Source organism: Orcinus orca, chromosome 3, assembly GCF_937001465.1.
Source record: "Orcinus orca chromosome 3, mOrcOrc1.1, whole genome shotgun sequence".
Lineage (NCBI taxonomy): Eukaryota > Metazoa > Chordata > Mammalia > Artiodactyla > Delphinidae > Orcinus > Orcinus orca.
Genome location: NC_064561.1, coordinates 28,693,333 through 28,764,705, shown reverse-complemented (window position 1 = coordinate 28,764,705; position 71,373 = coordinate 28,693,333). Strand labels below are relative to the sequence as shown.

Below are 71,373 nucleotides of genomic sequence, written 5' to 3'. Positions count from 1 at the left end.
ATAAGGACATTTGAAGGCACATTCTTTTTCCAAAGCTGCAGAATAAGTGGGGGAAAAGATTGGTAGATTTTGTGCAAAAATATTAGCAGTTATAGTCCTTATGTGGAGAGATTACAGGTGATTTTTTGTTTTCCTTTTGGGGCACTTTTCTGAGTCTTCCACAATGGTTTTGTTTTTGTAACTAGGAAAATTTTACATTAAAAATAATATATTGACTATGATAAGACATAAGCCTGGAAATATTAGCAAGCTCAGGATCAAAATGGGGGTGGGTGTCCGTGGACCGAAAGAGGGTTGAGCCTGGACTTGGGGGAGGAATGGCCCACAGGGACTTTACAGTACTACTGACCCTTGGCCTGGGGTTCCCTGGCTTTGACTCTGGGCAAGCACCCCAGGGGTAAGTGAGTGACAGGTTGACATTTTACTGAGGGGAGAATTCGAATCCTACTGTCCTGGGGATGGAGTAAGGGAGCTCAGCTCCCCCTTCATCACATTCATCACCACTTGACTTTGCAGCACATATGAGGCAATTCTCCTAAGATAAAAACCATATTTCATTGCGAAAAGTGGCCATCAAGTAATGGGGGGAAAAAGTCAGTAGTCAATGTGTGACGTGAGAGTTTACCCAGGAGTGTCATGACTGGAGGGAAATGAGATTTGAAAGACATACTGTGCAGATATTTATTTTTATATTGTGAATTAGGCAATTTATGAAGATCTTGAGATGTTTTTCTCTAAGATGCTTTTTCCAGGGACTGATGTAATTGTTTGTGAGGTGAGAGTGGGGTATTGAGGGGGCAGGGAATTTCAGGGGAGAAAAATCTAAGACAGCAAAACTTTTAGCATGCATTTATTGAGCTCCTTATGTATACCAGGCATTTATTTTAAGGAACTCATAATTATGCAGTAAATATTTAAGCAACAATAATATGCTATACTATGTTCATAAACAATATAACATGATTATGAAGGGTTGCAGAATATGCCACCCCAAAATATGCCTTTTTGGCATAAGGATTATTTTGAGCTGATTATTTTTGAGAAACTGCAGACACAAGAGAAGCTCTTAAACAGAGTAGAAGTTACCCTTGTGTAAGGGACATTTACATTTATAAAGGACATATCTATTTGTAGGCATCTCCGACCCTGTACCAGGAAGAGGAGGATAACTCTAAATCAGAAGAAACTCTGGTCAATGGAGAAGACACTGACTTAAGTCTGTATAGCAAACCTTACCCCTGTTTGCTGTGTCTTTCCTGGGAACTTCTCATAACCAGCCTCTCTTCCTCTCCCCATCTTTCTTTTGTCTTTAGTGGAAGCTGGTATTTAAGGTGGAGGCTTGGACCATCTCAGGGAACTCAAACTCAGTTTCTCTGGGTATTTCCCATGTATACAAAAGGAACACATGTTGTTAAAAGCAAGACAACAGGCTTAAAATGGAGTTGCTTATGCTAAGCCCTGAGTCCATAAAGCTGAGGCTTGACTTAGTGAAATTACAGTTTCGGCTCTCCCAGAAAAGGAATCTTAAACCAGTCGATCAGGAATCACCTGATCGGCATTAGTGAGGTCATCTGCCCGATAGACCCCTGCCAACCCCTAAAGGAAAGTAACCTTACAGTAACCAACCCACTTCTTTGCCTAGTATAAAGTTCTTGTTCCTGCTCCCTTCTGCCTATAAAAGTCTTTCATTTTGTACAGCTACTCAGAGCGCCTTTCTCTCTGCTGGCTTGGATGCTGCCTGATTCACGAATTGTTGCATAAAGCCAGTAAGATCTTTAAAATTTACTCCGTTGAATTTTGTTTTTTAACAATTTTAATAAACTTCTGTTTGTTTTTCTCTTGTAATAAAATCTGTCTTTTATTACAGGGAGTTGTAGCCAAGAACTTAGAAGGGTAGAGAGAAAACTATTTTTCCTCTCCCACAGTGTTTAAAAACCACAGGTTTGGATTCAGATTTACATCTTAATCTGGTTCTGCAAATAATCAGCTGTGTGACTTTAGCCATTTGCTCAGCTAACAGAAAAAAGCCACATGGCCAGGATTTGAACCCATGCCTATATGATCCCAGAGTCCTGGGTTCCTTAAATCAAAAGGTTTCAATTGGAAAGACTTGTTGCTTTCTGGCACGTCCTCAGGCTCCTCTGTTGCATCTGGATATCTGTCTGGCTCCAGCTGCAGTTCTGGCTAGGCAACATTCTTCCCGCAGCCTCCTGTGCCCCAGAATCCAGGCTATGGGACACTGTTTGCTTAGGTTCTCCTACTTGTCTCCATTTTTAATTTTGTCAGAGCCGTGAATTAAGCAGGAACCAGATACGATTTATTAATTCCATTCCTACCCCATGATCATGCCCAGAGGCTTGTAGGCACACACTGTAAATCACAAAGAATAATAATAATAATAAAAAAGAGCTCTCTGTTGAAAGCTGCCTTAGGGGACATCTGTCAGCTTGTCAGGGACCCCCAGAGAGCCAGCTTCCTCTTTCCTTATTCCAGAATAAACCACAGGAAGAGGAGTGTGTAAGCGACAGGAATTTCGAGGCCAAATGGAGAGACATTCCCAGCCCCATCTGCCTTCTTGGCTAGCCATGAAACCTTGCCCCTTGTTTTCTACAAAAACAGGGAATTATAAACTAATGTGCCAAGCCCTTTGTAAAGATGTTCAGATGCAATCTTCACAACAGCCCAATTAAGTAAATACTTAAATTATCCTCGTTTTACATATAAGGACATGAATACTCAGAAAGGATAAGTAACTCTAGGATGTGCAGCTTATAAACTGAGGAGCTAAGATTTAAATTCAAAGACACACGATTCCAAAGCCTATGCTTTTTTAACCACACTAGACTACCAGAAACTTCTAGATCCTTCTTGAAAGTCCTTTTCAAGCCTCCCAGCAAAAAACCCCAAACTGTGGTCCTGATGCAAGAGAGAATTAGGTCAGTGAGAATGTTGTTTTAAAACACACAGTGACCTCCAACTGGCTCCCTTCCATGAGAGACTGGTGAAAGTTTCTTATTCACTCAACAAACCCTCCCTGGTCCCCACTCTGAGCCAGGCACTGGACTAATTACTGACAATACAGGGACAAATAAGGCCCAGGCCTCAACAAGCTAGCAGGAAAGACAGACAAGGAAACAAATACAGTAAGCATTTTAGGGGGTTCTCAAGAAGTAGGGGATACATTGAGAGTACATGGGAGAGATGAGTTCCTGGGTAAATATCCCCATGGGATCTCAGAGACACTGCAGGGGAGTAGTAGGCATATGGCCCTGCCACTTCCCAGCTGAATGATCTCTAGCCCAAGACTAAACCGCTCTGAGCCCATTTTTGTCCTCAGGTGTACAATGGGGACGATGCTATTTTGCAAGGCTCTAACAATAAGGAGATAATGCAGGCCACGCTTAATGCTCCTGACCTTCCAGCACCATGTATCACTCATCACCAAGTCCATGTTAATTCTATCCCCTAAACACTCTCTGATTTCATTTCCATCTCTCTGCACACCATTTTAAACAAGGTATTGCCAACTTTCACACGGACTATCAACTAGACTCTTAACTGGACTTCCTGAGCCTATTCTTTCCCTCTTTCAATCTGTTCTCCATCACGAAGCCAGGGCCATCTTTCCAAACCACAAATATGATCTTATCAACCACCACCATTCCCAGTCTTTACCTGTCTAAGAGCCCTTAGTAGCTTCCCATGGGTTTCAGGAGCGACTGCATTCCTCCACACAACCTCCATGGTCTGGCCTCTGCCCCTTCTCCCATCTCTTCTTGCCCTAGGCATCCCCTTGCTCCCTGCTCTCTAGCCTTGCTGGACATTCTTTCAAGCCCTCTCATGCACTAAGCTGTCTTCTGATGCAGGGCCCATGAACAGGCTGTTTCCTCAGCCTGGAATGTCCTTCTCTCCTTCTGATCTCAGCCTGAATGTCCCTACCTCAGGGACACTCTTCCTGAAAGCTGCCCCCAACACATGGCATGCCCCTAATTAAATCGAGCTGTTTGTGGATTCCAGTCTGTTTCTTCCTCCAGACCACGAGCTATCCATGTCCACCAGCAGACCAGCAAGAGACCTGTCAGTTTGGGCTCACCCTTATATGCCTAAAACTTGGTGACTGACACACAAGAGATACTCAAGAAAGAATTGTCACATGAATGCATGCACGGTACTCCGATAAGTTTACAAAAATGTGTTTCTTTTCCCTTGCCTAGGGCTTCTTATACATGCAGTTCAAAAAAAGTTGCTCTTGTTTTGTGGCTCGTTTAATGAAATAAACGATGTGTCAAGAGTCCTCAACAGTTGCAGACACCTAGAATTTCTCCCTGTACAAGAGATGGTCGGCAGAGGGCCCCACAGGAGCAATTATTGAAGTCAGGTCAGTGAAAATAGCAGCTGCTGGGAGACAGCAGACCCTGTCCCCAAGTCTGTCTCTCCTTGAACCACTCAGACAGAACACCACCAGCAGGCTGCACACTGCTGTGGGCTCTGGCCCACCGTGTCCAAAATCCTTTTGATCTAGCCTCAAGAAACATAGGAAGACATAGGGCAAGAGATCAGAGGCCAATGTAAATTATTCGAACACAAATTCACTACTTGCTGCTTGATTTGTCAGTTTCACGGTAAAGAATTTGTAATCAAGAGCTCGCCCTGTTGGGTAGAATCATGCATGAGTGTTAGGGGAGATTTGCTTTCTATGGGGGCCACTTTTCACTTTGCCAGTCAGTAGTTTTATTTCCATTTTAATTTTCAGAGCATCTGCCCCCCAGCAACAGCCTGCGATTTGGAATTCATGGCTCTGTTGTGTGTTTATGCACTGTGCTTGCTTGTAATTGACAAATTTAAATTCTGATCATATTTCATTTATTACACAGACCCGGGGAAAAACCTTCGGTGAAAACCTCATTACAGCGAAAGTGCCACAAGGTAATTGCTACGAAAGAACTCCTGCCTCAGCAGGGCTGAATATTTCATCCACCCATAAAATGATTATGCTGACAAGATTCTGAAAAATAATAAAATCTGTTTAATAAAAAAGAAGCAAAATATCAGTGTTTTTACACACAAAGTATTAAAACATCCTTCATTTTGGACAGATCCTAAGTCATTTGATTTTTATTCAAATGATGGTCCGCAGCCAAGAGGGTTCTTTTATCAGAGTTTCATAATCCTTCCCCCACCACACGAGGCTGCTCTGAAGCTCTCAGGCGTGCTGTTGCCTTCTAGGACAGCCATGAGTGTGCTTTTCATTGCTCTCTTGGATGTTTGGTCTGTGCGCCAGGATGAATCAGACAGCAGAAAAAAACTAAGAATATTCAGTGTTTGGATTCCGTGGTTCATCCACTTTCTCCTTGGCCACCATGGGAACTGTCCCTCCATCAGAGGGCTTTGGAAGCCACGAAGGTATGACTTCCACTGCCAGAACTTTGCTGAGGGCCCAACAGAGTGACGGACGCTGACGCACACCCCGGTTTCTCTGACTCTACAGGATGCTACTGTAGCAGGCCAACCCCTTCATTCAGTCACTGGACCAAGATTTATTGAGCACTAACTATGTTCCAGGAATCGTGCTAGGCACAGAGGACAATCATAGGCAATGAGTAGACAAGGGTGAGCACAGGGATAGTTTCTTGCCCTTATAAAAGATATGTAGTCATAGTGAAAGAGACTAACCCAAACGAAACTGAAAAGTAAAGAGAAACATAAATTTAAAAAGTACAATTTAAATCAAGTATTATATGGAAACAAATAAGGGCCTGAGAGAGAGGATGGGGTGATATTAGAGGATGGCCTCTCTGAACCCTAAAGCATAAAAAGAAACCAGTTTGGGAGGGTCAGGAGGAAACAACTGCAAAACAGTTGTCAGCATGTTCTAGGACTGAAAGATGTGTGAGACAAACAGAAACCGGAGCTCATAAGGCCTTATAGACCAGGGTCAGGAGCTCTGTGCTTCTTCCAAAGTGGACTGTAGGAAACCGCTGGAGGATTTGGAGCAGGAGATGCCATGATCTAATTTACCTTTTATAAAGCACATCCACCTGTAGTGTGCAGAGCGAGCAGATCATGGGGGCAAAAGCAGCAGCGGGAAGCCAGTAGGGATGCTATAGCAAGCAGCACAGGCCGGGGTAGAGGGGTGGGGGCAGGGGATGGTTTCCAAGACCAGAGGAATGGCAGCAGGGCTAGCAGTAGGGAGTTTTTTAGCACAGAAAGTTACGTATTAAAATGTAAATATTAAAGAAAATCATGTAAAATCTCAGACCTTAGCACTGGAATTTACATTATGTTGGCAAGTGAAACTGGAAGCAGACAAACAAAAAGGCTAGGAAATAGAAGAAATAAAGACCTGAATTAGGAAGCACCTGAAGCTGGAATATCCATCTCCTTCCTCCCCCCTCCCAGAATCAAGCAGACCTTGTGAGTCTCTGTTTGCTTCCCGGGGAGGGGGGGAGCTTCTGCCCCAAACACTTAATTAGAAATGAAGTGGACCTGATATATGCCTGAAAATTACATACATACATGTATACATATAAGATCTTACGGAAAAACCCGAACGAACATTTTGGCCAACCCAATGTGTGTGTGTGTATATATATATATATATATATATATATATATAATTTTATATACATTTTTATATATTTTATATACATATATACACATAAAATTTTCAAAAATGACTGAATTCTGGCATCAGTAGACAAAATAAATTTCAACTATGGTCACACATTTAATTTATGTAGAAAATACTCAATGAAGCCATAAGTCAATATTCCTCAAAATATGGTCCATAGTTCCCCTAGATTAGAATGGAAGAGGAGGGATTTAACATGCAGATTTAGGGAGCCCCAGCTTAGATTCACTAAATCAGAGTCATTGGGGAGAGCCTTGGAATCTGCATTTTCACTAGCTCCCTAAGTAGTTTTTCTCACTGTAAAGTCTGAGAAGCTCTGCCTCAAAGTGATTGATATTTTAACATGGTGAGAAATGCCCTGGAGAGTTTAAACTATAGAGAAGATGGGTTGGGACTAAAGTTACAGCTAGGCTAAATAAATAAATGCAAAAAAGTGAAATCACCCATAAATCTCACTACCCAGGGATAATCATTAACATTTTGGTGTTTATTCTTCCAAACTTGTTTTCATGCACATATACATTTTTTTCATTTAAAAAAAGTGAGTGCACACTTAGAGTCTATTGTAATTGACCTCATGAACATAATACTTTTTTTTTTTCATAAAGGCACTCATTTTTCATTACATGGCTGGCTGATGAGAGTGAGGTGTGGGCATTGGGGGCAATGCCCAGAGGGAGAAACACCTGATCAGGATCTATGTCTTTAATAAACATGGGAAGTATTGTTGGGAGATGGAGGGCTGACATGATAGAATTAGAAACACATTTTACTTAGGGACAGAGAAGGTTTTCCCTGATTGATGGATCTCTGAAAATAAATCCAACTTGTGTCATGAATATGCCTTGCTGGATGAAGGCATTTTCTGAAAAGCCAAGTGCAAAGAGTTTTCAGGCAAACAGGCATAGCAAGCAACTGTCAAAAACAGCACCATGTTGAATACTGTCGGCTTTTGTCCATCTGCTTTCTCAAAGACGCATCTTCTTTCTTGGGTTACAAGAATGTTGAAGGAAGGAGGGAGACAAATTCTGGCACAGTAAGTGTCTGCATTTTATTATTTGAGACATCAAGTTGGAAAACCTCAATATTTTCTTGGCTTCCATACCTACTGAATCTACAAGCCTTCAGACTGCTTTTCTTTTCATGGTTGTAGTGTTTGGGACATAGAATTGCCAGATTTAGCAAATAAAAGTACAGAATTCCCAGTTAAATTTGATTCTTAGATAAACAAATTTTTAATATAATTATGTGCTGTACAATATTTATAGCAACAGGACATTTATGGTAAGGACATATTTATAGTAACAAAATTATCTGTCACTTACTTGCAATTCAGATTTAACTGGATGTCCCATATTTTATTGGCAACTCTATTTGGGTAGCTTCCTATTCAGAGGGAAATGTTGGCACAGAACTTTATCTTTTGCCCAGCTTTATTGAGATGTAACTGACATATAACATAAGTTTAAAGTGTACAGTGTGATGATTTGATACATGGATATATTGTGAAATGTTTACCACAATAAGGTTAGTTCACCCACCCTTCAGTTCACACAATTACCATGTTGTTGCTGTGATGGGGAGAACAGTAAAGCTCTACTCTCTTAGCAACTTTCAAGTATACAATACAGTGTTGTTAACTGGAGTGCCATGCTGTACATTACATCCTTGGAACTTATTCATCTTATAACTTAAAATTTGTACCGCCTGACCAAATTTTCCCATTTTCCCCACCACTCAGCCTCTGGTACCACCATTCTACATTCTGTTTCTGTGAGTTCAGTGTTTTTAGGTTCCACATATAAGTGATAACATACGGTATTCATCTTTCTCTGTCTGAAAGGTGAATTATGCTGATTTCACTTAGCATAATATCCTCAAGGTCCATTCCTGCTGTCACAAATGGCAGGATTTTTACATAAAGTAATTTCTTAATTAGAAATCAAAATATTTTAGTTAATGCAGTGATCCATGTGGATTTCCGTTAATAACCTCTTTCTAAAGTTCAGAAGTGTTTCAGAGAAAAAGAAAATGACTCGGTCCAAAATGTAATCTCAGCTGCTATGGAAGACAGAAGGCAGCTAATCCAACTTCCACTTCAGACCAGAGGCAGAAGCCATGCACTGTCTTCCTTCCTTTATGTGATTGGCTATGGCGAAAGCATTGGCTGTTCTTTTCTTTTTTTTTTTTTAATTTTTGAATTTTATTTTATTTATTTTTTATACCGCAGGTTCTTATTAGTTATCTATTTTATAATATTAGTGTATATATGTCAATCCCAATCTCCCAATCCATTGGCTGTGCTAATGAGCGAGGACACAGGTCATGCTCCTCAGGGAATGACCCAAGCACATGCTCATTACCTCCCAAATCTGTGTACACAGGAGTTGCACAAAGCAATATTCAGAAGGGAGTTGATGCACCAGCAGGAAGCCAGCCCTAGGCACAGAGACCAGCACTTGTAATTTACCATGAGCTGTGGGAGGATGGAAATGGGAACTCTGAGAACAAGGGGAAGATGTGAGATAATTTACTCAATTTGTTTTCCTGGAAATGAAGACTTTATGTCAAGAATTTGTAATAAAACTAACTGAGGCACTCACACTCAGCTCCATAAAATGCTTAATCACCTTGTTGTTCTCTAACAGCGTTTTTCTTTATGGGAGAATTTACCAGCTTTTTAATCTCCTTTATTTGATTAACATTAGAATCAACAATAGCAACCAGTGTTGGGTTTCAGTAAAGTGTTGTATTTGCAAACTTATTAAGGAAGATAGATTTTTTTTAAACATCTTTATTGGAGTATAATTGCTTTACAATGGTGTGTTAGTTTCTGCTTTATGACAAAGTGAATCAGCTATACATATACATATGTTCCCATATCTCTTCCCCCTTGTGTCTCCCTCCCACCCTCCCTATCCCACCCCTCTAGGTGGTCACAAAGCACCGAGCTGATCTCCCTGTGCTATGCGGCTGCTTCCCACTAGCTGTCTATTTTACATTTGGTAGGAAGATAGATTTTTTTAGGGCCTCATCTATAACAGTCTCAAGCCTTAATTAGCAAATCATGCTTTTAAAGTTTTATGTTCTTAGGGGAAAAAAGACAGAATCTATAGTAACTTGAGGAGGGAAAGCACTACAATAAGTAGTCATCATTGTTCTAAGACATTTTTATGGAGGAAAATACATTATTACAATCTATCTTTTTCTGACTTCAGATCTCTTTTTCCTTCTTATAACATTAATTTAGAAGAAACACAAAGTTAATTCTTTTTTTGTTAAAGGCTCATTAATGAATTTTTCCCAAGTACAGTAGTTTGAACGTACTCATAAGAAGTGATCAGAACTATGGATGGGTAGAAGGTCTTTAGATTTAATCAAAAATCCTGTGAACAGAATCTTAGTCCACAGGTATTTGAGCTGAAGCAGGTCCTGCAAACACTTGCTGGACCCTGCGGATGAATGGATTCAGTGTTTTGGGGACAATGGGGCCCCAGAGACACCACATCCTACTCAGCCCCAGCCCCCATCGTCACTTGATTTTCAGAATTCTCCGCCTCAATGCTATCTTAGCCCACCTACCTTTTTCACCCTACTTCTCTTAAACACCTTCTTTTCTCCTGCTGTTATCTATGGGGAGTTTCCAAACACACATCCAGAATCATGCAGATCTGAGGTGAAGTTTTCACTAGTCTGCATCAGTGAAGGAGAGGCAAAGAGACACATCCAGTAAGATTTTTGTTAAGGTAGTCCTATTCCAAAATTATTATGATCTTCCTTCTTTTTCTGTCTTCCTTCCTTTTCTTTCTTCCTTCCTTTTTGATGTTAAATTATCTCTGCTCGTATAAAACAGTAGTGGCAGTTATTTTTGTTTTGTTAATGATATCCTTAATTCAGAGAATAAATGTTGCTCACCCTATGTTGGTCACATATTTATATGCTCCTTTGTATATTAGTGTGTGTGTGTTCCAATTCAATAGTCTGTGAAGCTCAAATCATTTCAAAGCCATGGTGTACTTGTTTCCATCATGTTTCAATAGATGGTGTCCTGGACTGGCAGACAACTTGGTACAATGAAAAGCACAGAAGGTTCTGGAGTCTCACAGACAGGGTCTGTGCTTGGAACTGAATCTGGTTCTTGTGGCCCCTGAGCAGGCACTAAGCTCTCTGAGCTCAAGCTTCACTTTCCATACAACGAGGGTGATAACAGCTACCTCAAAGAGTTGTCAGAAGATGAACACTTCTAACTTAATGTATAATATAGTGAATGCTGAAAGAATGTTGATTCCCTGGACTTCTGTGCCTCTTTTTGTCCCCCCCTACTCAGCACTTGGAGAAATAGATTAAAAAACGCTCAGTACACAAATCAGAAAAAAAGAAAATGCAAGACTCTGACGCTAGCAAGTGTCTACAGTTAAAATAGTGAGTGAAGGAAGCATTGGCAGAGAGACTAGTTGGAAATTGCAGAGTTGGGTAGGGTTAATTCTGGAAGACTCTTTCCAGGATTGAGGTGAGTTTTGAAGCCCGTTGAGTATGAAGAAGTCTTTTTTTTTAATTGAAGTATAGTTGATTTACAATATTATATTAGTTTCAGGTATACAACGTAGTGATTCGGATTTGTTATAGATTGTACTCCAATTAATAACTTAAGTTATTACAAAGTAATGGCTATATTTCTCTGTGCTGTATTCTTGTTGCTTATTTACTTTATGCATAGTAGTTTGTATCTCTTAATCCCCTACCCCTATCTTACACCACCCCTCCTGCCCTTCCCCCCTGGTAACAACTAATTTGTTCTCTGTTTCTGTGAGTCTCTTTCTGTTTTGTTTTATACATTTGTTTGCTTTCTTTTTTTAGATTCCACAAGCATAAAGAAATCTTACACAGGGATGGTGTTTTGGACAGCAGCTAATCCTACGTTCACCAACGTGTGGGACATATCTCACTAAGGATATGAGTGATGTTTTATATGGTACAGAGGCATTAAACAATGTGTAGTCACACTGTTAGAGTTATTCCCCATCCAACTCTTTCAATTCTTCTGACTACATCAAGAAGAAAGTCTCAGTTTGTACTAGACTATCTTTAACATTTCTCTAATACTTAATAACCCATTTTAACAAAGAATTTCAGGCTTCAGGATCGCAGCCATTGAGAAGCAAGAAATATCTAAATGATTAAAAATGTTTTATTTACATTGTCTTTATTTTTCCCATTCCCTTCTGCTTAAATTTTATTTCATTCACATTGATGATATAAAAAATTTTAAGTAGATTTAAATGTTAAAGGGAAGTAAATTTAAAGCATTAAGGTAATAATGTAGGTGGTACACAGCAAGGGCAACCAATCATAACAGTGGCCCAATAATGAGCAAACTTTAGAAAACACTGATCAGGCCCGTCTCTCTCATAAGGAAACGGATGAGTAAAATGAGATTCAGAGAAAAGAAGTTACTCTTTTCCAAGATCACATAGCTAGCTATCCTTAGGACTGAAGTTCAGTCCTTCTGTGCCGCTGTTCATTTCTCTAACTCTGCATCAGACAAACTCTAGTGTTAAACTGAAGATAATTGGATATAAAATAAAAGCAGACTATGTGTTGAAGGTTGTTGGGAAGGGACTGGTTGAAGAGGCTGATGAGTGTTATAAGGGAGACTTAGTGAAGGCAGACTTGTATAGAACCTGATGCTGGAGTGCATCAAGTCTAAGGCAATTCCCGAGGGTGTCGTGACAGCGACTCCTCTTGGAATCCAGCAGAGATGGCTTGAATCCCAACTTCTCTACTTGGCAAGAGACCAGTGTACACCTCTCAGCTCATCTGTACAGATTTATAGGAATGATAATAGCTAACATTTATGGGGCACATCATCTGGCAAGCCCAATGTGATGCATTATCTCACTTAACCTTCAAAAGAAGACAGAAAGCAGCTATTATTCACCTCATAAGATAGCTAAGGACATCTACAGCTAAACCAGCAATGGAGTAGAATTCAAGCCCAAGCAGTTTCAGTCCAGAGTCTGACCTTAACCACAATCCTCTTCTGTGAAAATTAAACACAAACAAGGGCTGCAAAGCACCTAGCCAGGTGCCTGGCACATAGGCGGCAAAATGCCTTGCAACCCTCCCTCTCTGCCCATGCAGTAGTGCTAGTCACATCCTGCTTGGCATCCAGAACCTTCTCTGCAGGGGCCTAGCCAGGGACTACAACTCCCAGGATGCACCAGGCGGAGAAACTGGCCAATCAGGAAGCCTGGTCTCATTTCCACTGCCGGGTCTCCCCACTTAGCAGCTAGAACTTTGGTGACGGCTGGCGCGGTGGGTACCGACGGGGTCGGTGTTGTGGGCTGCCCAGGGTTACCAGATTTTAAATAATCCAGTTTTGGTGTGTGGGCTGGAGGTGAAGACCGTTGACATGTCCAGGCTGCCTCAGGTTCCATCTTCAGCCGCCAAGCGGGGCGGGTCGCCAGGTCTCCTAGCCCGTGGCTAAGAGCCCGGTTTCCTCAAAGGCATCGTCATCTGTTGGGTCGAGGAGCGGTTGTCTGGGCGGCTCCAGGGAGGGCCGGCGGTCAAGGCTGCTGAGCACGTTTCGCGTTGTCCTGAACAGGTTTGGGAGCCCGAGGACTGCGGAAACTTCGAGGTCGCCTCTGGCTCCATCTTCAGGCCCCAGCCTGTGGCCCCCTAAGGCGTGGGGCTCCTCACGCGTGTCACGCCGAGGAGGAGGACTTGGCCTTTAGAAGGAAAACTTAAGGGATAATAATCGCTCCTCAGGGGGAGGGCCTGGCCTCCTGGCCTCTGGCCCCGGGTTAGTGCCTAAGCTGCCTTCCTGCCTTCAGTGTGGTATCGTGGCCTCTGACCCCCTATTCCCTTGGCCCCCCGAGCCTGGACTTCCACTTCCCACCTCCTGGGGAAGCACTGTTTGACCAGCCTCTCCTTTCTCTGAGTGATATCCTGACCGAACTCCCTGGGGAAGGCTTGACCAGCTCTGGCCTCGCTCTGGTCCACTAGGGTCCCCTTGCCACTCTGGCCTCTGACCCCACCCCACCTACGGGCACCTGAGGGCCCTGGATAACCTGACCCCAGAGTGGAGAGGGTCAACTTTCTTGGGCATTTCTCCATCCATTTAGTTTCTACTTACCTCTTGGTTTTTACTTGTATTTTATTTTTACCTTCATATCTTTAAGGTTCTTTAATCCCCACCCTACCTCCTTTATTTTTTTTATCGTCTTTCCTTTCTCCTCAAACCTGGGTCTTTACCCAAATAAGATAGCTGCCATTCCATTTTCAGTGCCTAGGGGCTTGTAGGTGGATGCGAAGTGTAGTTTTTTCATTGTCTGGAGATGAAAAAAATGTATTTCCTTTACAGCGGCTCTGAAGTGAGTGAAATAGGATAAATACCCCTGACTCAGGAAAAGGCAGAGGCAAGAAATTGATTTCAAGGTTAGTTTGTTTTCAATTTTTGGACAAGCAGCCTCACGTGTAACTGCCCACCTTCTGGAGCTGTGTGCACTAATTGTGGTTTCTTCAAGTTATTTCGAGATATTTGAATGGCTAAGGTTAGTTTCTAGTGAATCACCTAGAAACATCTCTCTATATTTATATCTGACACAATTGGCTAAATATATGTACTTTATATATAACATAGTAACACGTTGATTTACACATTTCAGCTAAATTAAAATGTGTGTTGCCCTAAATCCCAAAGCTAAAATAGAAGTGGCCATGTTGCCATCTTTGTAGTCAAGGAATTATAATCAAATCTTATTTTAAGCTTTACTATGTACTTAAAGAAACCATGTACGGACCCTGTCATTCAAGCATAAGCTAGAAAAAGATGCTGACTTACATAAACAAAATTAGAGAAGATCTTATATGAGATTGCTAAATGGTAAGGTAGTTTATAAGTGCTGAGGCTTTCTGAAACGGGGACATCTGCATTTCCATTGTAAGGGCCCCATCTTGTGGATATGGTTTGATTAAAGAAGACACCTCATCCTAAGAATTCCAGTTACAGGTGTTTTCAGTTGGAAAAGTATTAAGTTGATTCTTTCGTATGTTAGAATTCTAGCCATTATAGTCTCTCTAAAGAGACTATAATTTCACAAATATTTTAGTTCTGAAATAACAGATTTTTCCTTTCAGAAATGCTGAAAATTTAAGTATTTTTAAAGTATACACAAATACTCCTGATTTATACATTGTTTTCGTTTCTCTTTTAAAATCAGATGTCTGACAATAATGTTACCAACCATAAGCTAAATGTGGAAGCCATAATTAAAAATATTAACACAATTTCTTTGGAGTTGAAGAAAATGAAAGGTAAGTATGGATTAAATTAAACATGAATTAAAATGTTTGCATGTCATTGTTATAAAATAAATAGTAGAGTCAATTTGTGCTTCTGCTGGGGCAAAACTGAATTTTGCCAACTAATTAGGATTTTTCTATTTCTTAAGAAATGCTTACACTGTAATATGAACTAGATCTCTGAAGATGTCTTATGTTTGAGCATTGACCTGGACGTTAGCAGACTTGAATTTTCATCCCTGAATCCCTTAATCATTACTAAGCCCCTAAAGTTCCCTCCAAGTCAAAACTTGTAAGTTTGCTTGATTGTGTGAATTAATGGTTCTAGTAGGATTAGATCTTATAGGTTATGATGTTTAGTCACTCACCTTAGAGACATATTCTGTAATTTTATCCCAGGCATGTAAAATTTCCGTGAGTGAATATTTCACCTATTCTTGACCAAACATTTCCAATGTTGGGAAACTCTCTATATCACCAGTCAATCTATTCCATCTTAGACAATTCCTCTTCATGGACTAGCTGAAATCTTTTTCCCTATTTCTTTCATCCATTGGTCCTATTTCTAACCATGAAAACCACTGAATATGTAGTGGTTATTCTTATGAAAACCTTTGGTATTTGAAGACAGTCTCTGTGTCAGTTATGAGACCTTCCTACAAGTAACAAAATACCAATTTAACATGGCTTATACAATATGGAAGAAAATAAGAAGATTCCAAGGTTGGGCAGCCCTAAAGCTAACTCAGAGTTTTAAAGACTTCATCAGGTACTAGGTTCTTTCCATATTTCTGCTCTGTTATGTTCACTCTGTTTGTCACTTCTCATGGTCATTACCTGCAGACATGACCGTATACAGACACTGTCTCTGCCTGTGTCTCTTTTTTTTTTTTTTTTTTTTTTTGCGGTTCGCGGGCCTCTCACTGTTGTGGCCTCTCCCGTTGCGGAGCACAGGCTCCGGACGCGCAGGCTCATCGGCCATGGCTCACAAGCCCAGCCGCTCCACGGCATGTGGGGTCTTCCCAGACCGGGGCACGAACCCATGTCCCCTGCATCAGCAGGTGGACTCTCAACCTCTGCGCCACCAGGGAAGCCCTGCCTGTGTCTCTTATATAAGCCTTTCTCCAGATCCCTCCAGCGCATTTCCCCTTTCCTTTCATTGGCCAGATTTGTGCCACATGTGTATCCTACAGCAGCCACCACCAAGGGGAACAGACCAATTTGGGCCAGTCAGGACTTACTGCTGGTGCTGGGGAAAGAATCACCTCGAGTGCAATCAAGTTGTGCCCCCAGGAAGAAGAGGGGAGTGGCTGTTACTTAGGCACCGAATAGTGAGTGCCTGTTAATGCTTTTCCTATGTGTTCTCCCAAGCATTTCCCAGACTTTGATCTGGGAACACTGCTGTTTCAGAAGATGTTAGCAGATGGTGTGCAATAAAAACGGAGTCCATCAACTGATGATCAGATAAGTTTGGGAAGGGCTTTATGCTATATATTCTCTCACAAATTCACAGTACATATTAAGAGAGGCTGTGAGGAGTCTGATATAAAGGAATCGGGTTAGCTCTGCTTAATTCATCATCTCTCAAAACCAATCTAAACACTACGGCAAGGATTAGGTTTCTAAAATGTAAATCTGCTGAAAATGCTCGTTGGCTCACCATTGTCCTCAGGATAAAGTCCAGACCTCCTAGAATGGACTGTAAGACCTTGAGATCAGGCCCTGCCTACCTCTCCAGTCTGTTACCTCATTCTTTATTCCCTGCACGTTCTGTGTTCCAGTCACATTGAACTATCTGCATATCTACACGTTTGCTCTTTTTTGTGCCTGTGCCTTAACACCTCCTCCTGCAATGCCTACTGTTGCACCCCTACCTCCACCGCACCAGGTTAACTACTTATTAGTCAAGGTTGCTTACAGTGGAAAACTTTTTTTTAAGCCAGTATATCATCTCTTCTACCTTTTCATATTACCTATCACACTGTATTGTAATTGAATGTCTACTTACTTTTTTTATCCCTGGTCATCTGTAAGCTCCTTAAGGGTATTCCTAGCACTTAACACACTGCCTTTATATAATAGGCTCTTGAGAAACATTGATTAAATGAATAATTGGTTCCGGATGCTTGCACTCATGTAAAACAATTACAGAAGCTTTAGATTCTTCTCAAACTTTATTATCTAACCGTTCTGGTTTGGGAATTATTCTTTCATGAAGTAAAATAAAATAAATATGATCAATGTGTTTCTGAAAAGTTGTGGGGTAGGGCAGGCCGTGAAGATACAAGACTTGTAGAGCTAGACTAGGAGGGTAGACTTCTGGTAAACAGGGAAGATTAAACGAACACTGTTATCCCCACTTTCTCCCAAAAGTAATAATATCAATAGCTAACACTTATAGCATTTACCATAATCCAGATACTCTTCCAAGAGCTCTACATAAATGGACTTAATCGTCATAACAACCTTATGAGGTAGGAAATAATACCATTGGCATTTACAGATACAGAAACAGATGTAGAGAGTTTAACTAACTTTCCCAGAGTTACACAACTAGTCACTGGTAGACCTGAGATTTAAATTTAAAGTCCTACAAGTTGAGGGAAAGAGTAGTACTAAAAACAAGGGTCTTAAGACAAAGTTTACATATTGAGTTACAAGACCCACAGTGGGGAAACCCACTTGGCTACAAGACATTGGCAGCCAGATTTATACCCTCAAGCAGATTTTTCTTTTAGGAATCAGACCAGCCTAAGAGAAAAGACCTAAAGATACTGATAGCAGAGGTTCCTCCAACAAAACACCCAACCAGATCACCCCACAATATAGACCACCATGGGCAAAGAACTTCCAATTGTCTTTTTAGTACCATAGTCTTAAATATGAGCAGACAAGTATGGAAAACAGATATTTGAGGAAAGCATCTAATGGAAGGAAAAGCAGAGACAAAACCAATAAATAGATTCAATCAACGGAGAAGAAACAGATTAAACTCCAAGAAACTATCATTAATATCCACAGAGAAGTAGGAGAAGATGCTATGTTCATGAAAAAGGAACAGGATACTATAAAAAATATTTAGAGAACAAAGTTAAAAGTGTGGCATAGAAATAAACTCTGGAGAAGGGTTTAAAGATAAAATGAAGAAAATGCGAGTGTAGAGCAAAAACACAGACAAGGAAGTCCAACATCCAATAAATAGGAGTTCTAGAAAGAAAGAACATAGACAATGGATGGGGAGGAAGTCATTAAAGAAATAATCCGAGAAAAATGTCCAGAGCTGAAGGATATGATTTTTTACAGTGAAAGAGCCCATCACAGTAGATTGAAAATAGACCCATACTAAAAAAACAATAGTACAAAATTTCAGAACACTGGAAGAAAAAAAGATTCTTAAATCTTCTAAAGAGAAACAATGATTAAGAATTAGAATTGTATGAAATTTCTCCATAGAAACACTGGAAGCTAAAAGAAAATGCAGCAATGCCTTTGGAAATCTGAAGAAACATGATGTCCAACCTAGATTTCTGTAGCCAGTCAATTAAGCACTGGTGTAGAGAGAGAAATTTTCAGACATAAATTTCCCCACCTCAGGAAGTTACCTAGGTTGCATTCCACCAAACAAAGGAGTAGACCAGAAAAAGAGAGACCTGAGATTCTGGAAAAAAGATATTCCACATAAGGGAGGGGTGAAAGGAGACCCTAGGATAATGGTGAAGGGAGTTCCCAAGATGTGAGCTGTACAGCAGTCCTAGAGAGCTGTCAGTCCAGACTAGAGCTGATCAGACAGCTCTAGGAGAGGAGAGGCTCTCAACAATAGAATAGTCAAGGCACTTGACTATACTGAGAGGAGATTTACCCAACTGCAGAAATTTGATAATTAAGCAATTAAAAAAAAAAAGCAATGAAAAAAGGAAACAATTATTAACTGTGGTTAAGTGGTAGCTTGCAGGAAGGGAAACATGTAAGACTCAGCTGTAAAGATTATATAATCAAGAAAATTTAAACATTAAATATTGAGCTAAGAAAAATTGTCCCTCAAGTACAGTGGGGGAATGAGTATAAGTGAAAAGAGCTATATCTTAATCTTCTGTGATCAGAAGCAAATAGATAATACCTAAAATTGAAAAAGAAATATGCATGCCATTTAGAGATATGGAGGTTAAATACCACCCCTCCCAAAACAAACAAACAAAAAAACACAGAAGAGAACCACAAAAGCAACAAAAACAAAATGGGCTCCAAAAAAGTTAAAAGTGGTTGCCTCTGGGAGAATAGGAGCTGCTATTTTTTGCAACATGCCTTATTTGATTCTTTATACTATGTGCATGTATAACAGATAAAAATAGTAATTTTAAAAATACATAAATTTGCATAAATCAAATTGCAATTTAGTTAAGATAACTGACAATTTGAGCTAAAGAGCCCTTCTAGTAAGTTTCTATATCATGCTTATTTTGTAGTATATAAATTTGACTCTAAGTCAAAATTGGGCACATCTAAATTGCGGTTTGAGCAATAATCACTAAAAAGAAAGCTAAATTAAGAATTAGGAAAAAGCTCCTTAAAGTAGTAATAGTTGCCTGTGACATAAGTGCTACAATATAATGTCTTCTATTATTTTGTTTTACACAGAGCTCTCCCAGTTACTGCTTTGTGACCTTACCCTATGTTTTAGTCATCCTGTGAAGACGGATGATTTAAAGGAAACAGAAAGAAACAACCCCGTCTTTGAAGAGTCTAAAATGTCAGATGTATCTCTTGCTTCTAACAGTTTTTTAATCTGATATTTTATTTATTTGTTGTGAATTTATAACTTTTTATTGTTGAATTAACACATACCTAGGAGAATTGAGTTTACTAATATATTTAATATAATAAAAAACAAAATAAAAATATGTTGAGTTGTAAAGAATCATTTCATGCTCTTGAAGACTGTTATTTTCTTGTTTTAATGTTTCAAGGAATGGCTAATTTATTTCATTAATGGCAAGAGTATGACATAGGAAATTGGCCATGAGGCACTGCTTATCCTTTACCCTATGCCTGAATTTGGCTTAGGTTGAAAGAGAGTTACTAAATTCTAAATGTATGGTATGACTTTATATTAATCAGATCTCTCCTGGTAGCAAGTGCCAAAAGCAACTCAAGCTAGCTGAAGCATTTATTGGGTCATGTGACTTGGAAGTCCATGGTTGGGATAGATTTCAGGACCTCCACTAATTCATCAGATGTCTCTATCCTGGTTCTGTTTCTGTACTTGGCCTCATCCTCTCCTATTAAAAGCTGATTTCCTCCATATGCCAGGTAGAAGGGGGTAGAGGTATGGTAGACAACTCCAGGTGTACAGCAGTATCTTTTGGGGATCCCAGAGGAAAGAGATCTTCTCTGTCTCAGTGTTTAACATTCCAGAGAAAGATCCTGATTGGCCCAGCTTTGATTAAGATGGGTCCTGAGCAACTGTGTTTGGTGAGGCTCATATCATATGCCAGGGTCTGTAGCAAAGGAGACACCCCACCAAAAGAACAGAGTTACCATGGCCTGAAGAAGGGGAGAAAGAATGCTAGTCATGAAAACATCAGATACCACTCATTTCAGTCACTGAAGTGGAATAGGCTTTAGTTTTAGGATACCTTTATTCTAAAACTTCCTAATTTCTGTCCCTTTCCACCAACGAAAACTTAAAATAATAAGCGTTTACCTTGTAAACATAATTCACTACTATATAGTTGCTTTGAATTCTACCATGTCCTTCATTTTAGATAATTTTGAACATAAAGTATAGAATACCATGAAGCAAGACACAAGGTCAGCAGAACTTGTAGCGTTTTCTATCCTCGTTACCCAGCACCTAGCTCAGTGCACAGAATAGGCATGACATAAACGCTTGTTGAATATCCTATTGAATAAACAGGTAAATGAATGCAAGATTTTCAGCTCTAGAATTCCTGAGTTCTGGACCCTAATTTGAGAATTTCCAGTTTCTAAGGATGAAGTTTTGTGAAGCATCCTTTTTATCATCATTGATTAAAAGTCTCCACATGCTCATTATCTTAGCAAATCGTGCCAGTGGTCTTTCTGTTAGCTCATGAAAGTGAAGATGCAAGATATTCTTTGTGACTCAGAAAACTCCTAGGTTAAACAGAGAAGCCAAATATTTTTGTTAATAAAAGTTTTGGGGACTTCCCTGGTGGCGCAGTGGTTAAGAATCCACCTGCCAATGCAGAGGACACGGGTTCAAGCCCTGGTCTGGGAAGATCCCACATGCCGCGGAGCAACTAAGCCAGTGCGCCATAACTACTGAGCCTGTGCTCTAGAGCCTGCGGGCCACAACTACTGAGCCCGTGTGCCACAACTACTGAAGCCTGTGTGACACAACTACTGAAGCCCGCATGCCTAGAGCCCATGCTTCACAACAAGCGAAGCCACTGCAATGAGAAGCCCGTACACCGCAACAAAGAGAAGCCCCCACTCACCGCAACTAGAGGAAGCCCGCGCGCAGCAACTAAGACCCAATGCAGCCAAAAATAAGTAAATAAATAAATTATTTTTTTAAAAAGTTTTGGAATAACAACGAAGGCCTCAAAGGGGAAAACTTAACTAAATGCGAGGTTTTCATTTTGTGAAATGCCTACTATTTTTTGTTAAATGAGATATGTAGGTTGAAGGAAAGAAGTGAATTGCTTTGAAGGATTTATAAAGCCTTTTGGGCAAGGGTGAAGAGAGGGCTTTATGACAGTTGTCAGGGGGATAAAAATAGAAAAAAAGTATCTAATTGGAAAGTCTGATCAAATTTTTCCATGTATATATACATTGCTTTTTCATCTTCCCAGGAAGACTTTGGTAAAAATCTACATCACTTGATGATGCTTTTGGAGTTGGGTAGGGGTGGGGGAGGTAGGGTGTGGGTGTCGGTTGTGATGAAATTAAATCCGGGTGTATATGACACCAAAGCCTCATCTCTAAATTTAAAATGTTTTCTTTTGGTATTTGTCGCTTAAATTTGCTTTAAAACAGAAAAATAATAGTGTGAATGAAATAAAGTCAACAAAGTTGTTTTAGGAACCGAAAAGTGAAGCAGAAGGCAAATTAATTTTAATTCCAGGAAGTTATCCCAACTGCATTTATCTTTTTCATTAAAAAAGTATACAAAAATCCCCCCAGCAAAAACACCAAATAAGTATGAAACACTTTTGAAGCCTCTTAAATTATTGCTCTTGAGAAATTAAATTTTAGTAATTTTCAAATTATACATATAAAACTGATGATTGCTTTGAATGGTAAAGGATTGGCTATTTAAAAAATCAGTTTTACGTGTTACTAAAAACTATTACCGAAACTTACCCCAAATTGTTTCTGTAGGTATGTAAACCACTGCACGTGGAAATGGGTGTTCAAATACACATCTTTTTAAAATGAATTATTACAGTGCACTACTAGACTTCAAGTGTGAACATTATTACTCATGCACTTTGCAAATATTGAAGAAGAATAAATTATGGGATCTTTGACAGTCTTCATTTCAAACACTTTCTTAAGGGAAAGGACAAAACCTTTGTGTTCGTGTTGAGGGGTTCAAATTATCCCTGAGTGTTTGACGGTTCACCAAGGTTGATTGATCTTCCCAGGCTGGGACAGAGGCAGGAGGAAGGTTCATTTGCTTGGCTAACTTGCTAGGGATAACCTGCAGAATACGTTAATGTGCACTGGTATCTGGAACCTCGGTTCTTCCCATCAATGAGCAGAAGTGGCATTTTCCTGAAGTAGTCGATAATATCTGACACAGACAGAAAGTCCTGAAAGATTCAAAATAGGGAGATAAATCAACATTGGAATAGGTAGTGTGAATTTCACTCTCAGTTTTTTTTATCTGCGTAATATCCTACCTCTTGAAGTATGAGGATTATGGGAAAAAAACATGTAAAATTTGGCAAATATTTTAATGATTTCTGCTATAGAACATTGAAAAAAATAATTCCTCACCAGTATCTAGCAAACCTTGGATAAAAGACAAATATGTATTTAGGTATATATATTTTTAACCTCATATAGGAAATTATATATATTATAGAGATAGAGAGAGGGAGACAGGGAGAGTCTAATTACGATAGCCTTACCTTAGGATCATTCTATCTGTGGTTTGGTTTTGGTTTTTGTATCCCTACTTTACTCTAAATCACGAACAACGTTAGGAGGTATAAGGAATCAGGAAGTCAGACAGCATTGCCGGTGTCTGAAGATGCATAATAGTTCCTTCGTGATCTCTGCCGTGTCCCCACTGCCACCTCCACACTCACTTGCTCTGTAGCAAGTCTTTGCATTCATTACCTGGATCACCCTATCCCTGATGGTCAGACTGGGAAACCCCCATCCATCCATCTAGATATGGGTCAGAGGTCACTTGGTACCCCAGACAGAGTTATGCACTTCCTCCAAGACTACTCTGCTAGGTGCCTCCCTCCAGGGCAACTGCAATGAGTGGTTTGTATTTGTATGTTTCCACACTAGACCAATAGACGTCCTGGAGGGCAGACATCTGTGCTTCTATAGGACCTATGCAGCTCTACCCATGCTGAACCAGTGATTCAAACATGTGACCAAAATCATGTGGGGTTTTTTTTCTACTGGTTTACATTACCATAACTTAAAAATATTTGGAGTGAAGTGGAAGTTATGGGTATGTTGTTTCTCATTCTGGAAATGTTTGATTCAGCTGATCCTCCTCCTGGAAATTTGAACTTAAAGAACATGTTTGGGACATTAAGTTTAGCTATAGTTTCCTTTGCAAAAAGCAGCCGGGAAAGGTTTCCTTCACACCAGTTGTGATAACTACCCCAAAAGCGACTAGCATAAACCTTGGAAAAATAGAGGAAAATGTCTTTGGCAATCTGGCCACCTTCATTGGCCTTACTTCCATTTTTCGTAAGCAGTGACCCAAGTCATTTTTCCAGATGTCCATTTAAGACACAGCCCTATAAATACACTGTAACTTACATTAAAATTATTAAGTCACAGGGGTGACTTAATTCACCTCTGTGTCACAGAAGGGACTTGCCTTTGGCACCATCTAACTGGATTTTTAAAAATTTAAATGCTAACATATATTTTTTAAGTTACACATGTGATTTTAGACTATTTGGAATAAAAGATATAAGTAGCAGAGGTAGATACTGTTACCATTTTATTTCCTTCCAGTAAATGAAGGGCTTCACCAATGTGACTTAACTCTAAAGTTGCCAGGCAGTATGGACCCCAAAAGAATGCTACAGCAAGGTTCCATGTATGTAGGTATGCAGAGAGGCATAAATAGAGAACTGGGGGAAATTTTACAACTAGAAGTCCTTACCTCTTTCCCTCGGAGTCCAGTTCCCAACAAGTAAACTTGGCTTTCCTCCTGATAACGGATCTGAATGTTGTAAACTTTCTCTTTGTACAACACCATGAGGACGTATGGATTGGTTATTGTTTTTCTAGAGCTGTCTCTAACCAGGAAAGTGCCATCCTAAAAGGATAAATTCTTGTTATTATGGGAGCAGCAAAAGTCAATACTCCTGTTGCCCGTGAGAGCAGTAGACAAGCCTCTAGGGATCTGGGAACCTACCAGTTGACAATTCAGTGAACATTTAGTTCCCCAAACTGCAGTCCCATGTGGCATGGATTTCTTGGTTGTCAAGAAAGAGGCAGCAGAGATTATGTTAGAGAAATTTCCAAATTTCAAAGAGACCTCTTTGAAGTCTCTTGATGAAAAAGGAATCTCTTTTTCAGTAATAAAACAAATGACAGATGGTTGAGTGGATAAAGGGCCAGCAAAATAAGGACTTTATTGGTTAACTAAAGATGTATCTTCCTACTGCTGAGAGCTATTTCCCTAACTCTTTCTTTCCACAGTCAAAGTCAGAAAACACCCAAATTCCTAAGAAATTTACCCATTTTAAAACCTCATGGTATCCAGGAACAGTGTTTCATCATCAAACACCTGAACAAAATCCAGTGTGGACCATCTGTGTTCTTATCTCCCTTTTTCTTCTGATATTTACCAAAATAGTATTGTGATTTGTCCTGTACTTTAAAATTTCATTCCATAAATTATCTACATAATATTAACACTATAAAGACCTAATATTAAAATACAATGAATTAGGAAGGACTCATTTAAATTACTCCCTCCTCTGTATATTGAATCAGGATGGTTCTAAATAGCCATCCATCTGCAATAATGGCTTTCCTTTGTTCTTTTTATTGCAGATTGATTGAGTAAATTCTAGTGGGAACATCTCTGTTGAACAAATATACGTGTGGACCAGCGATTCATAGCCCTGGCTTCACTTTAGAATTTCAAGTTTTGGAGACTTCCAGAGCCCACACAGCACCCCTGACTAATTAAATCAGAATCTCTCCAAGTGAGACCAGAATCAGAATTTTTTAAGGCTCCCCAGGTGATTTCAATGTGCAGCCAAGCTTGAGAACTACTGTTGCAGTCTCGAGATGTGAAAGGTGTGAAAGAGGAAGGATCTTTGCTTTCCTGTCTCTGATATATAGATTTAAGGTTAATGTTCAGCACTGGAAGACAGGAAATCTGGTTTAAGATCTTTCATATTAAATGACAGCTAGAAATTTCTAGGGGAAAGGACAAAAAATTGCTGTTGTCTCTCTCAATACGGGTCCCTTCACATTGATGTGGATGGCAACTGTGTATCAAGAGGAAGATGGAACCGATAAGACATTGGAAATTTGGGGGAAAGAGAGTCTCCTTTTGATGCTGTGTGATTCCTGTGAAAAGATGGACCATTTTAGTTAATAAAATCTCCTAAGATTCTGCCAGCCAAATGACTACCTTAATTTAGATTTTTTTCCCAGGGTCCTAAGAGTCTGGTAGGACGCGGGTAGGTGGAAAGCTGGCACTAATTGGCCCCCTTGGTATAACAGCATGAATGGCACCCAGCAGAATTCCTAGCCCATAATTGGTTCTCGGTAAAAGTCAGTTCCATTTCTTTTCTTCCATTAATATTTATAACTACTTAAAAAATAAACTTTAGCACAGTACCTGGTTTATCTTTCTAAGAGCCGCTTCTGCCTCTATTCGGGTAATATAAGAAACATACCAGTCTTCATTTAATGAATTCTGAAAATGTAAATTTTTAAAAATGGTATAAATTTTGCAGTTACTTATGTAAGTGAAAAGAAAGGCCTCCAAGTAATCATTACCGTAAATCACCACCTCAGTTCCATGAAGTTTGAAGCATTTATTTTAATTTGAATATAGAATCATTCAGATGAGGATAAACAGAAGATATTTTGTGTGAACTGCTTTTTTTCATGACACTAGTTGCAAAGGTAGCAGTGAATAAGCATTTCATATATAATGAAGCCTCTAATCAGGAACGATATAAATGTAATAATTTCTTCAGTGTAGTATAATAATATATTTAATGAAAAAAACTAGGTTAACGAGCAGTTAAGTGACTTATGCAATGTCCTAAACCAAGAAACAGATGAAAAACAGGATTATTTTTCTCACTGTTTAATGCAAAACACGCATTTGCCATTGGAAGAGGAACACCAAGGGAAAAAGAACATATTATTTTTCATCTGAGTCCTCCTCTTGATTTTTTTCGCTAAAAAAATTAAGACTAATAGGAGATAAAAGAACAAGAGAGTATTCAATGGGAGTTTCTGATGATTCATTTCCTGGGGTGGAAAGAAAATAGGAACATATGCTTTATCTTACCTCTCCTTCCGAAGGCGATGGCAGCTGAGGTTTGGTCGGGGCTGGCGAGGGAAAGCTCCTGCCTTCACCTCTGGGAGGTGGCCTGTTGCTAGGGCCTTCAAAAGTAGAGCATTCTGAAAGTTCATTTACTTTAAGCAATTTTTCACTTGTCATAACACATTTCCCCCCCTCCAAAATGCCCTTGCAGTTATTCCCAGCAGTTAACGTTTCAAGAAACCACAGCTTCAAATATAATTTTCAGGACTTCCTTGGCAGTCCAGTGGTTAAGACTCCGTGCTCCCAATGCAGGGGGCACGGGTTCAATCCCTGGTTGGGATCCTGCATAATGCAAAAAAAAAAAAAAAAAAAAAAAAGGTCACTTGTTCGAAACCACAGGGCTGTTCTGTAGCCAGGCCAGTGAAATTTTGAGACACTACCACACATTTGAGTGATTGCTTCACTGTGCACGTTACATCTATACCACCCATGGGATGACAATGTGGTGATAAAATAATTATGTTCTCATTGTTTTCACAAAAAGAAATTTGTTACCCAAGAGGAGGTGAAGTTACCTTCAGAATATTTTTAGCTTTTAGAGCCAGAGTTTACTATCTGCTGTTCTTTACCCAATTTTCTACAGAGGTAGAAAGGTTCAACTTCCATAGAAAGCCCCGCCAACTATCTGATCAATCAGGAAGTCTGTATTGGGTTCTATAAATTACCCAGCACTTGTGCTTCGCCTTTTCTAACACCTTTTTTTCTTGTTGACAGTTCCCTGAAACTTTCCAAGAGAATGTGTTTCAGGAAAGGTTTGATTTTGTTGATTTATAATTGCCAAGGCTGTCTCCTGTGTGACAGAACAGCTGTTAAAGCCTGGGAAATTCTGTGAGTTGAATGTTCTCTTAATAATTCATGCATCATTCATTTGTTCATTCAACAGACATTTATTCAGCACTACTCTGTCCAGGCCCTGAGTAAGGCACCTGTGTATGCTACCGTTCATTCTCACAGCAACCCCGCAAGGTGGGTATTATCTTCTTTTTTGAATATCAGGAAACAAAGGCTCAGCGAGTCTAAATAAAGCATGTGCTCTTAGTGGCAGCGCCAGGACTTGAACTTTACTGTGCATAAATGAGAATTCCAGGGGGACCCAGTATCACCCAGGCTCAGGAATATGCATTTAACGAGCACTCCAGGTGGTTCTGCACCAGGGCTGTTACTCCATCTACAATACACCACAAGGGGCAAACTGCCTGCCCCTGGGCCCCTGAGAGAGGAGAGTTACTTGGGAAGAACCAGAGTCTTCCCAGCCATGTCACCTGGATTACTTGAGATGAGGTTCCCTGTTTCTAAAGAAGCAGATCAGGCTAGCCTGAGCTGCTGATCTTCCTTCTAAAGGCTCCAGACCTTCCCCATGCCCACCTTTGCAGTCCAACACGGCAGGCACTTTTATAAGGTTTGTTGAATGAATGAAATCTAGCTATATGGGAAAGTAGTGTAATCAAGGCTTACAGTGCATGGCTGTTTTAGAGTTGAGGAATTCTTCTCTCTCTGCTTCTGCAACTGCAGGCTAGCACTACAAAGCCATTATTCATGACAGACAATATACTACTTTTCATTGCAGTCACCCACCACCCTTAACATCTAGATCCTCAAGGGTTTTGGACAATATACAACACATCCTTTATCTTCCTGACCTTGGGACAGCCAGTGGAGGATTAGACTGAGGACCAGGTGTCCTGGTACTCTTAGGAGAAAAGGGTTCAATTTTGATTAAGGTAGTAAAGTAAGCCCTCTGCATCCACAGGTTCCACATCTGTGAATTCAACCAACTGCAGATTGTTTCAGCCAGTGGGTTGGTTGAATCTGTGGATGTGGAGCCTGTGGATGTGAAGGTCTGATGGTGCTACGCCATTTTACAAAAGGACTTGAACATCCTTGGATTTTGGTATCTGTGGGGTCCTGAAACCAATCCCCCTCCCATATTAGAGGGATGACTCTATTCCAAAAAAATTAACCAACTGTTTATATTAATAATGCCCATCACCAACTCATAGAAGTCTGTGGAATTCACTTTGTGAGATACTGCTATAAGTGAAGTGTCGCTCAGATGCCTGCAGGGGCCAGGCAAGGAACACAACGTAGGTTCACAAAATAATGAGTTGTGGACACTGGAAAATTGAGGGGTGTGTGTGGAGGAACTGTGGAAGCCATATAGTGAATATGGACACTATATCCTCAAATGCTTAGGAAACATTGAAAACGTAGTGGATTTCATTGGTGTCAGCAGTAGGGTCTCACACATACATGGGATGATGTACCCAACTGAATGTAATAGATGTGCTCCTGAAAAAAGTTCTACCCTTGAGTTATCATTTAAACTTACTAAAGTAGTTTTCTATTTATAACACATATAGTACTGGTGTTCCTGTATGTGTACCATGAGTGCCAAAAAAAAAAAAAAAAAAGAGTGTTTTGTTTTTTCCTCACAGGACTTTTAAAAGTCTTAAGTCAACCTTTAAAAATTGGGTAATTTCACATTAAAAGCCATATTTCGAGTTTTTCTTGAAAAAAAATCAGAAAATCTGGTAACACTAGGTGAGTTTCCTAGCATGAGAAAAAAATCTGTTTACTAGAGTTGGGACTTTCCATAGTCATTTGTCAGTCATTCAACAAATATTTTTAAAGTGCCTACCATGTGCTAGTTACTTGCAAGTCTTTAAGGATAAAAAATAAACACAGTCTAGTCCTACCTTTTAGGTCTTTGCTTCTACTCAGAGTGGTCCATGGACCAGCAATACCAGCATCGCACAGGAACTCGCTAGAAATGCAGAACCTTGGGTCCCATCCAAGACCCACTGAACTAGAATCTGCATTTTAACACAACTCCCAGGTGATCTGTATGCATTTTAAAGTCTGAGGACACTCTCAGCAAATACTTATCATGGACACCCAGAGGAGGTATTACTGAAAATGCAGGTCCTCACCCAGACTTACTGTATCAGAATCTTGGGGCCTGGGGTCTCTTAAACTGTATTTTAAAGTTGTTCCTCAGCGAGCAACTCCAGGTTAGATTCATTATAGAAACCAAAACTACAGAGAAAGCCAGCACTGTCCTAAGCACCATATAAAAACAGCAGGGAGGAAAAGCTCTGTGTGGGAAGATGAATGCCAAGGCTGCCTTCCTGAGGAAGTGTGTGTGTGTGTGTGTATGTGTGTGTGTGTGCACGTGTGTCTGTGGTGTTCTGTGTAGTATCCTATCACTCCAACAGCCTCTGGCACACTGCAGAAACTGAGTTAAGGGCTGAATGAGGAAGTCAGATACTTTTAGGAAACAACAAAACTGTTGCCAAAAGGCTTTGGGACAGGTTGGCCGTCCAGTCATGATGGCATATTGGCGGGAGTAGACCACTAGAGCCCGGAGTACAAACCTTGAGAGAAGTATGGCGGCAGGGAGGCACTCTGCGAAAAACCACTGTTGCTGTGGAGACAGAAAAAGAACGGATTTTAAGTTGGGTTAGGTTTAAGGGGCCAGAGGGGGAGCCTGGACTGGGGAAATGCTGCTTCTTTTGCTATTACTTCCCACTCCCTCCCTGAAACCACGGAAGCAGGGCAAAGAGAAGGAACTTGCTGGACGTACTTCACTGCTGTCCCAAGATGGACCATCTCAAAGTCTAACAAGCTTCTCAAGCCAAAAAGCAAAAGCAACCAAAGAACTGTGTAAAGGGCTTTAAAAGCTACTTTAAAAAGTCAGCTGCAGTTTGAGGACTTTGAGTTTGCAGCATGACAGAAGTCCTCTGGGGAGAGGACTTCTCTTTCAGTTAGGAAAATATATTAAATGGGCATGTTGTTTGGGAATGGTGCATCCCCAGGGCCTAGGGGTTTATAAGGAGAGGGTAGGGAGGTGAGAAACACAGAGAGGGCTTGGTGGTGCTGCAGCTGACAGAAGCAGCATCTCTGGGGGCTGGGGTGGTGCTGACGAGGGCCTGAGGGAGGCCCCGAAATGCTGTCTGCTCCACGCTGAGTGGCAATTTCCCTAGCCTTTAGCCCAAACCTTCTGTAAAAGTCTGCTCTGCTCAGAAATCTCGTGTGAGTGTTATTTTGTAAGAATGAAGGGTAGGGCTGGGGCCCCAGGTGGGATGAGGTGGCATGAGAAAATGGCAGACATGGCAGAAGAAGGAAAACAGCTGGAAGAATGAAAGGAAGCAGCAGAAAATCAGAGCAAGAGGCACCCAGGGAAAACGAAAAAAATTGAGAATCCTTCCAGATATCTGGCAGGGGTGGAGGGGTCTTGCTGGTGGGTGAGTTTTCTCCCATCATTAAGGTGGGGACTGAGCCTCTCCCTTTGGGTAGTGAAGGAGAAGATGAGCCCAAAGTGCTGGTGGATGAACCCTCGGGGGCACTACAAGGCAGCCCGACGGCTTATTTATGAGACACGACCTGAGTCTTCCTCCTGTCTGTGCCTCTGCCTCTGACAGCCTGCCTAATCATGGACCCTGAGAAACACTCTTGCTACTGAGAAAACAGACCTGCTGGGGACAGAGCCTGTGCAGTGAATTCTCCCCACCTGCTAGGTACAAGGTGCGTTTTCTCAGTCTTCCCATCCAAGGTGCAGGGTGAACTCCAACTAATTAAATTAATTGGGTTTCTTGAGCGTTTGTTTCTTTGTTTTAGCTCACAGAGTGAAAACATTCCCTATTTCCCACCAGAGAGTCCATTCTGTCTGGGGCCATGACAGGGCGGTCAATTCTGTATCCCTCTGACCCCCAAGCACAGAGACTCAGAGGACAGCAGTGAGTTAACATATGCAATTCTTTATGCTCAGCTTGGTTTTGTTTCTTAAGACCCAAGGTGTCTGACCCTATGACCAGCGGCTCATTTCTTTCTTTCTCAACCCACCCGACCTTCGCTCAGTATCAGTGGCCCCAGACGTAATGCTAGGTTAGAACCGAATGACGTCAGCACAAACCTTTCTGAGAAGGCTCCGGGCAGGTGAGCTGATGGGACGGAGTGCTTGGGCGATGGCTTAGTAGATCTTGAAGGGAAGGTGTTGGAGCTCATGGGGAGCAGTGCTGGCTGGGGCAGAGATCTCTGAGGTACTTCGGGGGAAAAGAAAAAAGAAAGCAGATTGTCAGGATCCAAGTGTCACAGGAACATCCCAGCACTGCTCCCCAGTTAGAAATAGCTAGTCTAAAGGGAGATACAAAAATCCAAAAGATCAAATGTCATTAGGAAGTGGTAGGTCGGAAGCCCACCCCCCAAGGTTTTTCTAGATGATTTACCACCTTAGAATGCAGTTTCAAATGCTGCCATTCTATATCATTCTCCATAACACACATTTATTTTATGTTTTTTTTTCATTTTTGAAATGTTAACTTGGCAGAAAATTGTCAGTTGGAAACCATATGAATTTCAGAAAAGATTCACAAGTTTTGTTTTATGAAAGCCAAATTTTATGCTATGTCATTCATCTGCAGTTAGTGATCCTTTAGCCACATGTGTTAGAGAGCATAAATACTAGAATGTTTTCTATCAAACTGTACATGCAATTTTCAGTTTTGCTGTACTAGTAATCTGCCCTGTTATGCATGAACTTAACAGTTCTCTTTGGTAACCCAGCCGAATAACTCCATTTTATTATAACTATGCAGTATACCAACTGACATACCTCTACTTAATACTAATTTTATAATTATAATGGATACTATAGAGTTTCTGTACTAAATAATTCCATCTGAATGCCTGAGCAGAAAAATGAAGGAACGGGTTATAAGTTGTAAGAAAGCCTTTCTGAACATACCATCATCTTCATCCTGGTAAGGGGAAGAAAAAAAAAGACATTAATCTATCATCAAAACACAATTTCTCAAAGAGTAACTATATTTCGGTATTTCTCAATCATAGAAATGTCTCTGTTTTCTTTCTTTAGCAGTTGTGTGTCTCCATAATAAAGATACTGTGGAGAACAGTAAAACTTGCTAAATAATTTATGATTTCTTAATACAAACGATCATTTAAAGACACTCCAATCTGAGACACTCTATATAGTTAACATAAAATAGCTTCTGAGGTGTCTAAAAGGACCCAAAGATACACTAATAATGATGATATCTACTATGTGCCCCAAAGACTCATATACAATATTTCATCCAGTTCTTCAAGCAACCCTTCAAGAATTTAACATTCTCACTTTACAAATGGAAACATGCTACCCAAGAGGGATTCCTAACTCGCCAAGAGTCACAGAAATTGATTCAAACCTAATCTGCCTGACCCACAGCTTAACCTTCTTCTGCAATGGCCGCTCCTCTTAAAAGCAATGCAACCTTACTGATTCGTAAATAGCTTCCCACATGTGTACGCTTGGTTCAGCACATTTATCTTTAGGACAACCTTCTGATATAGATAAGGGAGGGGCTCTTTGCTCTACTCCTCAGATAGGAAACGATGTTCAGAGAGGCAAGAATGATTTTGCCATTGACTAGTAGACCAAAATTGCCAACTTGGACTTGTTTTGTTAGGCTAGCACAGTGGTGGTGAAAGAGCACCTTCGTCAAGGGTTGTTGTGAGGATCAAATTAGTTACTACTTGTGCCTGGTATATGTGGAGTGCTCAATAAAGTTTGCTGTCCCTAGTCCTACCACTGAGATGAGGCAAGAAGGATCAGAGCCAGAATCCCTCATCCCAGTTGGCCAACTGGGAAGGAGTCCCAGCAAAGGGCTGCGTAGATAAATACACAGGGACTCAGGGAATCCCCAGAATGAAATTGGTCTTTGACACTTCTGCAACCGTGTCTCCTCTGGTCCAAAACATAAGACTTCTGGATTCTCATGACAACAGGTGTCAGTCCTTCCAGAGACAGGGAACCTCAGGAATGTGACGTTACCCTCATTTTCAACCTTATCTCCTCTTTGTCCCTATGGCTCTGCAGCCAGACTGCTGTCCTCACCGTCCCCACAGGCTCCACGGGCATCGCCACTCACCTGCCTTTGCTGAGGACATTCCTGAGGCTGGAATGCAATGAGCTTTCTCTTGGGGTGTCTATCCTGTGTCCTTCCCATCATTCAATGGCCACATCTCTAAAAGTCACCCTTGTCTCCTCAAGCCCCATATATCACTTTCTTCCCTTCGCCTCTGTAGCTCGTTCTGTGATCATATGCTCCTTAGCATGTGGTCCGTGGGTTTGCCTGTCTCCATCATATCTTAGCACAGCATCCAGCACAGAGCTATGAAACACCAGGCACCTGTGGGCTGAGCCCTTGAACATGGCAGGGGTGTGATGGCCTTCAGACAGCTTACAGTATCGAGGAACTCAGACAGACCTGGATTTCGATCCTGGCTATTGACTAGCTGTGCAACTTACAGTGAGTATCTTACTCCTCTAAGCTTCCATTTCCTCTCAGTGAAAGAGAAACAGTGACTCCTCACAGGGACATTAAATGCAAAGCATATGTAAAGCTGGGATGACCAACTGTCCTGGTCCTTGTTTGCCTGAAAGTGATGGGGTTCCTGGGACGTGAGACTTTCATTGCTAAAACTGGGCAAGTCCCAGGCAAAGAGCTTGTCAAAAGTAGTTAGGTTGGTAACATGTACATAGTAGGCACTCAATAAATGCTGTTTCCCCTCTTTCTTAGGCCATGGAGGTATTAAAGGGGAAAACAGAGGCCTAGGAAACTTCGCTGTGAGGCCCAGACTCTCCCTTTATTCTCCCTTCTACCTACTGCCCCTTCATCTTGCTAATTACCACCTGGTAATGGGGCTGAGACTAACGCATCCTCCCTAGGAACCTTCAGAGGGATAGGAGTTAAGCAATGCAGCACGGTGGGCAGGAGGGGAAGATGGAGGCCCCACCAGGCAGCGGTATTCAGGAGCCTACTGTGTGCAGGCCTGGCTCCCAGTGCTGGATTTCAATGAAGGCAGAGCAGAGGTAGCCTCGACCTCCTCAGAGCCTATAGCGCTTTCCCTGTGCCAAGCATTCACCACGTGACATTGAGTACTTACATTCTCTCTTCTGTCTGATCCCCATCCATGCCTGAAATGAATCAGGGCAAAGGAAAAGAACTGAGTATAAAGACTTTCAAAGAATATAGATGGTTTCACTTAATCTAATAACGAGAAATCAAACCCATGAGCCGTGGTAAAATGGGAAGCAAAATCCCCAGCAGGGAAGCAAGGGAGAGGGAGGTTCGGTGACTCAATGTTCTGTCATCATTGTGAGCTGAGCTAGACAACCTTTATTCTGTGTAGCTACTGCTGTCAGTCATTACATTAAAGAAAAAAATGTTTAATCAACAAACTAACTCTTAGTAGCTATTAAATTTCACTGAGTAGATGTTTCTCCAAGCAAATAAAAACATTTTAGGAGACATTCTCCTTTGCCGATATTTTAAAACAGCCATCGTGGGGCTCACCCTTCGTGTGAAGTGAAGATAATTGGGAAATGCTGCTGCTTCGGGATTTTTCCCTGATGCACCAGCTGGTCAAACAGATTTGATGACAGCGGCCTGAGAGCTGTGGTGGGCACAGCTGCCTGGGCCCGCTTCATGTTCTCCTTAGAGAGAGGGACACGAGGAGGACGATTTGTTGGACGCCTCCTGTCGGATGCCTCACGTCATCGCATCCTGTGTTTCTTTGAAACTTTGATATTTTGTTCATTATGATATTTTTGACATTCATTTTGATTTTTTAGAAGAGTCCATTAAAATATTAACTCAGTTACGGAGGTTTTATTGATGCACCCTGAGCCTGGCCCTGATTTAGTCCTCACATTGGCCAAGCAAGGGCCATAGTTATGAATCCTGATTGCACAGGTGAGGTCAACGGAAGCTTTGCTTTTGTCTTTAGTAAGGAGCAGAGTTGGGCCCGACCCCAGATATGTTTGTGCCATTGGCTAAATAGGCCCCAAAAGACTGTAAAGTTAGAAATATTAGAACTGACTTTGGTATTCTGTCACCATAAAACGTGGTTGAGCAGTGAGGAAGACACTAACAGTGACCTAACACTTCCCACAGTGATTTCCTCTCCACTGCCTATATGGAAATACAGAATGGTAGGTATAGTTCCTACACCTTGTGATGGAAGGAAAATGCAACCCAAAATCTGACTGGTTGAGGAGAAGTTCTCCACAAATGGCAGTCATTCTTGTGCTCCTAAGGAAGCATCTCTCTACGTCTCTCTGTGCTAGATTGCCACGTCCTTCCAAGTGACCCAGGCACTCTACATCCAACCTGAGAAGCCTGAACACTCCTCAAGCCCCAGCAGCAAAATGAGTCCACTCCCACCCGGGAGCACCATGGTCTTGGGTCCCTACGCAGAGCTATTTCTATGAGGCAGGAGTTCACATCACCCCCTCTGCACGACAAGCTCAAGCAACAGAAGACAATTACTTTGGCACAGGTGGCTTCTTCCCTGGCAGGGGGCTGCTTCTGTCATGCCTTTCCATGGCTGGTGGCAACGGGGGCTTTTGTATCTTGGGTAAATGCTCCCCGAGAGGCCTGCAGAGTTGAGAGAAAGGATGTGTGGGAAACAAACCAGAGTCTTACAACACGTGCCACGTACCCTCACGCAGGTGTCCAGAACCACTCACCTTCCCGCTGGGGCGGAGAGCTACAAGGCAGGAAGGAAGATATGTGAGTGTCCTCAGCACTTTCCACAGGATAAAGACAAGGTACAAAACAGAACAAAAACGAAAACAAACGAAACAAAACAAGGAGAAAGCTTACCTTGTCAGAAATCGCTGGTTTCTTTCCTGTAAGTGACAAACAGCAGGTAAGCCTTGAGTTTAAAAGCTAAGCATTAAAACATTGTCTGATGAACCTGAATCCAAGCCCCTTGGAGGGCTGCTTGGGTTTTAGCATTGAGGAATCATAGACTTTAGACCTGGAGGTGTCCCTTACAGAGCACCTAATTTTAGAGGCTCAGACAAATTAAATGACTTTGCCCAAGGGTCACACAGTGTTGTGTACATACGAACAGTATTGTGGGTTCTGTGCTGCTTTCCATTTTTTTTTAATATAACTGATGATGAAAAGGATTAATGCCCTCTTGAGATTTTATGTCTCTTTCATTTGTCCAGAACTTCTTTATACAGCCGAAGTTTATTTTCATATCTGAAATAAACCCATTTGCCATGGAGGGGTTAATTTGCCTTCAGTCCTCTGGTACATTTGCCATTATGTAAGGTATTACACTTAGTTTCTGGAAAATTTTTTAACTTGGGGTACAGGGTTTCAGGAGATTCTCCTGGTGGGCTGCAAATCATTTTGTTTTGGTTTTTGTTTTTCTTTCTTTCTTCCTTCCTTTCCCTTCCTTTTCTTTTCTTTTCTTTTCCTCTCTCTCTCTCTCTTTGTCTCCCCCTCTCTCCCTCTCCCTCTCTCTTCCCCTCTCTCTCTTTCTCTCTCTCTCCCCCTCTCCCCTTCCTTCCTTTTTTCCTTTTACTTTTCTCTTGGAACAGATGACATGCAGGCTCCCTGAAGAAATACTAGACATACCTGAGAACTCTGCGTTGCAAAGTTATTCAAAGCAATGTATTTTTTTTATTCTGTCTGAAGTTCCCTTGAGTAGATATGCCCTATGCCTTCAATGTAATAAAAGCATTAATTAATTGGATTCAACCAGGTTTAGAAGCAAATCCTGTATGATGTTGAGCAAGTTAAAGTCTTTGAGTTTCAATTTCCTCACCTGTAAAATGGGAATTATAGGTTTGCTATAAGAATTATAGTTTAAAACTGCATAGATTTGCTCTAAGGATCAGGTGACAATTTATATGCAGGGCCAGGCAATGACCCATGGGTGCTGACAATTGTTAGACAGCTTCTCTTTCTTCCACTCCCTCCAACCCCAGCTCAGTTAACACCCTAGGGTGAATAGTGATACATCCTTCTGGAGTTGCATTTTCGCAACATGATTTATTCCTTAAAGACTGAATACATCCCTGGTCCATGATAGGCCCTAAGACTCTTGTTCCACTGTTGAAGAGCTCACTGACTAGTGGGAGAGAGTTGGGTGGTATAAAAAATGTTCCTTATTTATAAAATTTTGGTTTGAGGTGGAAACCCTACTTCAGAGGGGTACCCAGAAAACTTAAATTTATATCATTAGATATCATGATATAAATTGTATCATTATAATGAATAGGTTTTCTTTTAAAAACATCTGCTGATTTATGCATATTCCCTGGGCATGTTAGGAGTCTCCCGATAAGAGTCTCAGCATTGTAAGAGGTTAATTCTCCCAAAACATCACGGATAAGGGAGTAATTCAAGGGTAGAGCTGGTACTGTCAGGAAAAGGTGTCTTTAATCCAACTCAGCATTATGTGGTGGAAAAGGGCACCCACTGTGAAGTCAGAAACACTTGGGTTCAAATCCTGCAATTCCCTAATTATGCAAATTTGAGAAATTTACTCAACCTCTCTGAATCTCAGCTTTATCATCTGCAAAGTGAGGATGAGAATACTCCCTCTTTGTTGGGCTTGGGTGAGGACTAGAGATAATGTAGAGGTAACTCTCCATATCCATGGGTTCCACACCCATGAATCAACCAACCTCAGATCAACAATATTTGGAAAAATAATTCCAGAAAGTTCTAAAAAAGCAACACTTGAATGTGCCATGCACTGGCAACTATGTACATGTATTTATGTTGCATTTACAGCTATTTACTTAGCATTTATATTGTATTAGGTATTATAAGTACTCTAGAGATGATCTAAAGTCCACGGGAGGATGTACATAAGTTATATGCAAATACTACACCATTTTATATGCAAATACTACACCATAAGTTATACGCAAATACTACACCATTTTATATTGAGTATCCCTGGATTTTGATATCCACAGGGATCCTGCATCCAGGGATCCCCCCTATGGATACTGAGAGACAACTGTAACTTATTTGTGGTAAGTAAAGCACTTGACCCATCGTAGGTGCTCAATAAATTGTAGCTAAGGTTTAGAATTGGATTAAAATAGCTTTATGTAGAGGGAACTGCAATCCAAGAATACTCTGGGCCAATTCTGGAGGAAAGAACTGTAGTATACCTACAGTTTGGTCAACCACCCATACAACAAAAGACAACTCTGACATTGGAATAGCACCTTAGAGTTTTATAAAGTATTTTCTCATTACAGAGCACCCACCTTACAAATAAGGAGACAGCTCTGAGAAAGCAACATCCCTGTGGTCAGTGAGCTGCTAAGTTAGCAGCCAAGGCAGCCAACAACAGCTGTCCCAGGCCTCTTGCCTCTTAGCCCAGGTGCCTCCCCATCCTCCTTCAGGAGGACATGGGATGGATGTGTGTACACAGATGGCACCCATGGAGAAGCAGGCCAAGCACAGGGCTAAGGACAGGAGCTCCGCATCAGCCTTCTCTGACTCTGGGTTTCCCCCCCCCATCACTTGGTAGCTGAGTAAACTTGGTAAGTTACCTCTTCATGCCTCAGTTTCCTCATCTGTACAATGAGGATGATTCTAATAGCCCCCACTTCATAGGATTGTGGAGATAGTTAAACGAGATGGTCCCTGTGAAAAGCATGCAGTAAGCGCTCTATAAATGTTGGCCACTGTTACTATGCATCAAATATAAAAGATACCAACCTATTGCGAAGGGCTCTCTGTCAAACGGAGCTAAGGAACGATCTAGGGGTGGTTTCGTGCTTCTGTCTATGGAAGGGGCAGGGACTGAAAGGGAAACACTGAAGTCAGTTCAAAGAAGAGAGCAGTCGGCTGGGGCAGGGGTGTGGGTGGACTGGTGGGCAAGAGAGGGCAGCCCCTATACTTACGCTTTGCTGTTTTGTGGTTTCTACTTCTGCTAGGCTCTTCGTGGTTGGGCTGGGGTGGCGGTAGTGGCTGCTTTAAAAGAAATCCATGTATTAGGAAGCATTTCCAACCCATCAGCAAGCCCTGAGGGCTTTATCGCCCTAAATAGGTGTGAAGCTGTTCACTTTTCTCCATCCCCATGTTCCACTCACACGCATACCTGTCCATTTCTCACCTGAACTGAGCTCCCTGTTCCACACACTGTGAGAGTGTTTTCTGCATGTCACTCCCCTGTCAAGCTTTTTAGTTGCTCCTATCACATTAGGAACAAAACTAAAACTCACCATGGTCTGCAAAGCTCTGCCTGAGCTGCCCCCTCTCCACCCGTCCAACACCTTTGTACGCTCCTCTCTCCAGTGCCCACCGGACTCTCACCATAAGTATCTTCCTGCGGTTCCTGCAAAATCTCAAGCTTATGCACTCTTTGGCATCTCTGTACTTGTGTTTTCCTCTGCCTGGGATGTTGTTTTCCCAGCTCTCGCCACAACTGGCTCATCCTGTCCAGGTCAATGTCACCTCTCCACCTACCACCATGTTCCCTGGTCTTCTGTCTCCCTAACCACACATTACTACTCAAATTACCTTGTTTATACATCTCTATACTTGTTTATCATCCATCTACCCCTAACCCAAATAAAAATTTTATGAAAGCAAGGATCTTATTTGTCTTGTTCACACTCTATTCCCAGCAGCCAGAACACTGCTGGGCACTGCGGCTCAATAAATGTCTGTAGATTGAATGAATGAATTCTGCATCCCAAGAGTGAGGTGAAGCGCTACAGATTTCAAGGGCAAAATGCATGTGTAGATAAATTCAGCTCCATGAGCCCCCTCTGTAATAAAACTGCAAAAGCAGGAGGAAGCCATCTGTTCTTAGATGAGGTGTCCCAACTGTGGTGTGATCTGGATTGTGAACTTTGGGGAAAATATGTCCTCTCCCTCCTCCTAGCCCTGACACTCGGCATTCACCACAGCTGTCAAAACGCTCTGGTCCTTTGTGAAGAGAGCACATTTCCAACTATTGACTTCTGATCCTGAACTTCTCCGGGCCTCTCTGGATACAAGCCTACCTCGGAGATATCGCGGGTTCGGTTCCAGACCACCGCCATAAAGCAAAAATCAAAAGAAGCCTAGTGATGAGGAAAAATCATAAATTTCTCTATGACAGGACAATCAAACTAAGTCAGAACTGAAACACATATAATATGCCTCCGTTGGTGATGGGCCTTTCCTAATGTGCAATGTGCATTTGTATTATACATTAACCAGACCTCCTCAAGGCAGGAGGATATAAACAAACTTTGAGAAAAATGGTACCTTTCTTCCGAAACCACCATTGTGACTTTGAAGGTTAGTATTTCTTTCTCATCCTGTCAGGGAGTCACACTGACCTAAAGGCTCACTCTGTAGGTACACCCCTGACCAAAACATCCCTGATGAACTTTGTGTTTAATACTAACCTGTCAATATGATACATGATTCTTTGTCTCAAAAATGTATGAAACGGAATCTCTAGCTCCTGACCGGTGGAGCAGTTCTCAGAGCTTCTGAGAGTCTGTCTCCCAGGTTATAATCCTCAGTTTGGCTCAAATAAAATTCTCTTTTTTTCTTCTTAGTTCGATTGTTAATTGAATTTTCGTTAACACTAGTCACACAAATTTTTTTATTGCCCACTGAATATAAAAGTTACATCTACACTATCCTGAAGTCTATTAAGTGTGCGATAGCATTATGTCTAATAAAACAATGTGCATATCTTACTTTTAAAATATTGCTAAAAAATGCTAACCATCATCTGACACGGCAGAGTTGCTGCAAATCTTCAATTTGTAAAAAAAAAAAATGCAATATCTGTGAAACGCAATAAAGCAAAATGCAATAAAACGAGGTGTGCCTATTAGTTAAGTAGAACCATGGGATCTGAGACTGTAAGCTTGAAGAAAGAGGAAAGGGAGTTTGCTGCCTCTCTCTCCCTGGGTTCATGGCATTGCACGTTTGGGTCTCAAACCTTTTGTCCGTGGAATTTCAGATGTTGGCCAGCAGGTGGCGCAAGTCTTCTTGCAGGAGGGAAGGCTGGGGACCCAAATACTAGTAGGTGCCATTAGTTTATTTTTCACTTATTTCAAAAGTCAGAAAAAATAGCACAATGAATACTAGAAGGCGACTTTCTATTATACAAATAGCTTATATTGTTTATGGTAAAGAGAAAATACCGATGATAAAAGCATTATGATGTGTATAAAAATCACTAGTATTTCATCCTCCAAAAAGCCCACTGTGAGTACTTGGGAATGCATTTTCCCGGCCTACATATAACTTTTTGTTACTGGCTAGAATTGGATAAAGATGTCTATAGTTTTTTCTCTCTGCAGAGGAAATCATCGAGTGGACACAAAGTGGCATAACAAAGTACGGAGCCTACCGAGTGAGCCCGGCTGCCGGAGGGCAAAGGAAGGATGGCGGCCATTGGCCTCTGCGGGGGCACGGGCGGCTGCTGCACTTTGCCGGAATGCGGCCGGTCTGTGGAAATGCAAAGACATTAAAATGAAAGGAGAAATGCTACATCTAGGCAAGTGTGGGCCACACCCAGGGCTCTCCAGGAACCCAACCAGCGCCGGCTGGGGGCATCTCCATATCGCTGGATCCCACGGACTCCCCCCAGCACCAAGGCCAGCCCCAGCCAGCATGGCAGGGATGTGTCCACACCTGGGTCGTACAGGGTGGGGAGTCCTTGGCCCTTTGCCTTCTCCGTACCTGTCCAGTTTGTCTTACTCTTATACTTCGGAGCAACACTCACCTTACCTCTGGGGAACAGGTATTCATCAGAGGTTTTGTTGATGAAAGCATGAAAAAAGGCCTCTTAGTCATTAACTCAGCCAGTACCATGAGGGAGTGTTTTCAGACAAAATTGTAAAGAAGTAAACGTGTACAGACACACAAATGCACACATGCATATGTACACACATGCACATGCAGACACACATACACTCAGGCACACCCAGCTGCCTGGGCAAGGTGAAGTCCACCGTCATGGCTCTTGAAGATCCTGTTCTAGGTCCCCTTCCTTCCCCTCACAAATGCTCTGGGTTGTCCTCCCCCCTCCCACTTCCTCCTTTCTTAAAGGGAGGAGCCAGTCACCGACTCCTGTAACCAAACCACAGACTCTTAACGAAACCTCACATTCTTCTGGTCATCACAGAAGTATCCCCGGGCCAGATAGATAGGCTGGCAGTGTTCCATCCCTTTGCCAGGGAAAGAGCAGGCCAGAACTGTGAGGAAGTGACAGCATTCTTACATGTTGTGCCCTGGGTGCCTATTTTGCCTCACCCTAGCCCCAGTCCTGGGGAGGCAACACTCTTCCACAGAGAATGGGGCTCAGAACCCAGCAAGCCTGGTCTAATCTCATACCAATGCACCCACTCTGGCCATCTGTCAGCTCCTCTGACCTGTCATGCTCCTTTCAGCCTCAGGGCTTTTGCACGGCCATTTCTACTGCTTAGAATGCTCTTTCCTTCCCACATCTATGCTCACTTAGCCAACTCCTGTTCACCCTTTAAGTTTCAGATTAAATATCATATCCTCAGGGAAGCAAGTCCAGATCAGGCATATGTCCCAGCCTCATCTCCTGCGCTTGTCTTCCTGAGTATATATCATGGTTTAATTAAGTCATTTTGCGACTCATTTGTTTGATGTTGCCTGGACTATGAATTCTTTAGGGTGAGGCCTGTCTACCGTCTCGTTCATTCTGTATGCTCATAACTGGCATGTATGAGGCACTCAACGACTTAGTTACTTGTTTCTTCTCAGGGTCTACATATGAAACGGGCTTGATAATTGTTGCCTGTATCACGCAGGGTGCTTCAAAACACAAAATGAAATGCCGACAAAGCGTGAAAGGGCTTTAAAATTGCCACGTGTTATACAGCCTAAAGGATTAGTGGTATTAATTTTTGTGATACGGATCATCAACTTTCTAGCTCACTCCTTGATATGCGAGTGTGTATGTGCCTACTTGCTGTTACCACCACTGCTAGAGTGTAAGCCCTGTGAGGCAAGGGCTGTGTCTTCTTTCCGGATGATTTTAAATTTCAGCATTTAGAATGATGCCTGGCTCATAATAGAAGACCAATAATTTTTGTTGAATGGATGAATGAATAAATGAATGAGGGAGAAAAGGGCTGACAGGAGCAGATAGACAATGAAAATCTTGAATACTGTTTAAAGATTTTAAAGTTATGGCCAAACCACATTCAATATTGTTGTATTTATTCTGACAGTCTGTGTGTAGTGGTGCCCCCTAATCATGAATTGGTCAAAGGTGGGGAGGAACAGGAAAGTCCTCTTGAGTACCAAAGTAACACTCAAAATAAGCTATTACTTCCATATACCCTTCACTGGCAGATCAGTATCATCCACCATCAGCAATGATTTGTCTGCAATCATAAATATTTGTCCGCAAATCATAAATATTATTGATCCTCACAGCGAACCTATGTGGTCTGTATTGTTATTGTCCTATTTCAAAGATGAGGAAACTGAGGCCCAGAGAGGTGGAGTCACTCGCCCAAAGCCACACAGCAGGTTAGCAGGCATCAGCATGCCAAGCTTTCTGCTCCATGGGCGTTGGCCTCCCATACATCAGTGGGGGCTGGGGGCTGGGCTGCCAGGGCCGTTACCTATGTATATGGAGCCGGGGTTGGAGAAAGGCTTGGCAGGCAGGATGGAGTTCTGCAGAGCCTCCTCGTTGTTGGAGGGTGGCGGCTCATAATCGGCGTCATCTTCCACGAGGGCCTCTTCCTCTTCATTGGGGGACTCATAGTCACCGTCATCCTCCCCATACTGATCATCATCGGGACTTTCATAGTCATCTTCATCCTGCCAACACGGTGATGGGGACAACGCGGTGTATAGAGGTCCCTTGGCAGTAGGCGTGCCCGCATCTACTCTCTCTCTGCCAAGCCTCACAGGGGTCCTCACTTGGGGGCAGTCAGCACTAGCATGGCCCTCCCACTACACATGAGGAATACTGAGCTCAGGGAGTACAAAATCCCAGGACCAGCAAGATGCAGACGTGGGACCCCCGTCAAGGTCTTCAGGCCGCTAGGCAAGTGCATTGTTCTCTACATTTTTTTTTTTTTTGCATAACAGAGAAAAGCAGAACAAACTGCTTTTGGAGAATACAGGAACAGAGGGATGGGAGAGCCCGCTGTTTTGAGTAAACACGTTTTTTACTCTAGACATTGCCAAGAGGAAGACTAAACATCAGGAGTGTTTGTGATGCCCCTAGTTAATTGTCAGTTCTGTTCTCAGGGTGCCTGTGCTTGAAACTTTCTTCCCTAATGGGGAAACCAGATAACCAAAGCCTGTTAACTAGAAGGCAGGTTAAGTTGTGCCTGAGAGGGGATAGTCAGGGCTGGGCTAGTCCCTTTGCTGAGAGCTGAGCGTATAAAAACGACAGCTTATTATTCGTGACATCTGGCACTGAGTATGAAGCTGCTGTCTTGGAAGAGACTCTTCCTAAATTTTAAATGACTTGTCGTGTTTTACATAGGCTTCTCTGTGGGTCTCAGGGAAGTTAAGCCCTAGGGGCTGGGTGATTGCCTTTGAAGCAACCCATGAAAGTGGACAGTTACAGTAATGATTTCCCAGGCAGGAGTGGCACCATCAACTGCCAAGCAATGACTAGCTTATCACTCTCAGGTCAAGATCAAGTGGGTCGTAAATGAGCCCAGGGCATTTCTCTAAAGTCGAGGGCAGCGTGGAAAGAAGCGACAGGAGGTTGCAACTTGACGAGGAAAGGTGCACACTGAGAGCCTAGAAATCCTGACAACCTTACTAGGTGGCTTAAGGAAGCCTGTCTAAGGTGCTCAAGTGAAAGATGCATGTGTTAATGTTTTGACTTGCAGAATATGTATATTTCTAATATTGGAAGACGAGGTTGAGTACCTTCCCGAACTCCAAAACAGACTTCGTCCTGCCATCAGTGTTCCTATAACTTGAGAACAGAGGATGGAACCCCTGATGAATGGGAGGGACTTCAGAACCACGGCCTCAGCGCCTCTGCAGCCCATGCCGACTGCCCCCTAGACCTACAGGGGCTCCCTGCAATCTCTCAGCCTGCACATCCCAGCCCTGTGGCTCCTGACTTTCCACTAGGCCTTTACCCCATAAGCCCTTCTCAACAATAGACTTTTCCTCTCTGCTTCTAGAAAAATTATTTTCTCCCAGTGATTTGACTTGAATATTTCTATGTGTGTTTTTGTTCCTAATCATATTCTGCCCTGTGTATGTGTTATCTAAGCTATAAAATGCTCATAGAATTGGGTTCTTCATCTCTACCCACCCCCCAGTGCCCTGTGCAATGCTGGGCACTTCATGGAACCCCAAATATTGTAGCCAGTGGCTAGTGGAGACTCCCTGTTTACAGAGAAGATGGAGGTGGCTAGCCTCAGGCTGAGCTCACGGGAGGGACTGCATGGCAAGCAGCAGCAAAGATGCAGCTTCTGCCTAAAAATATAAACATTTGGGGGGAAACTGGTCTATTTTCCCTTTGGAACAAAATTAATCTGTCATATTCCTTTGTTCTCACGTAGAAAGCACAGACGTAGCTAGCACTATTTTTTTTTTTTTTTTTCCAAATTCAATGCTTTCTTTTACCAGAATCCCATCAGGACAAGGGAGGTTTAGTGCCTGCTTCCTAAAGGCACTAGAGGCAGCCGCTTACCAGAAAGACCCCTGGACGGAGGGTGGGCGACCCGGGCCCTTGGCCTGCCTCTAACTAGACGTGTGACATAAGTCACGTTCTCCAGCGGGCTCAGCTGCTTCATCTGTAAAATGAGCAGACTGGGCTACGAGCCGTGATGGAGTTCTTAGCCTGAGTCTCTGGTTTCAAACGTGGTGACTACATATGCAGTTTCCTGGGGACAAGATGTGCAGAATTCATCGAACTCCCTTTCCCTCTGGGTCACCGGTGGGCCCTTAAGCCTATGAGAAAGGCTACTTTAAATCTACTTTAGCGTAGACCGTGTGGAGGAGGGGGTTGGGGGAGGGCCCTGCTATGGAGATGTGCACGGTGGATAACGGCGTGGTCAGCACCCCACAGCCCATGGCCGAGTCCAGCCCGCTGTCTGTTGTTTGTCAAGTGAAGGGCTGATGGCACAAAACCAAGCCCATTGATTCAGGTGTCGTCTACAGCTGCTCTCGTGCTACAAGGGCAGAGGGGAGTAGATGAGGCCAGAGACCCCGTGGATCGCAAAGCCAGAAAGTTACTAGAAGGCTCTGGCCTTCACAGAGCACATCATCTGACCCCTGGGTGGCTCTATCAGGGCCTTGCTCCTTTCAGCATCATGCTGGTTCCTTATGACAAAGGCGCTCTGGAAACAGCTGTAAGGTGGAAGAACGGCCCACCCCATACTCACAAAGGATGACCAGCCTCCGTTGTCTTCTTCATGGCTTTCTGTGGAAGAGGATAACACCAGCATCGGTACCAAAAGAAGCCGCAAGAAGGAACGTCAGAGCCGCTCCCCACTCCGGGATCCTTCCCCACCACTGCCCCATGCCAGGCCTTCATGCTACATACCTGGGGGTTAACAATTCTGTATCAGCTCTAGAATTTCTACTTGAGGGGCTCATTCTGCCAGACAGAGGCAGTGGTTCCTAACCTTTCACATGCATAAAAGTCACTTGAGAGTGCTTTAAAATATGCAGATACCCTGGGCCCTATCCCTAGAGCTTCTGATTCAGCAGGACTGAGTGGGACCCAGGAATCTGCATTTTAACAGGATGTGCAATTTAACAACTGAATAATTGCCTTAAAGACTCAGAAGCAGGAGGGCTGGCTCTGCTTAGGTGCTCAGTTCAAAGCCTGGCCCGGGTCATTCCATGCACCCCACAGAGTCCCTCACTGTGTCTCTGCAGAGGGTCCCAGCTGAGAAGGGGCCATAGCCAGGTGTCCCGGCATAGTGACATCTCTCCTCCCCTCAATCTGGACCAGCAGACAGAAGAACCAAAGCACCTGTCACCTCCTAAAGCCATTGCTCTCACCCCTGAGACCTTTACCTGTTTCCTCAGGAAACCGCTGGACTTGGGGTCTGTAAAGACAAACACATTGCATTAATGGCCCTACTGACTTAGGGAGATCTCCCTCTTTCCTCAGTCCAGCCCTGCAAGGGGAGCCCCCGGGGGAGGGTATGTCTCACCACCCAGGACCGCGGTCCCTGTTGCTCTGAAACCAGGGCCAGACTACCCGAAAATTCTGGAAACCACCAAAGCCATGCTGGTGGCACAACTGGGAGCTTGTGACTGTCTGACTCTTTAGGGGAAGTTCCCCTGATGTCCCAGACACAGGGCAGGATGCAGGGCAGGGGGGGGGGGACCCCTGGACTGAAGGATCACTGCGGATCAGAAATGGGGGCCAAACCAATCCCATGACTCCCATTTAAAGTTAGACTTGGGTTTGAAAATGCCTTGCATTTCATTAAAGTGACACCAGGACCTCAGCTGCCCCACTCACTTGCGTGTGAAAATGCTCCTTCTCTCTTCATTCTTGTTGATTTCTTGACTCAACTTACTGAGAATCCTGCAAGATAAAGGGACAGGGGAGGTGACAAAACAGTCATCTCCCCGCTGGCCCAAACTTCCTCCCACGGAGCCCTGAAGTTCCCTGATCTGTGTGACCTCAGGAACCTGGGCCAGTATTGGCCAGCCTCTGTTCCTTTGGCCTCCAGCCAGGCCCCTCCCCGTGGGGCCTCTGCTCCTCGCTTCCTGAAGAGCTTGTCACCTCCATCCCCCTACCAGTCCCTGCTCAGGAAGCTCTCTGCTGGGGCCTCGGTCTAGCTCAGAGCCCCTCTGTAGAGACTGGTCAGCTCACGCCTGGCTCCTCTTCCTCTGAAATCCTGCAGCCTTATGATCTGGACATGACCGCTGCGTATTTTATTGCATTAGTATTCCCCAGGGCTGAGGTCCCCTGACTCTGGGTTTGGCATCCCTGTAGTGATATCTAACCTCTAAGAATCTTCAAACCATCTCTGAGACCTGGAGGAATCAGCTGCTTGCTGCATAACTCTTGACAAGAGCTCCCGTGCGCTTCTTGGGTCTGAAATCTCCTTCCATTCTCCGCTCCCTGACTCCTTCTTCGTGACATGGATTCTTTTTTTTTTTTTTTATAGCTCTTCTTAACTAATTAAGTCAAGGGCAGTGTCAACAGACCAAAATTATGTAATTTCTAAGTCACATTTAGAATGAAAGAGACCCATTTTTACTTTTATACAAGCACACAAATAAATCAATAAATGAAATGCTCTTGTAACGGATTCTGGTGGGGAGGTCTGGGACTGACCTTGTCCGCGATAAGGCTCATGTGTCATTATTTTATTGCTTGCTCCACTGCCTGACAGCAAGGTTACTGGCAGCTTAATCCTAATTTCTCAAGCTCTGTCAACAACAATTTCTTTTCCTTCAAAATGGGATTGAAGTTCTGTGAAATGATTTAAAGTTATTTTTAAAAAAAGCTCTCTTAAACCCAAGCAAGAACTAAGAAATAACATCTTTCCATCTTTCTTTAGCAATCTTAGAATGGCAAAAGTTTAATATGAACCAAATTACTATAAACATTCAGGAAATATCCAGGGATGTGACAGAATTGGAATCTCATGAAACTCAGTCAGTTTTTAACTAACTGAAGATTTTGGAAAAAAAAATATTCATGACATGGATTCTTTTTTTTTTTTTTTTTTTTTTTTTTTGGGTACGCGGGCCTCTCACTGTTGTGGCCTCTCCCCTTGCGGAGCACAGGCTCCGGACGCACAGGCTCAGCGGCCACGGCTCACGAGCCCAGCCGCTCCGCGGCATGTGGGATCCTCCCGGACCGCGACACGAACCCGTGTCCCCTGCATCGGCAGGCGGACCCTCAACCGCTGCGCCACCAGGGAAGCCCTGACATGGATTCTTATAAACACTTGGTGAATGTTCCCGAGCTAGGCCCAGCCTGCAGAGTGGGAGGCTCCCTGAATCACCCACGCCCGGAGGCCACCCTTGGCCAGGACCCTCTTCTTCCTTGGATGTTGTAAACTAGCAAATCCCCAAACCCCAGGACAGGAAGGGCCTTTGTGAGTGGGACGGCACCTCTGGCACACCCTAGCAGTCAGCTCCAGCCTCCCTTCGCACCATTGCTGTGACCAAGGGCGCCCTCATCAGTAAACAGGCTCATGTCCCCTAGAGATCTGGGGCAGCTGGAGGAGCCTCAGAGGTGATCTAGTCCAACATCATGTTACAGACGGCACCACAGAGACCCAGACGGAGGAAGGGACCCGCCTGCACCGCGGGTTAGTGATGAAGGCCACCCTCTCCCCACCACATGCACCAGCCCCGGAAGCCAGGCTCCCTGGTTTCCAGAGCAGCACATTTTCAACACAACACATCCCGTGTCCCTGCCCCTGATGCCAGAAGCCCCCTGGGAGTGAACGAGCCTGCAGCCCCTCTGGAAATGGCCCGGGGTCTACACTGCTTCTGCTGAAGTGACCACCTCAAGGTAACAAGTTTGGCCTAAAACAAAATTGCTCAGTTAGCAGAAGTAGTCTTGGCATCTACCACTTCTTGCTTCCCCCATCATCCCCCAGGCCCCCAGTCCCCCCACTTCTCCTTGCTCCCCGGGACCTGCTGCTCGGAACCCTCCAACTCATTAGAGTGACAGGATAAATGAATTGTTAATAAATCCACTGGGAACTTTAGAGGACAGAGAAGGAGGGAGGGCAGCGTTTAATCCTCCATCATAATGTCCTTGTTGGGATTTCACACTTCACTGGGAGATGCTTGGGGATGGGGCTTCCCAGTGGCCTCCTGATCACACCTCCAGAACGCTTATTCCTGGTTCTTCTGTTTCCTTTAAGCGATGGTTTTGAGAAGCTGGTGGGAGTCCCTCTCCTCCCTCCTCTGATGTGTGGTGTCCCACACCCTGGCCAGGTGCGTCTGTGATGGCCGCAGCACTCATCCCCATGCAGTCACACCTTCATTCAACAGCGCGCACTCAAGGGCTTCTAAGTGCCAGGAGCTCTGCTGGGGCTCAAGGTGCCTCAGGGAACAGAACAGAGATCCCTGCCCTCCAGGAGCTTCCTTGCTAGCGGAGAGAGACAGACAATAAACAACGAACATTTAAGGAAGTGAAATTCTAGACGAGAGCTGTGTGTACACGCATGCAGCAGAGGTGCGAGCTGGGTGAGGGGGGAAGGAGTGCATAGGTGGGGTGCGGTTGCAATCGAAAATGAGCAAGCCTCTGGGAGGAGGTGACTTTTCAGCAAGACCTGAACTGGGGGATGCTGGGCAGCACATCCCTGCAGAATGTAGCGGGGGGGGGGTGGAGGGGGTGGGGGAGGGGGGAGGGGGAGACCCTGAAGGGCTTGCACAGCTGCTTTGATCCTGAAAAGACCTCCTGCTCTCTGCAGCTCCTCTGCTTACTGGTATCTTCAGCAGCCAGGCTGGAAGCTGCTGGGCTCCTAACTGGTGAAGGAAGGAAATGTCAAACCACAGAACACACAGAGGAGCAGCACAGAGCTGAGAGCAAGCAGAGCCAGAGAGGGGCTGGCAGCCCAGCCTGCAGCAAACATGGGCGCCCAGGGCCTCCTGCTTTGGGGGGCCTCGGGGCAACCTTCCCAGCCAGCTGGGACCACTGCTGGGGGTGAGTGCAGAGGGTAGCGGTGCTGGTGGACAGAGCAGCAGGTTGTTGCCACCTCTGTGTGCAAACCTTCAAGGTTGTCCCCGACTCCCACCTCCCCAGAGGACCGAGTGACAGTGAGTGGTCAGAGGTGACTCATTCCCCCTCTTCCCCACAAACCCCAGGCCATACTCAGCACCAGGGGGAAAGGCAGAGGGGGCTGGGCAGCTGGTAGACACAGTTCTCTCTGCTTCATCTGTTGTAGCCCCAGAAGTGGAGCGAAATTTTCCACAGGAAGTCAGGCCATGGCAGGAGACAGAATCCTGCCATGACCTGGGTTGCAGCCCTGTTGCATCCCTTAGCTTGCTGTGTGATGGGGGCTGGTCTTTGACTTCTCAGTTGAAGGCCTCTTCTGGTGATGTTAGAAGGTACGGAGGGTGGGACTGTGGGTCCTTGTTGAGTCTGACTGCAGCACCCTGCCCAAGGGCAGTGTGACCTCAGGCAAGGCATTTGCCCGCCCCCCACCCCTTGGCCTGGATTCCTTTTCATCAGCAAAACAAGAGGGTTGGCCCTACTTAGAGAATCCGTGATCGGCCTGACCATAGAGATTACATGTTACAGACACTGAGCCCACTGGTGACATAACCCATCGGAGCCTCCAGGAGAGATGCCTCGGGGTGCGGGGGTGTGTGTGGCAGTAACACAAGCACCCTGGTAACATGGGTGATTCCTACCGTCTGCAAAGGTTGTGAAATCACTCCTGTCATTCTGGTATTCTTGGAATTGTTTTTTTCTTTGTTTTTTTTGTTTTGTTTTGTTTTGTTTTGTGGTACACGGGCCTCTCACTGTTGTGGCCTCTCTCGTTGCAGAGCAGAGGCTCCGGACGCGCAGGCTTAGCGGCCATGGCTCATGGGCCCAGCCGCTCCGCGGCATGTGGGATCTTCCTGGACCGGGGCACGAACCCGTGTCCCCTGCATCGGCAGGCGGACTCTCAACCACTGCGCCACCAGGGAAGCCCCTGGAATTGTTTTTTAAAAACAAAAAAATGGAGGAAGAGGACAAGGAAAAGGAGATGGAGGAAGAGGAGGGCGAACGAGGTAGGGCAGCAGGAGCAGAATACGGGATCTGGGTCTGTCTTGACGTGGTCCCTGTAGGATTCTCCCAGGAGACCTGGGGCTCCCTTTCAATGGTCCCTATACTTCAGCAGCTGTGGGTAGAGGGTCTTGAAGTGCGTCTTGAAGTCAACTTTGCTGATCACACAGAAGAAGGAAGCTATGAAAGAAAGACAAGCAGGCAGAAAGGAAGTCAGGGAGGAAGGAGGGAGAGAGGAAGGAAACAGAGCAGATAGAAGCTATCAAGCCCACAGCACACAGTAAGAGTCGATATTATTTCGTGAACACTCTATTCTTGTTGCCTGTGTTGTCACATGTACCAGCACACAACTTAAATGTATTTCTTACCAAAACTTGCATAGCCTGAGCTTTAGATGAGCTTCCCCTGTCTCCCACGAGGCCAGGAGCTCGGGGGGAGGCGGGGAGTTGCTCCCCTGACTCTGTTTCAGGGGCACGCTAGTCTCTCCCACGCCCAGAATTGGGCAGAAGTCTGCGTTTGCTCCACGCTGCCCTCTCCGGCTCCTCAAAGCCTCTCTGTCCTCTGACACAACCTCTGTGACCCCTGGCCCGCCTCCCAGCCCACATTCTCTGTCCTAAACTTGCGCTCGCTCTGCGTGTCACCCTTCATTAAAGGAACAAAACTCCTCCTTTAAAAGTCAGCCAAAGTGAGAGAGTGGCATGGACATATATACACTACCAAACGTAAAATAGCTAGTGGGAAGCAGCCACATAGCACAGGGAGATCAGCTTGGTGCTTTGTGACCACCTAGAGGGGTGGGATAGGGAGGGTGGAGGGAGACGCAAGAGGGAGGGGATATGGGGATATATGTATACGTATAGCTGATTCACTTTATTATAAAGCAGAAGCTAACACACCATTGTAAAGCATTATACTCCAATAAAGATGTTAAAATAAAAAAAAAAAAGTCAGCCTCCTTGAACCAAGAACCAAACCTTCCAAACTTCTGTCCTGTCACCTGAGAAGCCAGGGAGACACCAGGACATGGGTCTCAGGACTCAGGCCTCTGTGTAGAACCAGGCACGTGAGGGGGAAACAAGAAGGGCACAGCAGGGTCTCCCCACTTCTCAGGCATGTCCTCCGCCTGACAGTTTTACAAGTTTTATTTTAATTGTACTTCACAGTCGTCTGGGTAGTAGCCAAGAAGAATTATCCCCACTTTTACCAACAGGGAAAGCAAGGCGCTGGGGAAGTGTTTGTCAAAGGTCCCATGATGGTTTTTACATGGAGCTGAGCCAGAAGTCAAGTGTCCTGGGTTCGCACTGGGGAAGAGGAGGGGCAGTCGGTGGAGAGGACGCACTTTTCATGCGGGGAGGACTGGGCAGCTGGACAGGGATTAGCCAGTGAATGGGAGCGGGGAGGCGCGTGTGAGAGAGGGACCTTGTCACTGTCTCCATCCTGCTGGGGGCTGGGCACGTTCTTTCATGGGCACAAGAATGTCATGTTCAGCCCTGGGGCCCTCCTGCATCCTTCCTCCCCCATCATCTGCTGTCTTTCTATCTTAGGTAGGCACTGAGTAGATGAGACAGGAGGCTGTCTCTGAGGTTAGGAGACCGACAGCCTTATCAGAAGACAGACAAGTGAACAGGCATGCCTGCATTACCTCTCTGATGGGATCTTAGCTTTTCCCAGCCTAACTTCACTATCGGTAAATGGGTACAGTGTGCATTAATGTTATAAACAGAATCATCCAATGCCTATGTGCTGCCACCACCACATTGCTGCCCTCTCCTTATTTTTTAAGTTACACTATATTATTTTAAATATAAAACTTATAGCATTAAAAAAAAAAAAACTCCAAATGGTCATCAACAGATTTTATCACGTGTTCTATCGATTTAACCAGAGCACGCTCAGCTATACCATTGGTGTTAGGCTAGGTCCTCTAAAAGGAGGTTAACATTGTTTTATTTTAAAACCCTCCTCCGTTACATTTTCCTTGATGTCTGTGGGAAAAACTATGTCCTGAGAGAGCGACTATATCTTCAGACAGAGAATGCTTCCTGGCCAGAACGTGCCTGCTTACAAAATCTATTTAGTACTGACTTTTTAAGCATCAGGGAAGGAAATTGAGGTATGCAGAGGAGTGTCATCTTGTTTTGGTCTGCTGTACCTAAACACAATTTCTTTTCTATAACCCTTCAGGGCAATGATCCAGGGCAAACGAACCTGTGTACAAGGGAATGGAACAAATAAGTACTGAGTACCTCTACTCATCAAGGAAGGCGCCAGGCAGCTTATATGTGGGCTGTCTCCTTCATATACACCGTTCCCTGAGAGTTCCTTCTTTCTCATCTATCGATGAGGAAACTGAGGCTCAGTGTGTTGAAGCAGCTTGCCTGAGTCCCACAGCTGGTAGGAGGCAGAGCCCACCTTAGAACCTGGATCTCCCTTGCTCCAAAGCCCATGCCTTTCTATTCTTTCATCCTCCCCAGTTAGCAGGATAAAATAATGAGTAAACATCTGAAATTGTGCTCATTGGGATTTTGCATAAAATGGTTAGAATAGCTAACACATCTTCAGTACATTTTATTATTTCCCCATTATTTCCTCTAACTTTCCCACTGGCCCTTTGAGATATGTTCTCTTATTGTCCCCATTTTACAGATGAGGAAGCTGAGGCTCAGGGAACTCAGATAACTTGTCCACAGACTCACAGCTAGTGAATGGAAGAATTTAGTCTCAAGTTGTCTGACCTCAGAGCCTGCATTTTACTCACTAAGATCTCCTGTCTGCCTGTTCAGATCTTAAATAATATCCTTTAAAAGAATGAGCCCATGCAGTTCATGTAACCCATTCCTTCCTTTTATAGACTTGGAAACTGAGGGTGGTCTAGGACTCATCCCGGGCACAGAGCTCACAGAAGTAGAGATGGAATTGGTATTTATTATACATTTATGTCAGGGACGGTCACTCTCAGATTCACCTAAACAGGGCGGCCCAGACCTTCCCCAGATGCCTTCCCCATTACTCCCCACGTTCACCCTTCGTGTTCCATGGGCAGGCCCCATAGCTTGTCTGGGGCACACATTCAAGGACCTCAGAGTGAGATTTTACTGCAGGCCAAGTTGTTTAAGTTTTCAAATAACTGAAGAAATATCCCGCACCTCTACCTCACCCATGTGAGTGTTCAGAATCGTTCTTCTGCATTAACTAGCAGTTGCTTCTCACGCCACCTCCTCCTCCTGACTCTCAAACATACAGATGTCAGCTGAGCTCAGCCTTAAGGTTAAAAAGCATCTTCCCAGTTAAAAGTGCCTGCCTCGTCTCTTTTCTTCTACTGCTCTGATGAAATCCCCTCCTTCCAGCATCTTCATAGCCACAGCCTAGGAGAAGCTCCCATCTCATAGTGGGATCATGGCTGTCATCTCCTAACTGGGTTCCATGCCTCCAGCTGAGCCCTCCTCTGCATCATCTTTACATGCCCCCAGAAGAGTCAAGATGCAGGCTTGACCTAGTGTTCTCCCTGGTGAACTCACTTCACCAACACGCTCAGACTCCTTAGAACGGCTCAAAGCATCCTTCAGAATTGTGACCCGTCACCGTGGCCTCTTTACTTTTTACTTCCCCATGTATACGCCACAGCTGCTCTGACCTACTTGCAGTTCCAGTAAAGGCGCTGGTGCCATGCCTTCGCAATACAGTCCCCATTTCTAGAATGTCCTTTAACCATTTTTCATCTGATCACTCTTAATGCATTTCAAGATCCAAGTTAAGTTCCCTTCTTCCCCAAAGTCTTTCCTAATGCCGTATCTTGATTTTAAAACTCTGTGTGGACCAAACTTAACATGTCTGCAGGCTGACTCTGGCCCACCAGCCACTAATTCTCACTCCTGTATGTTAAGGTCTCTCCTTTACATGGAGCTATGGTCTTTTTCTAGAGCATCACATTTCTGTAGTTATAGAAATGTTCTATATCTGTACTCTCCAATATAGTAGTCTCCACTATATCTGGCTTTTGAACCCTTGAAATGTGGCTAGTGCCTCTGAGGAACTGAATTTTTAATTTAATTTAGATTTAAATAGCCATTTGTGTCTAGAAAAAACTCCAAAGAAGAACAAGGGTTCTTCAACAATAGTTGCCCCTGGAGATAGGCGGCACCAAAGGCAAATCCTTATTCTTTTCTTTTTCTTTTTCTTTTTTTTTTCCCCTTTTTTTCCCCTTTCTTTTTCTTCACCCTTCCCGATGAGGGAAACTGGAGAGTCATATTTTCCTTATTTGAGCTCCCTGGCAGTCTACCTACACATGGGACTTTTCAACCTCCTACTTCATTGACCTACTTCCCTTTTATCATTGTGAGCTCTGAGACTTTTAGAGCGAGAGAAAGGACCTCAGAGGATGTCTAGAGTACAGATCTCAAACTGGTGGCCCCCAGACTAAATGTAACCCAGAGATATGTTCACTTTGGCATTTACAACATTTGAAGATATTTGAGCAACATTTAAAAATTGAGATACATTGCATAAAACGGATATTTCTTGCTACTTTTGTTAAGTTCGAAGACTGGGCATCACTGGGTCCACGTTGACTGGAGTTGAGTAGCTGCGGCTCCCTTTGGATGGAGACTATGATTCCAATTTGCCACAGTCTCCACCACTCCCTGTTGTTCACCAATAATGAGGCTTTGTGCTGATTACCCCTCTTATCATCATAATCGTGCTATTATTTTTCTTACAGTGGAGAAATAGTTCTCCATATCCATGCTTTATTCAAAGGTGGAAAATGATAGGGCTTTGTACTTTTCAACCTGACCCATTTCACCCATTTCTATTAGCTGTCTGGCTCCTATAAGCATTTGCGTGTAGGGGTCCTACTTGAGGGACAGAAAACCCATGGTACAATAGGCACACTGCAACTTCCCGTTTCAGCGCCCATGTCACACCCAAGAAATGGCCCCCCTTTCCTCAGAATTCTTCTCAGCACGATGCCTGGGACAGCCATTCCAAACAGTCAGTACTGACAGACAAAAGGAAGTTCATTGCCATCCTTCATCAGATCCAACTCTCTCATTTTACTGAGGTCCAGAAAACTAAAGCAATGACTGAGTTGGTGATGACACCATGAGGAAATCTCAGATCTTTGATTCTAGTACTATTTTCAAAGGCCAACCCACCCCACTGGGAAGAGAGGAAATGAAAACGTGGTCCAGAGTCAGGCTTATCTTTGGCAAGAGCAGCCAATACACCAGCTGGGCTAGATCTGTTATTTCTTTTTCTCAAGTCATCTTGTAACTTCTCTTCACTAAACCCTGTCCTTGCCTTCACCCTTCCTCCTCACTTTCTTATTTCAAACCAACAGTGATAGATAACTGACTCAGCTCCCCCTGGACTACTCCCCATTCTACCCAAGGAATGAGGGGGTGTACTTACGGCACCCGGAGCTTAGGGAATTTCTGGATGTCATTCTCTGCCAGGTTCTGAAATGAAGACAGCAGTAGGTTACAACCCACAGGAAAAGGTTCTGGGCCTGGTGAGTAGAGTATGGTATGAAACAATAGGGAACAGTGGGGACTGCAGCAAACTGCAGAGTACACCCCACTCACCCATCCGAAGCGGGCAGCTTCTAGATGGTGCATAAAAGCCTGTGGACCTAGTGTTGCCAGATCTTTTTCAAAGGGAATCCCGAAACCTGGATCTTATATGAAATGTCCTGAGTTCTAAATATTGACAAATAATTTTAACTGAAGCAAACAGCAAATACTATGAGAGCCAAATCTGTGGGACCGCACAGGACTTGTTTTGTGGGCTGAACTTGGCCATGTCATGACATCTTTCTTAGACTCCAGGGCCCCTCTCAGCAGCCGTATGGAGCAGCTATGAGAAGCCAGCCTGGCGAAGGCATCTGTGCCCTTATAACATCATCACACCCCAACTGCCTCTTTCACCAGGGTTATTAGTAGAATTCTCTAGATGTAAGGATGCAATAAAGAGGCTGGCCAGAAGGAACCAAGAGGGGAAAGGAGAAAGAAACGCGTATTTGTGAAGAACTGACTTTGGGCCTCTCCTTACAGCATCTTGATTAATCCTCACATCAACGCTGTGATGTAGAAACTACCAGCATCGTTCCCATTTTAGTGAGAAAGCTGTGGCCCGGGGATGTAAGGGGATTCCAGGTTGTAGGTGATGGAGGTGGCACTGGGACCCTGCTCTATGGCATCCAATGTCTATTTTCTTCCTGCAAGCTTCACTTTTATCATGTCCAAGCCCTTTGAGGGTCCCAGTGACCTGTGCTGGGGGCAGGTGGTGAGAGAAGAAGGCACCTGAAAGGGAGGAGGAAGAAAAGAGGGTGGGCACGCTCTCCATAGAACCAATGCCGAGGCAAGGAAGGGGCCTCCTTAACGTTCTAATTGAGGTCAGAATCCCAGTGGTTAGAGTGAGAGCTCTGGAGTCAGACAGGCTGGTTTGGAATCTTGGTTCCTTCACTTAGCAGCTGTCTGACTTGAGACAGACGCTTAGTCTCTCTAAGCCTCAGTTTCCTTATCTGTATAATGGGAAGCGTAATAATATTAATAGCCCCGTTTTAGGGGTTGTGAGGATTGAATGAGATGACGTATGTCCTGTGCTTGGCTCAGTGCCTGACATACCTTTTGTGAGTGATAAATGGAGGTTAGGTGAGTAATTTCTGTCCCGGGGGAGGGAGCAGCTGGGGTCTGGCTGGCTCCTGGATGTTAGTGTCTTTGCTTCTACTTCCGCTCTGGGCTGGGAGCTGCCTGGCAGGTTGTTGGCTGCCTTCTGAGATGAGCTGGGCAAGCTTCCTTTTAAGCACAGGGGCTGGGGCATCTTAGCAATGTGCTTATGGCCTCATCTGCTCCACTTCTTAGGAGCAGTGTCTGACCCTGCGGCAGGGCTGGGGAGGGAGTTTGCCAAGAGTCCTGAGACAATCAGGTTTTTGGTCAAAATTCTTAACTTCTTTTATTTATTTTTGCATCACTGAGCTATGGCATCCCCTCCCTCCAGAGCCACCTCCTCAGGGAGGATACCAAGACTCTTGTTCAGAGTGTGGCATGATGAGTGGAGGGCTTCCTGGGAGTTGCCAGAGGGATGAATGCTGAGAACTGGGCAGTTTCTGTTCTGCTGAGTCAAGGACATAAGCTGAGGGGATTTCAGGAAGCATGTGAAGGAGAAGGTGAGCATGTGAGCACGACTGGAGACATAGAGGCAGAGGATATTAGGAAAGAGAAAGGCCTTTAGCAAAGTCTGGAAACTCTGGGTTACTTGTACAATGACTTGGAGTTAGACTTGTGGCTTCGCAGTACACTTATACGCTGAGTGTGTCCTCAAGAGAGACACGAGAGAAAGGAAAGCTGAGAATTGGACCCCACCTGGAGAGGCAATGTGGCAGGGGCTGCTGCTTTCCTACCCAATATCCACTCTCTTTCTCCCTTACTGATGGGACCCGGATTTTGTTCAGGGCAGTAAATGTGCCCATTCAAAATATTTAACACCCTAGACTCCCTTGCATATGGCCAAGGTCACGGGACTCCGTTGCAGCCAGTGAGATATAACCTGAAGTCTAACTGGATAAAGCTTTTGGGAAAGTCTCCCTGGAAATAAGGGGGAATGCATTCCCCATGCACTTCTGCATTTTTTATTCTTTGCCCTTCCCCCCTTCCTCCTGCCTGGAATGCAGATGTGATGCCTGGAGATGGAGTAGCCATCTTGTAACCATTAGGACAGAAGCCACCAACGGTTTCCATTGGCCGGGTGGGGCCTGAGTTCTTGATGACTTCCTTTAGCAGCTCACCAGCCTCGAGTGCGTAACTCTATATTTCTTATCACTTGAGAAAGATAGGCCCCTATTTGGTTAAGCCACTGTGGTTCAGTTTCTGTTTCATGCAGCCGCACACCTTTCTAACTGACACAGCTTCCAAGCACATGGCCTCCTCTTCTTCAAGCTTCTGGAAGTGCAGCACCCCTATTCTCTCACCAGACTTCTCAATGGAAAACGAAATGGCAGCAAAACAGATTCAAAGGGCCTGCTAGATCCTACACTGAAGAAAGGAGGAAGGAACGAAGGACGGAAGGAAGGGGGGGAGGGAGGGAGGAGGGGAGGGAGGGAAGGAGGGAATCAAAGAAAGAAAGAGGAAGGGAGGGATAGAGGGATACAGACTGGGGTCTTCCACTTCTGCTTCGAATAGCAGAATGGTCCTGGATATTATAAAGCTGGAAAGGGTGAGAGACAACCTGAAGTCTAACATCTCATATAGATGAGATATTACAGCTCAGATCAGAGCCCAAGTTGTACCCAGAGCACCTGGGGCGGAGAGTGGTCTCAGCAGAAGCTGCCGGATCAGGTCTGGGTTCTGCTGCCCGCTCTCCTGGCTCCTCGAGCCCCTCTTTCCACTTCTTCCTGTTTGCACAGTGATTAGAGCATGCAGCGTATTCTCTGAGGGCCTGACAGGTCCCAGATATTGGGGCAGAGGAGGCAAAGCTCCTGTCCTAACAGGTCTAAAGCTCACAAGGGGAGCATTGGGGGGACTCCCAAAGCTGGGAGGGACTGTCACCCGCTACCACCCAGTCCAATGTGCTCTGTTAACAGAGGAGGGAGCAAGGAGAAGCTCAAGAGGGCAAGTGCTTATTCAAGGTGACCCAGGGCATCAGGACCACAACTGGGACCATCCTCAAGAAAGATGTCTTACTCTCTTTTGACTCAGCCCTGAGAAGTCTCTGTTCTCAGTGCTAAAGGCATCAGAAGGAAATACTCAGATTGAGCAGTAATTTGCAAAAAGAAGACAATAAAACTACCAGAACTCTATTGGCCCAAAGCTCAGTATAAAGAAATAGCATTGTTAAAAACTTATGCATGGTTAGATTAAATTAAATGTGTGCTTTAGTCCAATTACTAGGTGTGTGACTTAGAATAAGTCACATCACACCTCTGTACATGTTTCTTCAATGGCACCTGAGGTGGTTGGAGCCTTCCTGAAGATAACTTCCTACTATAAAACAAGCTTCCGGAAGGCAGAAAACACACCTTAATCATCTCTATATTCCCAGCACACGGCATGGTCTGGTATGTAAAAGGAGTTCAGGAACATGCTTGTCCAGTGAATGACTGAATGGTTTAGGTGGGACAGTGAATAAACATGTCTTACGTGGCACATGAAAACGAAACTCAGACCAAAAGGGGCACAGGTTTGGTCTTGGCATGAGACTTAAGAACTGACCAGAAAGGAACATATGACTATGGGTGGTAGTGAGCTCACTATCACTGAAGGAATTCAAGAAGCTCTTGGTGGCAGAGATGCAATACAGGAAATGGATGGGTGTGCTGGGTGGAAAACTAGAACATGCGCCCTCTCTGGCCCCTTCCAACCCTGAAGTCTCATGGTTCAGTTCCCTCACTGCTGCTGACTAGGTCTTACAAGGAAACACAGCTTAACTTGCCCCCCGACTCCAAATCCAATTTGGGAACATCTACCCCATGAGACCTTTGAAGTCTTTTTCCTACTTCTTTTTTAAATGATGAAGGAACATGACCAGAAGGGATAGATTGGTGCAGCCAGGGTCTCTCTTACCCATTGGCAAAGGTGTCATTTTAGGGGAAATGCTCAGACCACCGCCCCAGCCACTACCCAGTGCCTCTAACTCCACCAATTAGAGCTGCATCCCTTTCTATGTAATGGCTTAGTCCTCAATAACAGCTGCATCTTAGTCTTACGCTTGAAGCTTTTTGCAATATAATGGAGTGGAGAAAGCCATACCCCATGTGTGTTTAATTGGCACAAAACCAACTATGTGAATTTAGTAGAGAAAGAGGGACATATTGAAATAAGGAGGGTGATTCTATCCTTTATTCTAGTCAGTGAGTATGTACCCCAGAGTGAGAAATAGAGAAAGAGAATCTTCTATTCTCCCATACGATCATTTTCCCCCTTGGCCTTCTCAAAGTATGAGTGGTATTTGAATAGATTTTCAAGAGGCGTGTGTGTGTTAACTATAATTGGATTCCTCCTTATACCTTGACTTTAGAATGTACCTTGGTATGGGTGAAAAATCTGGGAGGTATCCTAAATAGGAAGGATCCTGAGAGGTGATGAGAGAGACGTTCATACAAAACTGAAGAAGGCCACGGGCTGTGTGGCGATCCTGAAGACAGGCATTGCCCCTGGGCATCCCCAGGGACAGGGTAGCCCAGTTGGCCCTGCAGCCATTGATTAAAGTACAGGACAGCTTTGCTCTCAATGGGTCAGACTAGCCAGCGCTCACCAAAAACCGCAGCCCGTCGATGTGATATTTCTTCACAGCCTTTTCACAGTCCCTGTAGTTCAGCTGAAAAAGAGGAGGGGAGGTGCTGTCAGTGCGGGCAGTTCGTGCCATTGGTTCCCATCCCTTGCCTGCCCTAGAAGCTTAGCAATTTGTGGTACTTGTGGCTAGCCAGGTCCCCCACTCCCCTCCCCTGTCTAACAGAGGGGCCCCATCCCTACCTCAGCCCTGCTTTCACTAACTAACCCCTTGGGACTCTCTGAAATGGAGAAATTGCCTGTCTAAGGCCTTGGGGCCAACCCCTAAGGGTTGGGGTACAGAAAGAGTGCCTTCAGAGCTTCAAAGGGATGGCCATACGCTCCTCTAGCAAGCAGAAAAGAGCTGAAAGAAGAAAATAAATAGCATCTCTCATCTCACTACCCAAAGACAACCTCGGTGAAAACGGCGATGTCTTTCCTTCAGTGGTTTTTCCTAAGCATCTTTCTAAACATAATCGAGGTTATCATTCGTATTCAATCTGGTTATCTTGACTTTTCCTCCTGAAACATATAGGCACTGCTTCATGTTATTACAAACTGATTTTGAACATTATTTGAGTTTGCTCCCAATTGCTGAACATTTAAGTTGTTTCCCAAACTGCTGTTCCAATAATGATAATAGAAACTTCTAGCAATTACTGAACACTTGCTATATGGCAGGCACTGTTCTAAGTATTTAAACCAATTTTAAGTCATTTAAGCCTTATGTTTTTCAAATGGAGAGTCAAAGGCACAAAGAGTCAAGTAACTCGTATAAGGTTCCATGGGTAGGCAGGTGATAGAGGTGACAACCGGGCTGCAGAGCCAGGAATGTTCTCCTTTTAGTTAATAACAGTAAAACTTACATACAGTAAGTGAACAGATTTAAGTGCAGCTTAACATACCAGATCAAAAAACATCAGGGATATTCTTTAACATACAGCTTTTTCTTCTATGTTATGTAGTTGAAGTTAGATTCTCAAAATAGAATTATAGAATCAAAAGGAATGATCATTTTTAGGGCCTGGTTGCTTTCCTAGAGTCACATCAGTGGACAATTGAAGCAGGTGTCTGTTTCACCTCACCCTCAACAACATAAGCATTTCTACTTGAAATATCTCTAAATTTGATGTTTCTAGATAGAGTATTTAAGGTAAAATATTTGTCCTTGAGAATTCTAGCTTCTCCTCTCAAGTATGGGTCTCACAGTCTGTGGCGGCCTTCTTTTGGGGCAAACTTCAAATCATGACCTTTTCTTATGGCCAACAAAACTAAAGAGTGAGAGCAATTGTTGTAACCTCATGGCCTGACAGGGTAGGATGAATATTAGAAAGCTCGGAAAAGGCGATTTAGCAGTCATATAGAAAGCAAGCAGTCTCTGCAGGGCCCCAAACACCCCTTTTATGCATAAGCCGTGCGGTGACATGGTTCTTGGAATTTTCGACTGCCTTTAATTCATCATTTTAACTGTCCGTATCATCAGCTGAATCTCTGATTTTGCAGAGTGCTGACTTGGACTCTAGACAGACAGACAGTCCTGCAGACTGGGGCCTGCCTGGGAGTTTGATTCTGAGCCAGTAATGTCTAGGCCGGAGGGTGAGACTCTGTTCTTTTAGCATACGCTTAGACGATTCTTATGAGTGCCCAGCTTTGGTTGGTGCTGGTCTAGAGCAGGTACCTGGTGTTGCAGATGGGACCACTGAGGCCCAGAGAGGGGAAGGGACTGGCCTAAGGTCACACAGTGAGTTGGGGACACAGCTAGGATTAGAATTTATGGCTCTGAGCCAGAGTCTTCTCCACTGCATGGCCCAGGGATGCCTTCCTGCCAAGTCAAAAGGGATTGGAGGAGTTAAAGAAATAGAAAACATGACCTCAGTCCTCAGGGTCTTACGTTCCAGACAGAGGATGAGCTGCACGTATTTGAGACAGTAAGACACAAAGGCCCACTGCTCTGCATGGAGTCTCCAGCTAGGGTCCAGCGAATAGAGCAGGAGAAAGGGAAGACTGAACAAGAATTGGACCCCTGTCTCTGCTGGAGGCCTCACACACGTATTTCCTTTATTTCTCCCAACAATCCCATGAGGTTAGTCACTGTTACTATCTCTGGTTTACTGATGAGGAAGCCGAGGCACAGAGGTGAAGTAAAAAAAAGGAGGGTCACCAAGCTAGCAGGTGGCAGAGCCAGGATTCAAACCGAGGTGTGTCTGACTCCAGAGCTGGCCGGGGAAGTGTCTCCAAGGAGGACCTGGCCCCAGTGCTTCATTAGAAATTACACCTGCTAACAGGACTTTTGCTGGCCAAGATCCGTCCCCAAATGACTCCGCGGTCAGTCCTCTGCGTTTTCCCTCTGGGGGAATTGAGATGTTCACGTTTGACGGATGTCTACCTGGGTCTGTGGGTTCCTGGATCACAGGTGCCCCTCAGTCTCCTCGTTCCTGCCTTCAGTCCCTTCATGCTGGGAGGGGAAAGCTGTCCAGATTCTGTGGACTTGACCTGGAGTCTGGACTCTCCAAGAAGAACATTCTCCCTTCCTCCAACTCAGGCAGAGAGCCGTCCTCCTGAATCATCCCTGACCTATAGTCCAGCTCTCTCTACTAAGGGGAACTTTACCTTTGGATTCTGCAGCTGCTGTACTATCTGTGTAATTGTCCTTCCCACATTGGAGATGGGGCCTATCTGTGCCTCTCAGCCCATCCTCAGGTATGCCTTGTTAATTCTCAATTCTTTTCTCCTTTCTTTATTGAGGTAATATGCCGCTTTATAGCATCTTAGCAAATTTCACTTGTGGCCCTAATTTATTTGGTCTACATTTAAGAAAAGTATTTAGAAAACTCTTTCAAAAGTCAGTTACCTCAGTGATCTTTGCACCCACCGTGCTGAAAGCTAAGTTTATTATGACCTTTTCATAAGGGAAAAATAACAGAAAGGAGATGCACAAAAAGCAGAAAGTAACAAGATCTGTGGGCTGTGCCTCTATCGTGCCACACCCAATTCAACATTTTCACATTTTTCTTAGGGAAGAACAGTTGTGACAGGAAATACCTTGGTACCATATGGACCCCAAATTAGACGATGTGTCCCTGGGAGCCTACTCCATCCCAGGAACAACAAGAAGTTGACTTAGATAACCTCTAAGGTCTTGACCTAAAATCTTATGCTTGTGATAATCTGGAGTAACAACTGAAGCTGATGCCAGCCTCCAGAGGTGGGAGTGTTAGAAGCTCAATTGTCCCTCACGAGACATCGTATCCCTCGGACAGGGATAGAGGGTCCCTGAGTCATGTGACTTGGGATCTGCCCAAGCAGACATGTGACCTGTGGTCCCACCAGCAGATGACCAAACACAGGGATCCTTGAGCACCTCCAAGGCTGGGAGTCAGGACAGCAACACTCAGCTCTGCCACAGCTTGGCCCCTGACCCTTCCTGGCCAACCTTCTCCTCTTCAGGGGCCTCAGTTTCCCCAGCTATAGTCTGAGGTTCATGTCAGTTTCCTAGCCTGCCTCATAAGACCCTCATAAAGCTCCAGTGACACTCTGTCCAGGTAAAGGTTTCAACAGCCCTCTTTCAAGGTCATGAGCAATGACTTGCCCTGACGCCATCTCCAGCATCATTCATCACAGCCTCCAACATTTCCTTTCGTCTCTCCTACCCCAGGACTCCATCTCTCCCCTTTCTAACAAGTAGCCTTGATCTCACTAGTTGTTACAGCAGTTCTGAGTCTCAGAGCAAGGACTTTGAAACCAGACAGGTGTGACTAGAATCCCACCTCTGCCACATGCAGTCCCTGGGGCTTTGGGCCAGTTAGCCTCCTTGAGCTTATGTTGCAGCTGAGCTGGGAGGACAGCAGTCTTGGAGAGGGTTAGATGGGACTGTGCCTGAAGAGCACAAACTCGAGCCCTGGCACACAGTAGATATTTGTCCCTCTGAGGGCCTCCCATCTCCCCAAAATGCATTGCCGGGGTACTCAGTGGTGCTCACTCAACTGGCGAGGTTGCATGGAGTTGGAAGTTCCACTGCTATCTTTCACGCCTCTCATGTTCTGCCCAGACTCCATCTTCAAGCCTCTGCCCAGCCCTACCACCCCCAAAACATCAAGGCTCACCTTCTTGAAATAGTCTGCAAGGGTGTCAGGGTCCCAGGCCAGGACCTCAGAGCGAAAGGGCACGTTCCTGAGTGCCATGGTTGCTCTCCTGGGACGAAGCTCACAAACTGAGCATGGGTGTTGCACCCATGGACAGAGAACCCCAAATCCAGAGTGTGGAGGCGTCTTTGGCTCTTCCAACTCCCAGGTACCCTCTGGAAAAGCTCTGCTGGAGCCGATGTCCTTTCTGCTATAGCCAGATCCCAGAAAGCAACGGCTTCCTCTGAGAACATATATGGTCTCTTCTCAGAAAACGACTCAGCAAGTTTCCTTTACCACTTCCTCTACTGGGCTCTAAATAAGTAAACAAGGAAGCCCAGCTCTGGGGGCTTGAGAGGCAGAGAGAGCTACAGGCTGGTGATTCCCCACTGGCCCCATCTACCCCAGCCCAGTGGGAGGGGCGATGAAGAGAACTTAGATTCCAGTGGGAGTCCAAGTATGTTTCCATTAAAATCCCTGGCAACCATATGTCTAAACCACATTCCTTCTTGGCTGGGTCTTTGCAGATGAAAATCTAATTTGACGGTTGACCTAAAATATAGACAATCTCCCACATCAGTGAAGGGGAAGGAGCGTGACCTTTTAATGCTTTCCAACCACCCCTCAGTTTCTCTCAAATGGATAAACTTGAGCTTCTTTCGCTGCTTGCTTATAGTTATTACAAACTCTGTGAGCCAGTGAGCTGGGCACCCAGGACTGAGAAAGGGGATCCACTGGGCAGGGCCGGGCTTAATTTCTGCTATGACTCTTTCCATGCTGGGCAACCTCAGGCAAGGGCTGAAACTCTAGGAAACTCAGTTTCATATCTGAAATACAGGAACAGAAGGATTGCTTCATATGTACATAAAACTTAGATGCATTTAACTAGACAAACTTAAGGGGAAAAAGTTAAAAGAAAAAAATACCGATTGCTATCGATGCTGCCATATATTCTAGTCACTATCGTTCCCACCGTATATGCTACTTACTATTTATGCCTCCACATATTCTATCTAAAGAGCATATCCCTGGAGACAGGAGATGGGAATCTGGGTTCTCTCAGTTGGTTTCTTAGACCCTGTGTGCTTCCTATATCTGAGCATCTCCTTGACTGGGGGTGAGTCCAGTGTCAAAAGCAAACCTATTTGTACAACTTCACAGCCTCCAAACACAAGTTCACCACTCATTTAGTGCTGCAGGCACAGGCACACACAGATGACCGTCTGTCCCGACGCTTAAAGAAAGAACAGAGCTCTGTTGCACTTACCGAGTGATGTTAGGTTGGCCCCTGAGGTGATGCCTTCCTGAAGCTTCTTCAAGGATAGCTTTGGCCGTGCAGTTTCCATCTTACGCACAATCTAAGGACCCTCACTGTAATGTACCAGCCTCGCAAGGTCGTTGTGTAAATGAGATCTGCACGTTGTCCCAGGCCAAGCGCCTTTATGGAAGTGGTTCATGAACCTGAGCTGATGTCATCCTCACCTCAGAGGGTGCCAGGGGCATCGGCTGAGGCAGCCTAGGCCGAGCACTCCTCACAGGGCTGGTACCTAAGAGCTCTCAGCAACGGACTGTGCTCTAGAAAGCACGGCCTGCTGTTCAAAACTCCGCCGCTGGTGGGAGAGGTCACTTCACTTTTCAAATTCCCAGAAGAGAAGCAAATGATAAAAAACCATTTGAAAAGACAGGAAGAGAGAGGATTCGCCTCCAAGTAGGGCAATCAAAGAAAATATCATGGAATTAGCTGGGATTTAAGCAGGACCTTGGAAGATGTAGCCAAGGGAGGGCATTCTGAACCTGTGTGTGATATATGGGGTGTGTGTGTGTGTGTGTGTGTGTTGGGTTCTACTACATGAGCAAAAAACCACACCACACCTGTGGAAAGGAACATTCAAGATCATCCTTAGAAGGAGAAGCAATTTCTTTCAATGATGTTCACCCACACTCACAAGAATGCAAATCTAGGGGCTTCCCTGGTGGCGCAGTGGTTGAGAATCTGCCTGCTAATGCAGGGGACACGGGTTCGAGCCCTGGTCTGGGAGGATCCCACATGCCGCGGAGCAACTAGGCCCGTGAGCCACAACTACTGAGCCTGCGCGTCTGGAGCCTGTGCTCCGCGACAAGAGAGGCCACGATAGTGAGAGGCCCGCGCACCGCGATGAAGGGTGGTCCCTGCTCACCACAACTAGAGAAAGCCCTTGCACAGAAACGAAGACCCAACACAGCAAAAATAATAAATTAACACAGCAAAAATAATAAATTAATTAATAAAACTCACTCCAAATTTCATACACAATAAACACTGCTATAAAAAAAAAGAATGCAAATCTATAGAAAAGCAGAAGTTGGAATTAAGGTATAGCTAAACATGAGGCTCTTTTGGAAGAATCATCCAATAAATGTGGCCACGATGGACAATCTGTAGAGCCCATTTGGAAGACAGACACAGCAGTTAAGAAACCTGGATGACAGTGATGATGGCTCTAAGAATCACCACGAATCAATGTGTGGAATCCTTCACGTGTGCCAAGGGGTGGGCTAAGGACTCTCCACTAATTGGCATTTCATTGTTGGCACTATTATCTCTCCTACTTTTCAGAAGAGAAAACTGAGGCTCAGAGAGGTGAAGCTCCTTGCCCCCCTTGCACCCAGCAAGTAGGTTGTGCGGCCAGGTCTTGTCTAGAACTCTGAGTCTAGAGCCCCTGTCCTTCACCTCTCTGCCACCTCGGGGCTCTGAGATGTTATGTAAATTGCACAAGGCGGAGCAGGGGTTCAAACCCAGCTCTGTCTCCAGCCTGTGTAATTTCCTCTCTTTCAGTCTGTCTTCCACAAAGAGCAGGGGAGCCTGGCAATTAGGAGCAGTTAAGAAGAGGATGCAGCACTTTCCGCAGGGCAGGACTTTGATGCGTGCACCCTCCCCACAGGGTCACGGGCCCCTTCCCCAGAAAGGGCAGCTGAGCCGGGAGACCAGGTGGCACAAGGGGAAGGGGCTCGCTTCAGCTTGGAACCTTTACGTTTCCCCAGTCCTCGGTAATTTCCCAACACTCACGAGTTTCACATCTCCAGTCTCCAGCTAGAGGGTTCCAGAAATTCCAGGGGCAGGGCTAATTGACCCCCAAGAGAGGCTCAGGACACCAGAGTGACCCTCGACAGGCTGGCTCACTTGGTCCAGCCTCAGTCTCCACACCTGTAAAATGGGCGGTCATGAGAGTAGCCTCGGGGAACGGCCCACAGCAGAGGGTATGCCATGGCGAGGAAGGCTGGGGCCAACTCACAACGATCCTCCAAAGAGCATCGGTCTTGGCTTCAAGCACGAAGCAGAGCAGAGAGTGGGGAGCAGGTAAGGCACAGTGACGTAGAGCCGTGGCCTCGGGGGCAGATACCCTCTCCCATCTCTGTCTCCCCCAGGCAGGTGGGGAAACCAAGAACTCATGAAGAAGCAAATTAAAAGGTTCAGTGGAGGTCTTCTCAGGCTTTGTAATCTCTGTCTGCAGATTAGGAAGGGGGCAGTCTGTGCACAGTAAGAACAATGTCGTATCAGTACACGGGGACAGGGGCTCATGGCGTAGAGAATCTTAAATGTGCATTCCCACAGAGCCTGTGGATAAGAAAGCAAATCTTGCAGGGAGTAACATGTCAGATTTTTAGATCTTAGAGACAAAGAATGGATATGGGAACAGCACACTGCACCCCAGAGTTGGGAGGAGGATCCCCCAATATCCCCCCTGCCACACCCTATACCGTCCAGACTTGAAGCTCTCTCTTTTCCCTGCTAACCCGCAGAAGAATTAGATGAGGAGATAACTGCTTTTCTTCACAGCTAATCGTAGAGGTGAGAAAAATATGCAATTTATTAGAAGAGTCTTGTGGGTTGCAGCCTCTGGGGGAATGGGAAGGAATTGTCACTTAGAGACCAGGAGAGAATGGCAAGTAGGTACTTTGGAGGAGAGAATGTGTTGACCTTCTTAGGAGAGGTACCTACAAAGCTAGAAGGTGGAAGGGAGGATGTGCTTATTTGGATGTGATTTGGACAGAGGGTGTTGTCTGGGGGAGAGAGACAAAGGTGGTGGCATGTGGCTCAGAGAAGGTGGCATCTAGGGACACCGCAAACCATGGAGAGAATGTCCTCATGTGGGTTCACTCCAGTCTCACCTCCACCAAATTTATATCACCTGAGGCCGAGATGAATCTCTACTGGAACTTCCCGTAGGGCCTCTGTGGGTTTGTCTATAGTGGGGACCAGAGCTGCAGCTGTCACCGTCGCAGGAAGGGAACTATTTTCCCCTCCACTCTCAGAGGCTGGCAGTAGAAGCACCATCTGTGTGGAATCCTTCTGGGTGACCAAGGGCTCCACCCACACAGGAGGGTCTAGCCAGGAGAGCCAGGAAGGGGCCCTGACCGTTGGGCTGAGCGGGGACAGCTCCATGCACCTGGCAGCCATACACTAAGACAGAATTTGGGGACCCTGCCTGGGAGTGCGTGTGTCAGGAAGGACTGGTCTGCCACACAGCCATCCCAGATGTGCAGGGGTCGTCCTCACCATCACTCCTGGAGGCTGGGGGAGGGGGGGAGGGACAGGGGGAGGGGCTCAGGCAAGCCCCGGGCAACCCTTCTCCAGACCTCACTGCACTCTGTGTCCTGAGAGCCACTCCAGTCTGGACACGGTCCCCAACCCCACACACACGCAGCCTGGGATATGCAGGAGGAAAGCATGAACCAGCTGCTGCATGTGAGACAACGAAGAGCAATATTTTCCACTTCCTCAGACCTGACAACTTCATTCGTTTCAAA

At 44.4% G+C, this 71,373-nt stretch overlaps 2 protein-coding genes across 7 annotated transcripts; one reads left to right on the top strand and one right to left on the bottom strand.

Moving 5' to 3' along the window:
- Window positions 1-12,908: 12,908 nt before the first annotated feature.
- On the top strand, window positions 12,909-20,319 carry C3H5orf58 (chromosome 3 C5orf58 homolog). 3 transcript variants are annotated; one of them, XM_033432055.2, is made up of 3 exons: window positions 12,909-12,946; window positions 14,854-14,947; window positions 19,571-20,319. In XM_033432055.2, exons 2-3 carry the CDS (start codon window positions 14,854-14,856, stop codon window positions 19,720-19,722), a joined length of 246 nt encoding a protein of 81 aa, XP_033287946.1. In that variant the 5' UTR covers window positions 12,909-12,946; the 3' UTR covers window positions 19,723-20,319. The 3 variants fall into 3 exon arrangements, with proteins under 3 accessions (XP_033287946.1, XP_049563429.1, XP_049563430.1); XM_049707472.1 differs by having other exon boundaries at window positions 12,934-14,184; XM_049707473.1 differs by having other exon boundaries at window positions 12,936-14,068.
- Window positions 20,320-22,008: 1,689 nt separating this feature from the next.
- LCP2 (lymphocyte cytosolic protein 2) lies at window positions 22,009-66,818 on the bottom strand. 4 transcript variants are annotated; one of them, XM_049707467.1, is made up of 20 exons: window positions 66,568-66,818; window positions 62,451-62,513; window positions 57,612-57,658; window positions 47,976-48,041; window positions 47,522-47,553; window positions 46,882-46,919; window positions 44,140-44,338; window positions 41,886-41,983; window positions 39,427-39,496; window positions 39,242-39,325; window positions 36,365-36,390; window positions 36,229-36,248; window positions 36,029-36,136; window positions 34,631-34,674; window positions 31,612-31,741; window positions 30,074-30,123; window positions 26,664-26,776; window positions 25,980-26,057; window positions 24,282-24,437; window positions 22,009-22,731 (listed from the first exon to the last, which is right to left on the bottom strand). In XM_049707467.1, the coding sequence occupies exons 1-20, from the start codon at window positions 66,643-66,645 to the stop codon at window positions 22,609-22,611; spliced, it is 1,623 nt and encodes a 540-aa protein (XP_049563424.1). In that variant the 5' UTR covers window positions 66,646-66,818; the 3' UTR covers window positions 22,009-22,608. The 4 variants fall into 4 exon arrangements, with proteins under 4 accessions (XP_049563424.1, XP_049563425.1, XP_049563426.1 ...); XM_049707468.1 differs by having other exon boundaries at window positions 39,427-39,493; XM_049707469.1 differs by having other exon boundaries at window positions 26,664-26,758; window positions 66,568-66,817.
- Between the last annotated feature and the right edge of the window lie 4,555 nt (window positions 66,819-71,373).

Coding starts and splice junctions, on each gene's coding strand:
- C3H5orf58 (XM_049707472.1), top strand. Junction 14,948..19,570: donor GGAGTTGAAGAAAATGAAAG/GTAAGTATGGAT, acceptor TGTTTTACACAG/AGCTCTCCCAGTTACTGCTT.
- LCP2 (XM_049707467.1), bottom strand. CDS start 66,645: ATGGCACTCAGGAACGTGCCCTTTCGCTCTGAGGTCCTGGCCTGGGAC. Junction 47,554..47,975: donor AGGAGCATTTTCACACGCAA/GTGAGTGGGGCA, acceptor TTGTCTTTACAG/ACCCCAAGTCCAGCGGTTTC. Junction 26,777..30,073: donor GCCGCCATACTTCTCTCAAG/GTTTGTACTCCG, acceptor ATGAACTTTCAG/AATGCTCTACTTTTGAAGGC.